The 71919-nt window shown below is 47.7% G+C and overlaps 2 long non-coding RNA genes and 1 pseudogene across 3 annotated transcripts; all 3 read right to left on the reverse strand.

Moving 5' to 3' along the window:
- Positions 1 to 6259: 6259 nt before the first annotated feature.
- Positions 6260 to 14700, reverse strand: LOC310890477. The gene is made up of 3 exons (XR_014577257.1): positions 14050 to 14700; positions 10241 to 10968; positions 6260 to 8868 (listed from the first exon to the last, which is right to left on the reverse strand). It is a non-coding gene; the product is annotated as an uncharacterized lncRNA (long non-coding RNA).
- A 1966-nt stretch (positions 14701 to 16666) lies between these two features.
- Positions 16667 to 25780, reverse strand: LOC310890480. Its single transcript, XR_014577260.1, has 2 exons — positions 22724 to 25780; positions 16667 to 19270 (listed from the first exon to the last, which is right to left on the reverse strand). It is a non-coding gene; the product is annotated as an uncharacterized lncRNA (long non-coding RNA).
- A 10882-nt stretch (positions 25781 to 36662) lies between these two features.
- LOC310890485 (zinc finger CCCH domain-containing protein 11A-like) lies at positions 36663 to 45511 on the reverse strand (annotated as a pseudogene). Its single transcript has 12 exons — positions 45458 to 45511; positions 45114 to 45233; positions 44208 to 44331; positions 43560 to 43763; positions 42914 to 43033; positions 42325 to 42405; positions 41798 to 41908; positions 40997 to 41059; positions 40643 to 40738; positions 40367 to 40432; positions 39510 to 39853; positions 36663 to 36814 (listed from the first exon to the last, which is right to left on the reverse strand). The product of its transcript is annotated as a zinc finger CCCH domain-containing protein 11A-like (transcript).
- Positions 45512 to 71919: the final 26408 nt, after the last annotated feature.

The raw sequence follows: 71919 nt of genomic DNA on the forward strand, positions 1-71919 counted from the left end.
TGTAGCAGGCAGCAGAGCCAGCAGCTCAGGGGAGCAATTTTAAAAACCAGGAGGCACTTAAACCAACCCTTAATTGACCCAGTTACTGCAGGAGAGTCCCGACTACTCGCCCTGGAGTCCTACTGTCACCAGCAAAAAGCACCAACCAAAGCTTGGGGGAACTTTGGTACAGCACAAGAGAAGGGAGTGGGGGTAGCGTAGCCGTATCGCAGAGCTGCTGCTTTTCACACCATTTTATCATCCCTGATAATTGAAAGTAAGGCCGGGTGGGCTGACCCCACCACCACCACTCCTGGCAGCATGTTTGGTCCACAACGCTAGAATAATTATTTTGCTCCCTCCCGCCCCTACAGCTTCATCATCTGAAAAGATTACAGTCAAAACAATGGCATACACAAATAAAAGTCAAGAGTTGACATAGTAACTCCGGGATTTGGGTATCAACTGTCCGAGAAATCAGAACACCCAGGCTTCACAATGTGCCCAACATCGAGCTGTGCCAAGGGGGGGCGGAAGGAAGAAGCTTTCCGTTTAAGCCTTCAGAGCATCGCTCCATCACTACGTCAATTCACAGCCACCACAGCGTGCCGATGGACATCTTTCTGTGCCAAAAGAAACAAGTGCTTTGTCCTCTTGATATCAAAGGTAGCCACCTATAGTTACGGAACCATGCACAAGACCTTAACTCTGACCAGCAGGAAAACTTAGGACAACTGAGTGCAGATCCTGCCAATTTCTACCAGTTCCAACTGTGCTTTAAGTCTCATTGCAAAGCCTCAGTTAGAAAAAGGATCACCTCAGGGTATCCAACAAGAAGAAGAGTTGTTTTCTTTTTTTTTTTTTTTTTTTTTTTTTTCAATATACCATAGGACTATGCAGTTCAATCATCAATCATCTTGGAAAGCTCAAGGAGGAGGTCATCCTCATCCTTCCCTGGGTCCAAGTCGAGCTCGGCTTCCAGTATGCCGTCTGAGAGTTCCCAAAGTAGCATCTCTAAATCCTTGTCTACAGATACGGGCGCGTTGCCTGTGGAACTCAGCCGGCGTGTCCTTGCGTCTTCTAGCTGGGAAGAAGCTGAAGTCGAGCTTGAGAACTCCATTGGCTCCACGGATTCTGCCTGGCTTCCAAGATGTGCTTCAGGTCTTGGCAGAGCAAGGAAGAGAACAATCAGTATATGCCATTTCTTAACGGGAAATCCCTTTTCTGCAAACCGGCTCTTAAAACCGTAGCCAACCCCTCCTGCACTTCAGTCTTACCCAGGGATTGTTATTCAATTAACCCAGGGCGACATTTAGAGCCCAATATATTAGCAGGTACATTTTTCAGTTTGGGGGTTTCTCTGTGAAGCCAGAGCACCCGGAGTCTAGCAAAGATGGGAAACCAACATGGCCTCCCGGAAGCCCAGTGTCCGAGAACTACATCTCCCGGCATGCTCTGGGAAAACAATATGGACTCCCGGAAACCCGGTGGCCAAGAACTACATTTCCCAGCACTCCCCAGAAAATTGAGCCTCGCAGCGTGCCGTAGGACGCCATTTTTTGCTCTGTTACATTACCGGTTTCGTGTTTATGGAGGGTTTTCCCGCCGTTTTGGGGGGTTTCCCCTCAATTTCGGGTTTTCAGCTCTCCATTTCAGAGTTCTTCCCCGCAATTTTGGGGTTCCTTCCCCTAATTTGGTGCTTCGCCCCCCCCCCTTTTGGGGTTCACCTTCCATTTTGGGGATTCCCCCCAATTCCAAGCCCCCCACAATTTTGGAGGCCCCCACCATCCTTTCTTGGCCTGCCACCCTAATATTAAGGTTCTTTCCCCCAATGTTGGGGTTCTCACCACATGTTTGAGGTTCCTTCCCTTAATTTGGGGCTTAGCTCCCCGGGATCTGGGGCTTTAACCCCAATTTTGGGGGTCCCCCCCAAGTTTGGGGATTCCTCCCCAGGTCTGGGGGGGGTCCACATTCAATTCTGGAATTTCACACTTCCATTTAAGTCTTCTTCCCCCCCAATATGGGGGTTCGCCCACCCAATTTTGGGGGTTCCTCCCCTAATTTGGGGGGGACACAACCGATTGTAGAGTCCCCCACCCTCCTTTTTTGGGTTCCCCCCTAATATTAAAAGTTCTTCCGCCCAATTTTGGGGGACCCCACAATTTTGACGTTCCTTCCCCTAACTTGGGGCTTCAACCCTTCAATTTTGGGGGGGGCTCCCACCCTCTTATTTTGGCCTTCCGCCCTAATATTAGGCCTAACCCCTAAGAACCTTGACCCCTAACGCTATGGCAACCACGGATCTAACCCTAACCCCTACCCCAACAAACCCTAGAAACCCTAACCCTAAAAACCCTTGCAGCCCTAACCCGATAAAATTTACCACACTAAACCCCTGAAGACTGTTCTGGGGGGTCCACATTCAATTCTGGAATTTCACACTTCCATTTAAGTGTTCTTCCCCCCCCCAATATGGGGGTCCGCCCACCCAATTTTGGGGGTTCCTCCCCTAATTGGGGGGGACACAACCAATTTTGGGGGGGACACAACCAATTTTGGGGGGGACACAACCAATTTTAGAGTCCCCCACCCTCCTTTTTTGGGTTTCCCCCAAATATTAAGAGCTCTTCCGCTCAATTTTGGGGGACCCCACAATTTTGACGTTCCTTCCCCTAACTTTGGGCTTCAACCCTTCAATTTTGGGTGGGCTCCTCCCCTCTTATTTTGGCCTTCCGCCCTAATATTAGGCCTAACCCCTAAGAACCTTGACCCCTAAGCCTATGGCAACCACGGATCTAACCCTAACCCCTACCCCAACAAACCCTAGAAACCCTAACCCTAAAATCCCTTACAGCCCTAACCCGATAAAACTTACCACACTAAACCCCTGAAGACTGTTCTGGGGGGTCCACATTCAATTCTGGAATTTCACACTTCCGTTTAAGTGTTCGGCCCCCCCAATATGGGGGTTCGCCCACCCAATTTTGGGGGTTCCTCCCCTAATTGGGGGGGACACAACCAATTTTGGGGGGGACACAACCAATTTGGGGGGGGACACAACCAATTTGGGGGGTCCCCCCAATTTTAGAGTCCCCCACCCTCCTTTTTTGGGTTTCCCCCAATATTAAGAGCTCTTCCGCCCAATTTTGGGGGACCCCACAATTTTGACGTTTCTTCCCCTAAATTGGGGCTTCGACCCTTCAATTTTGGGGGGGGCTCCCCCCTTAGTTTGGCCTTCCACCCTAATATTGGGCCTTAGCCCTAAGAACCCTGACCCCTAACACTACGGCTCCCACGGATCTAACCCTAAGCCCTACCCCAAAAAACCCTAGAAACCCTAACCCTAAAAACCCTTACAGTCCTAACCCGATAAAATTTACCACACTAGACCTACGCCTAAAAGCCCTAACCCTAAAAATTAAGACCCTCTAAACCCTAACCCAAAACGTAAAGATTCTCAAAGCCCTAACGCTGGAGACCCTAACCTTAAAAAAAAAAAAATAAGACCTTAAAACCCTAACCCTAAATACCTGACCATAACTAAAACCCTAAGACCCTAACCCTAAAAACCCTATCAACACTAAAACCACAAAATACTTTAAAACCTTAACACACTAACCCCCAAACCCTAACCCTTATAACTCCAACCCTAACAACCTTAAAATCCTAACCCTAAACCCTGGAAACCCTAACCCTGAAACCCAACCCTAGTGCCTTAGCCCTGAAACCTTAAAACCCTAACACCTTATTAGAAACACTCTGTAACCAATACCATAGGCTCAGGCAAGTATCTCAGTGAGGTAGCATTTTTATTCACGATTGCAATGGCAGGCGTCCCACAAGCCACCTACTAGTTCCATAACACAGTTTATATAATTTTTTTTTTCCTCTCGGTGACCAGGACCCTCCCCAGTTTCCCCATTGACTGGGTAATCCATGTTCACAATCTATCCAGTGCTTCACAGAAAATACACAGCTGCTGGCCTGTTACTAGTCAATTTTATTTTTTTCTTGACTGTTTTCCTCTTTGAGGTGGTAATGTTTCTTACACCGTGATTTCCACCCAATTGCTCTAAGGATTCTGGTTGTCTGCATTTTACAAGGTTGTCTGTTAAGCTTTCTTATCACTGCAAGCATATATCAATACCACCTTCCTTCCCTCTAAACGATGTAACTCTGTGCAAAAACATTTTTATTCCCACAACCTTGATCCCCTTACCCTAAAATCCTTATTCTCTTTAACCCTAACAACTCTAACCACAACCCTAACCCTTCATATCAACCCCCCGACGCTAATGACACTGACTAATGATCCAAACCCCAAACCCCAGGCAACCAACAAAGAAACCGACACAAAGCTGAAAACTACAAAAAAGGCAAAACCCTGGATACAGACCCCAAATCACAAACACGCTACCAAAATGCTACAGAAAAGCCCCAGACGCAGGCCCCAAGCACTACAGCTAGGCCCCAGAAGCTCTAGACACATCCCAAAGCCAAAATGCAATCCCCAAACACTACAGAAAAGCCCCCAAACACCAGACACAGGCTGCAGAAGTCTACAAGCAGGCCCCAGCCACACCCGGATGCAGACCCCAACTGTCCACAAGCAGCTCCCAACCCACCCCCCCCATGAACTGGACCCCCCCCCACCACCACCCAGATGCATGCCCCAGGCCTCAGCCCCAGCCCCCACACCCCAGACTCAGGCCCCAAAGGTGTACAACCAGCTCCCAACTGCCCCCCTCAAAGGGAGGCCCCAAAGCCTGCCAGAGGACCCTAGAGCGTACAAGCAGCTCCCAACCCCCCCCGGCACAGGCCCCAACCCCCCCCCAGACACAGGCCCCAAAGGTCTACAAGCAACTCCCCATCCTCCCCAGAGGCACGCCCCAAAGGTGTACAAACAGCCCCAACCCCCCAAGACCCAGACCCCTACAGCGTAGAAGCAGCTCCCAACCCCATGCCCCCAAGGCACATGCCCCAACCCCTCCCCCAAGGCAGGCCCTAACAGTGTACAAGCAGCTCCCACCCCCCCCCAGACGCAGGCCCCAAAGGTGTACAAGCAGGCCCCTACAGTATACAAGCAGCTCACAACCAGCCCCCCAAAGGCAGGCCCCAACCCCCTCCAGATGCAAGCCCGAAAGGTTAAAACCAGCTCCAACTCCCCAACCCCCCCCGCCCCGCGCAGACGCAGGCCCCAAAGGTGTACAAGCAGTTCCCAACCCCTCCAAGGCAGGCCCCAAAAGTGTACAGGCAGGCCCCTACAGTGTAGAAACGCTCCAACCCCTCCCCTTCCACCTCGAGGGAGGCCCTCCCCCCCCAGTATACACGAAGCTCCCAACCCCCTCTCAGAGGAATGCCTAAAAAAGTATACAAGCAGCTCCTAACACCACCCCCCCCCCAAAAAGAGGCAGTCCCCAAAGGTGTACAAGCAGGCCCTCAAATCCCTTAGGTGTACAAGCAGGCCCTTCAAATCCTTTAGCCCCTGCGCCAGCTTTATTGGCGAGCAGCGAGGCTGGGGGGGGAGGGGGGCAAGACAGCCTTAAATAAAATACAAATATAGAAAGTGTTATAAATGGCTGTTATAAATCCAAATAGGATTACAATCAAAGTTTACAATTTATTAAACGAATAGAGGCAAGCAAGCAGCGCTGGATGCGCCGGTGATTCAAAGATCATAAATCCAATTTCTTTAAGTGATTTATTCTTTATTGACGGCGCCGGATGCACGGGGGATCTTTCCGCCTATCGTGCATCCCGAAGTGAAAAGCCGTCCCAAATTTATACATCACAGTGATTAATATTTTATTAATGCCTATACATATTCATTATCTAACCCCGCCTACTCTCGCTTCTCATGCTAATCAGTTTTTTGTGTCCTGCGCCTGCGCAGATCCTCTCAGTGGTCTTGGGCAGGGGTCGTCGAGCTGTGGTCGGTGGTCTCAGAGAGGAAGGCCATAAGTCTTCCTCACAGTGTACTTTTCACCCTTGGTCAGGATTCTGCTGATTTAGCTTTCTTCCTAACCGCAAGGACTGTTTTTTCTTCGAATCTTCTGCTCATTATTTTCTTATCTTGGATTCCAATGTCTTGTTCGAGATATATTGCCCGTATATGTCCTATTTCGAGATACATTGTCCGTACATCTGTTTCCTGCCCTACACCTAATGTTCTGTTCTCCTTTAATAGTTTCATTCTTAACCCTTTCTTATCTGGAATCGCCTCAGCTTCCCTAATCAATCCCCCCTTTTCTTTTCCCCATGCAAATTCTTTTGCATTGCATGCCCTTATCATTAGCAGTATCGCAGTAACATACATACAAATATTCCTACTGCCAATAACATAACCAGATCAGTAAAAACTTGTTCTAACTATTGAAAATTGGGTAACCATGAGGTTAACTTATTCCATATTTCCTCAAAGCCCCATGAAATGTTATCCTTACTAATCTTATACAGAACCTTTGTTTGTTTCTATATTTCCTCTATGTCGGTAGAGACCTTTCCGAATACAAAAATTCTTCTTCCCAGCCTCTACGATATGTATCCCTCAATACCTTGCCATGTACTCTCGTCAGGGAAGCTAATATTGCCATTCGTTGTAACAATTTCCAATTCCAAACAAGTATTACAAAAGATAATATTAAACTTATACCAACTAACATCAATAGAACAATAATTGGGTGACACAATGTGTTCAAAATCCCAGTTGCAGTTGGCGACCATCCAAAGAGTTTGTCCCACCAGCTATGATCTGTGTCTTGTTTTACTCTTTGCAAAACTCTGTTTATTTCTTTTGTATCATGGTGGACAGTGATTAAAGTCTTCTCTCCATCTTCCTGAATGCCTTTTAAAATTTTGATCAGGTCTTGGTGTTTAAGTAATTGCTTCACTAGCGTGAGGTTCATCCCAATAGGTGTGGGTAATAACTTGTGATACATTGTGTTGTTGGACTTGATCAACTGGTGGGATACCACTGGTGCTGAATATAAAAAATCACACCCGATGATTCTAACAAAGTTACAAATACAAAAGTTAGAGTGATTTTTGCTAGGTAGAGTTATGTTTTCCTCATCTACTTCTACAAAAGCACAAGCAGTCCTTAAACACACACAGCCTTGACCAATATATACAAGCACAGTCTTTTGACTAGTATTTGGATGAATTTCAAAGTGGCAAACACCTTGCTCAGTGTCAAGACAGACATCCTGAGCATCAGTTGTGTTGCTCTCACAAATAAATCCTTGTTGTTCCCGGGTAACACATGATTCTAGATTCACAGACTGCCATTTCCCGTTCTTCATCCGGGCCCAGGTTCTATGCTCCGAAGGATAGAGCACTGTTTCCTCATGATTTAACCCTAGTGCAACAATGGGGTGGATAACATAAACTGTAGCATTACGTATAGTAAGCACAAAGGCAGTAGCCATGTTAATAATGGGATCATAGGTAAAATTTACCAGAGTCCACCAAGATTGGAACTTCTTTTCAAAATCATTGGCATTGTCCCAAACAATCTTTCGGACTTCAGCCGGAAAAATGCCTTCACTTCCTTCCCTAATGATCAAGGCAGCCGTTGCCTGCATCCATAACTGTACCTGTATACAACTAAGAGCTAAAGATACATTATCTTGCGCCATACTAAGTGCATCTATTATTAGTCTGTGGTCCTGGTCTTCAGCCTTTTCCCATATTGGTAACACCTTTGAAACTTGCCATTGGCTAGTTCCCAATGCCAGTAAGGATGATTGCAGGGGCTGTTTTAGTTTTGTCAAATCGCTTGTTGCTGTGGCTAGCTTATTCATTAGTATTTCTGAATCAATTCCATTTAAAACTCCTAATCCTGTTCCTAGCATTCCAGTTAAGTCTCTTTGTGTTCTGCCCCTGAGGTGTACTTGCTTTTGTGACCATATTGTCCAGCCTTCTAATGATGTCTTTAGGAAAGGAGAACAGGCTGGTTGAACTGCTGAGATGTTAATTTGTATTAGCAATTCAACACGCTTGAGAGACCATTCTGGATTAAATAACAATTGTTGTTGGCCTGTGTTCCTTACTACATATGGGCCTGTTTCATAAATTTTGGGTTCCAGCTTGACTGGGGCTTGGGCATAGGTTGTAGGGGAAGGAAGTGCAATAGGGGGTCTCACTGTTGTAGGAAGTATAGCATATATTGTAAAATTTATCATGAGGCTCTCGCCTTCCTTGATCTCGAGCTTTTGACCATTATTAGTCCAAAAACAGTTAACTGCTACAGTCTGTGTTAATATAAAATTATACCAACAATCTAATTTACCTGGGCGGATACAACCTTCTTGTTGGCCACTTTTGGAAGTCGGTTTTACTAAAATCCCCGTTGCTTTCTCGTGGGCTGTTCCATTAATCATACGGCACCCTATTTCAATTTCGTCCCCTACAGTTCTTTGGTGTATCCACCCTTCCCCTAAATTTCGCCATTCTGATAATGCATGTAAATGATCACCATTTGTTCGCCAAATAACCACAACAGCTAACTTTCCATTAATGCTCTTATCCTCTGTGGTTACGGCTTCAGACCAAGGCCACCCACCATTCTCTATCATCATAGAAGCACCTTCCAATTCTTGAATCACAATTACAACTATAAGCCACAGAAATAAAACAATTCTGTTAACTAAATTTCTGCTAACTACATTACTAAATACTCCTGACCATAGTGTCTTCATTTCGCTTGACTGAACTTTAGTTTCAGTTCACCGTCACCCAGCGTTACTTTCCAGGGGGCTTTTGGAGCTTTCTTCACTCTCGAATAATGGATCCAGGCCGTTTGCTCCTTAATCTTGATGGCGGTATGTGTTGTCAGCAGCACCTGGTATGGTCCCGTCCACTTTTCTTCCAAAGGGCGACCTGCAAATGCTTTTACATACACATAATCCCCAGGTTTAAAGGGGTGGATTGGTTGGTCCAGCCCTCTAGCCCTGGTTCCTGAGACAACTTTAGATATTTGATCCAACTGTTTTTGGAGTCCTATTAAATAATTATACAAGTATCCCGACCCCAGTTGCGTCAGGTCCTCCCCGCTGAACAAAAACTGATAGGGTCTTCCGTATAATATTTCAAAAGGGCTTAGATTTTCCTTTGTCCGTGGTTTTACTCTAATTCTAAGTAAAGCCAAAGGGAGAGACTGAGGCCATGATAAATTAGTCTCTTGCCCTATTTTGGCTATTTGTTGTTTGATTAGATGATTCATCTTTTCCACTTGTCCGCTTGCCTGTGGTCTGTAAGGGGTATGGAGTTGCCAGTCTACCCCTAAGACCTTACTTACTTCTTGAACTATTTGCGCACAAAAATGAGAGCCTCTATCTGAGGACATTGCTGCCGGAATTCCGAAACGCGGTATTATCTCATTCAGTAAAACCTTAACCACTTCTCTTGCCTTGTTGGTTCGACAGGGAAAAGCCTCCGGCCACCCGGAAAAAGTATCTGTCAAAACCAACAAGTATCGATACCCCCCTTTTCTTGGCAGTTCTGAAAAATCTATCTGCCATTGTTGTCCTGGATAGTTTCCTTTACTGATTATTCCGAACTTTACCCTATTTTCTGTATTAGGGTTATGATGCAAACAAATACTGCATTGCTGGGTTACTTGTTTTACCGTAGTATACAGATTTCTTCCCACCAAGACTCGACTCAGATTTTTATATAAGGTGTCTGCTCCCCAATGAGTCTTATTATGTTCTGCCATGACCATAGGCCATATTAAATTAGAGGGTAGTACAACCCTATTATCTTTCAGGTATACCCATCCATCACTCCTTGCTTTTCCTCCCAGGTCCCCAATTAACTTTTGATCTTCCCGTGTGTACCTAGGTTCCTGTCCTTCACCTAAAGTTTGTATTTTACCGTCTGGTATTAAAGTGAGCGCTTCTGCCTCAGCCAATCCGGCCACCCTTTTTGCTTCTTGGTCAGCCAATCGGTTCCCTACCTCGAAGTCAGCGGTTCCTTTTTGGTGTCCCCGGCAATGTATAACAGCCACCTTCTCTGGGTGCTTTACCGCTTCCAACAACTTCAAAATCTCCTCAGCATATTTTATTTGTTTTCCTTGGGCCGTTAATAATCCTCGTTCCTTCCAGATAGCCCCATGTGCATGCACCACACCAAATGCATACTTAGAGTCTGTCCAGATATTTACTTTCTTTCCTGCTGCTAGTTCCAATGCCCGCGTAAGGGCAATTATTTCTGCTTTCTGAGCAGACGTCCCAAGGGGTAATGGTTTCGACTCAATTACCTGTTGAGTGGTCGTCACCGCATACCCTGCTTTGCGTTGTCCTTGTTTCACAAAGCTGCTTCCATCAGTATACCATGATTCGTCCGCGTCTTCCAAGGGCTCCTCCTTGAGATCTGGTCGGCTAGAATACACAGTTTCCATAGTTTCGATACAATCGTGGACCACTGGCTCGTCAGGAGCGTTACTAAGGAAAGAAGCTGGGTTCACAATGTTAGTAACCACAATTTCTACGTCATCTTGCTCCACCAGTATTGCTTGGTATTTTAAAAATCTTTGAGGGGATAACCAGTGTGCCCCTTTCTGCTCCAAGACTGCCGAGACAGTGTGTGATACCAGCACGGTTATCTTCTGTCCCATAGTGAACTTCCGAGCCTCCTGTATATTCATGATGACAGCGGCCACCGCTCGAAGGCAACCCGGCCAACCTTTACTTACTTCATCCAGTTGTTTAGAGAAGTAGGCCACAGCTCTCCTGTAGGGGCCCAGCTTCTGTGCCAGCACCCCCAGAGCCATCCCTTGTCTCTCATAGGAGTACAACCAAAAGGGTTTAGACAAGTCCGGTAGACCCAAAGCTGGTGCTCGCATTAACTCCAATTTAAGCTTCTTAAAGGCAGCCCGTGCTTCCCCCGTCCAGACCAATTTCGATTGGTTATTCTTGATGAGGTCATATAGGGGTTTTACAATTAGTCCATAATTATTAATCCATAGACGGCACCAACCTGTCATCCCTAGAAAAGTTTGTAATTCCTTAATGGTCTGTGGTTCTGGGGTACGGCAGATAGTTTCTTTCCGTTCTGTTCCTAACTCCCTTTGTCCCCCTGAAATCTCAAACCCCAAGTAAGTTACACGTGACTGAATCAGCTGAGCCTTCTGTTGAGAGACTCGATACCCATTCAAACCCAGAAAATTAAGGAGACTTATCGTCCATTGCATGCAGCTGCTCCTATTCTCAGTGGCTATCAAAAGGTCATCAACGTATTGCAGCAGAACTCCTTCGGTGTTTGGGGCCTCCCAAACCTCAAGCTCTTTTGCTAGTTGATTCCCAAAAATCGTGGGGCTGTTTTTGAATCCCTGCGGCAATACGGTCCAGGTCAATTGAGCCTTTCGTCCTGAGTCTGGATTTTCCCATTCAAAAGCAAAAAGCTTCTGACTTTCTGGGGCTAAAGTCAGGCAGAAGAAGGCATCTTTTAAATCCAGTACGGTAAACCAAACTAAATTATCTTTTAATTTAGTCAGTAATGTGTACGTGTTGGCTACCACAGGGTGTATATCTTCAGTGATCTTATTTATAGCTCTTAAATCCTGCACTAATCTATAGTTCTTCCCATCTGGCTTCTTAATTGGTAGTATAGGAGTATTATATTTCAGATTCACACTCAACCAGCAGTCCATGTTTTAAAAACTTATCCACTATCCCCTTAATTCCTTTCCTGTCTTCTAATCTTAGGGGATATTGCTTAATCTTAACTGGCCTTTCCCCTGGCTTTAATCTCACCACTATCGGGGCTGCATTTTTGGCTCGCCCAGGGATGTCAGTAGCCCAGACTCCTGGGTAAACTTGGTCTAAAATCTCCGAAGGTACTTTACCGATGGGGTCTGCTTGTATCAGCGTTAAGCTTAGCGCGGTTATCAGCTTTTCTTCTCTCACCTTTAACCCCACCTTCCCTTTTTCAAAGACAATTTCCGCTTCTAATTGTTCTAGTAAATCTCGCCCCAGCAAAGACTTCGGGGATCCTGGTAAATATAAAAACCTATGTATTCCCATCTGTTTCCCTAACTTATATTTTAAAGGCCTTAGGAAAAAGGCTTTCTCGTGCTGGCCTGTAGCTCCTATCACCGTCACAAAATCCTCATCCTCTGGTATCAATTTCTGGTTTAACACAGAATAAGTCGCTCCTGTGTCAATTAAAAACTCCACTTCCTGTCCTGATTTCCCTAGCTTAATTTTAACCAGCGGATCTGCTAGGGTAGAATCCCCCGGTCCACTTCATTGGTCGGGAGATACACTAGCTACCATCAACCTGTTCTTCTCCCATTGTTTCCGACATTCCCTTTTCCAATGACCCACTTCCCTACAATATGCACACTGATTCGGTCTCAGGGGAGGCTTTACTGACCTTCCCCTTATCCCATTCCCTCTTCCTTTTCCCCGAAAAGGTTCTTCTTGCCTCTGTAAGGCCGCAACAGTTGCCGCAGCAATAGCCCTACCCAGCCTTTGTTTCTCATTCCCTTCTCGATTCCTAAATACCCTCCATGCCTCTTCCACCAGCCTTTCTAAATCTCTCACATCCGGCTCTTTCATTTTCTGAAGCTTCCGCCTTATATCGTCCGCAGACTGACCCAAGAACAATGATACTAGCTGGACTTTACCTTCCTCAGAAGAGGGGTCTATCGTTGTAAATTTTTGCATTGCTGTCCTTAGCCGATCGAGAAATTCTGACGGGGTCTCAGTTTGCCCCTGTTTTATGGTATATAACCTAGACCAGTTTACAGACTTTGGTATCGCACTTTCCAAGGCGATCCTAATCCATTCCTGATATCTTTTTAATAACCTATAATCACCCTCATCATTATAGTCCCAGTTTGGGTCCACTCTGGGCACATATACCTCCACAGTTCCAGGTAAAACTGACGTTACCTGGGTCTGTACTTGAGTTTGTGCATTCTTAATTACCAGTTGCTTTTCCAGTTTCCGATAATGCTGCCAGCATTATCTCTATATCTTTCCAATCGGGATCTAAATTCTTTCCAATCAGCTCAAACCTCCGGGCCACTGATTCTGGATCATCCCGGTATCCTTTCACAGCTTCCTTCCGTGAATCTAACTCGGCAGTTGTGAAAGGTACTTTTATCCGAGCTGGTCCGTTAGCCCCCATAGCCTGTCGTAACGGGGCTTGAATAACGGGCCCGACCTTACTTCGGGTTTGAGCCGTGATCGGGGTAAAGTCTCCATTCCCCCAACTCTCATTTTTCTTATCTATTCTGCCGTTTCCTGGTCTCGCCCCCACGCCTTGTTCTATTATCTGGGGCGGGAGGACATAATCCTCCATTCTCTCCTCTGACTCATTCAATTTCAAACATCTCTGCCCGATACTGCACGCCGAACAACATCTTTTCATTTTTCCTGCCCCTTCCTTCTTCATATCCTTTTCTATTGCCAGGATCAAAGGATCCTGTGGGGCTAAGTTAATTCCACACTCCTTCTGCCATTCCGGGTGGTTTCTCAAAGTGAAAAACATATCTGCGTATGACACCTCATCCCACTTTCCCTCTCTCCTTAGAAACAACATTAACTGTAGTAAAGTATTATAATTTAAGGTTCCATTCAGTGGCCATTTCCCTCACAATCCAACTTATAAAGTGGCCACCATTGATTACAATATTTTATCAACGTTTTCTTATTTTCAGTTCCACCGGGGGATCCCCCTATATTTTTCCAATGACTCAAGATACATCCCAACGGGCTTTTCTTTGGAATCCCACTACTCTGCTGCCCCCCCATGTTACAGTTCAGAATGTTTCTTGTTACACAATACAAGCCGGCAGCTTTCCACAATAACACCAAGATCCTAGTAACGTTATAAAGTGTACAATCAAAATCCCAAAGACAATAGCCAAGGTCAAGTTCCACATTTAAACACAACGTAACACTAACCTCGCATGCAAAGGTTATTTGTTTCCCAACAGCAACTGAGTGCTTTCCAAAAAACCAAATGCCGTCCTGCAGAAAACTTTTACTTTCCGACTTACAGATGACCCCAATTGACCGGTCAACCAAATAAACCAAAATAAAGAATATAATCACTTACAATGATGGGGTCCGTGTCTGCCTCCGCAGTGATCCGTTGAGTCGAGGAGTCCCTCCGGGAAATCCCGGGGGTACCCTAGGGAGTCCTGTTCCCAGCGGGTCCTGCGGTCCGACAGAGAAGAAGTCCCATCTGGGTCGCCAGATTGATTCAAAGATCATAAATCCAATTTCTTTAAGTGATTTATTCTTTATTGACGGCGCCGGATGCACGGGGGATCTTTCCGCCTATCGTGCATCCCGAAGTGAAAAGCCGTCCCAAATTTATACATCACAGTGATTAATATTTTATTAACGCCTATACATATTCATTATCTAACCCCGCCTACTCTCGCTTCTCATGCTAATCAGTTTTTTGTGTCCTGCGCCTGCGCAGATCCTCTCAGTGGTCTTGGGCAGGGGTCGTCGAGCTGTGGTCGGTGGTCTCAGAGAGGAAGGCCATAAGTCTTCCTCACAGTGTACTTTTCACCCTTGGTCAGGATTCTGCTGATTTAGCTTTCTTCCTAACCGCAAGGACTGTTTTTTCTTCGAATCTTCTGCTCATTATTTTCTTATCTTGGATTCCAATGTCTTGTTCGAGATATATTGCCCGTATATGTCCTATTTCGAGATACATTGTCCGTACATCTGTTTCCTGCCCTACACCTAATGTTCTGTTCTCCTTTAATAGTTTCATTCTTAACCCTTTCTTATCTGGAATCGCCTCAGCTTCCCTAATCACCGGGAGTCTCTGCTCCCCCAGGACGCACACCTGTTACGTAAGGCGGCTGGTTTTGATGCTCCCAGGCTAATACATATTCATTACTACTTCGAGAAGAGGCAGGGTTATTAGAATTGGTTTCCGGAATCCGAAACCCCTCCCAGGGGCACCTGCGTACCAGTCTCTGGTGGTCTCTCGGGGCTTGCTCGGGCTGAATGCTGGTTGTCTTCCTCCCAGGCTTTTGTCCTTCAATTGTCCTTCATCTCCCCCTTCCTCCTCGTTTGGGAGCCTCTGCGCCGGATTTCAGAAACTCTAGCAACATCCCCTGCAGTAGTCAGCACTTTTCCCTAAAAACCCCTTTGTTCTCTTATCACCTAGACCCGGGCCTCGATGTTAACCCTTCAAATCCCTTAGTGACACGAATTGCTGGACCATTCCTTACAAAAGGAAGGATAAAATATGTAGAGGAGCAATGGCACACGCGAAAGCCCAGCGCCGCGGGCAGAGGCAGCGAAGGTTGACGGCAGAACAGTGCTCGGTTTGAACACGGAGAGGGAAAGCGAGGGGAAGGTGGCCGAAGCCGGCCGCAGTCTCTGAGCTCTCCTCCTCCTGATTGTTTTCTCTCAAAGCCATTTCTGTCTGTGTGCGGGCACCCGGAGCCGGCAGAAGTCCCCGTGAAGTCCTTCGGCAGGACGGAGGGCTGCGTGGGCTCCAGTGAGAGAGGGAGTTAGGAGAATCTTATCAAGTAGAGATAGAGCGCTGACAGCGTTAAACTAGGATGCTACTTAGCGTCTTTGCTAACTATGGTGCATTGTGCCAATTAACTAAAGCAAGAAGCCTTGGGCCCCTTACCAAGGTCAGTCTCCTAATAAGAGAGTGAGCCTATCTTAAGAAACTGGGAGAAACTGGTCCTGCAGATGGACAAGAGCCAAGGAGCAACTGAGTCTGTGCAAAGACAAGAGGTCAACTAGCGGTGACGAGGAAGAGTCATCAATCTTCATGCCCACGACCTCCCGTGCTGCCCAGCGCTGAATAAACATACCTACTTTACAATCTCACTGATTGTGGAGTCCCTTTTCCGCAAGTCACTAGCAGCGGTTTCTTCCGCAGAGGTTTTCCCAGAGCCGCTTCAAAGCTTCCCTCGCGGAGCTGGGGCGTCGCAGGGGGTCGTCAAAGCACGCACACACACACACACACACACACAGGCGTTGTTGTCCAAACAGAAAGTATTTACAACAAATTCGACAAGCGGTTTTCCTCTGCCAGCAGCAAATGCCTGAGGGCCCCTACAGCTTCACAAATCATAGCACAAAGAGCCTAAAGTTCCTCTAAAATTTAGGGAAATGATTCAAAATAGATCTGCTAGGGGAAAACGATCACTGGCGGCAGGGTACACAATACACGCGAGTCTCAGCTCTCCTCCGCAGGGTCAGTGCCCACGCCCAAGTGCGACGCTGATGGCACCCGAACATTTGCTGTAGCAGGCAGCAGAGCCAGCAGCTCAGGGGAGCAATTTTAAAAACCAGGAGGCACTTAAACCAACCCTTAATTGACCCAGTTACTGCAGGAGAGTCCCGACTACTCGCCCTGGAGTCCTACTGTCACCAGCAAAAAGCACCAACCAAAGCTTGGGGGAACTTTGGTACAGCACAAGAGAAGGGAGTGGGGGTAGCGTAGCCGTATCGCAGAGCTGCTGCTTTTCACACCATTTTATCATCCCTGATAATTGAAAGTAAGGCCGGGTGGGCTGACCCCAGCACCACCACTCCTGGCAGCATGTTTGGTCCACAACGCTAGAATAATTATTTTGCTCCCTCCCGCCCCTACAGCTTCATCATCTGAAAAGATTACAGTCAAAACAATGGCATACACAAATAAAAGTCAAGAGTTGATGTTATAAATGACTGGGTCCCAAATAGGATTACAATCAAAGTTTACAATTTATTAAATGAATAGAGGCAAGCAAACAGCGCTGGGTGCGCCGGGAGTCTCTGCTCCACCAGGACGCACACCTGTTACGTAAGGCGGCTGGTTTTTATGCTCCTAGGCTAATACATATTCATTACTACTTCTAGAAGAGGCAGGGTTATTATAATTGGTTTCCCGAATCCGAAGTCCTCCCAGGTGCGCCTGCTTATCAGTCTCTGTTAGTTTCTCGGGGGCCGCTCGGACAGGGAGGCTCATATTCTTCCTCCTTATCTAGTGGTCTCTTGGCCGGCTGTCAGAAGTTACTGCACGTCCGTGCAAAGTCAGCAGTTTTTCTCTGAAGAAATCCCTTTGTTCTCTTCTCGCCTAAACCCAGGCCTCGATGTTAACCCTTCACACCCCTTAGTGGCACGAATTGCTGGACTATTCCTTACAATTCCTCCCTTTTTTTTTTTTTAATATCATCAATTCGTGTCTCTTCTTCAACTTTTGTTAGTAGCAGATGGATTTCATCAGTCAGTTCTCGGGGTGTCCATTTCTTAAGCATCATTATCGACACATCACCTTTTCTCTCCCAAAGTCATCACAAACTGGGTGCTATTTATTATCCGCCGTATCAACAACGTAAAGCAAGGTATCATACAAGGTATAAACAATAATGTCATTACACCACATAAAAATAAAAATAGCATCCTTTTAACCCATGGTCCACCGGGCAACCATGAAAAGAAATCCCAATCCATACCCTTCCAAGTTTGTACTGGGACGTGGGCTAGCTTTTTAATTTCTTTTGTTATCTGCTTAACCACTTTTCCATTATCATCAATTTGTAAACAACAATTAGAATCGTTCAGTTTTCCACACACTCCCCCTTCTTCTGCTAGTAAATAGTCTAAGACCATTCTACGTTGAAAGATAGCATTCCTCATCTGAGTGGATTGATCAGCCAGAAGATCCAAGGTCGTCGCTGTTTAATTGGTTACAACTTCGAGGATAGCTTGCGACCTAATTATTCGGTTCAAATTATAAATAGGTTCTCGGGCTCCTGATACCAACTCATTCGGGTTCCAGGTAGCTGGCCCATAATGCTGTATGATTCTTTCAGGAGGCCATTCATCCTTTCCCCATTTTTGGGCACTATCCCCGGATAAGGAAGTATCAATAGATCGTTTTACTCTGTTCAGGTCATCATATAATCTTATTCCTAAATGATTTCCTTGTGTTTGTGACAATAAAAAGAACAAGGGTCTTATGTACCCCCCATAGCATATTCCCGACCAGTTTCCAGGTAGCCTCTTGTAAGCATGTTTGCCACACACCCAATAATGTCCCTTTAGGGCCCACGTCGTTTGGAAAAGGACCATCCCATCCATCTTTACCCTTTGGGGCGTGATAATACAGAGTGTCCTTGTTACCGAGTGGTCCTGTTACAATGTCTGCCCCGTTTGTACTCGTATATGCACGCTTCCAAGCTCCCACGTTGGGTTTCCACTTACAGTCACAATTCAGTTCTCTTTGGCGACCTGTCATATTATAAGCCTTTTTCGCCGTCCAATCTTGAGAGTGTGGGAAGCGCCTTCAATCAGGGGGTTGGGCCCGCTTTCAGAGCTTGTGTTACCATTCAGCCCTTCAGGGTGATCCAGCTCCTGGAAAAACTAATCACAATTTTATTATGGGTTTAAAAGGTTCTCATGTTATTTTTCTCAGGACAAACTGATCTTGGTGTGGGAGAAGTCCGGTCGAGGCACTCTCACTCGGCGGTCAATACCCATAGGGGTTGCCTCCCTCGGTAGACCATACACGCCGCAGTGGAGGGTCCTACCCCGGTCTTGCCTTCTCCCTTTCCTCCCTTCAGCCTTGTCCTCTTTATCCAGTGCCCTTAATTCATGCAGAACCTCATTGCTGGGATATCAGTTCCTCTTTAGTCTCAGTTTCAGTTCCCCAGGAGTGGACTCAACCCTCCAGGCTTCGGTAGTTATTGGTCCTTTTATTCTGGATGCGTGGGTCCAACCCCTTCTTGCTGTTCTCACAGCTGTTTCAGTAGTAAGTAAAACAAGGTACAGTCCCTCCCATCGGGGGTTCAATGATTCTTCTCTCCAGGTTTTTATTAAGACCTTGTCTCCTGGTTGTATTTTATGAATAGCAAATCCTAAAGGTGGTGTCTGAGTCATCATCCCAATTTCTCTTATCTCCTGTAATCTCCTTCCAATGGTAATTATGTATTTCTGGATACTATGATCCTCAACTACATTGTTCCCTAGGGGCATCCCTTGAGAATAAGGCATACCATATAACATTTCATATGATGATAATCCAGTCTCACTGTGTGGTTTAGTTCTTATGTTTAAAAGTGCCAATGGTAAGCATTTCGTCCAGGGCAGCTGTGTCTCGATCATTAACTTAGCCAATTGTTGTTTTATTGTTTGATTCATCCTTTCTACTTTCCCTGAGCTTTGTGGGTGCCACGGAGTGTGGTATTCCCACTGAATACCTTTCAAGGGGTACATCCTTCAAATCTTTGTGGCTGGCGTATGTTCGATTATTTGCACACAACTGTGTTCCAACGGTCCTTCTTCTGGAACAGTTCCTAGAAATACTGCTGGATATAACAGGTTAGTCGTTTTCAAGGTTATGTCATCTTGTTCAGTTAGGATTGCCTGATATTTCATCATCCAGCTGGGTGATAACCAGTGCCCCCCCCCCCCCCTTTGTTCCAAAACGGTTGTTACCATATGTGGTCCAAAAACTTCAATACGTTTTCCCATTTGAAGGCAAATAATTTTCTACTATCTTTATCAAGAGGTATGCAAAAGAAGGCATCCTTTAAATCTATCACGGTAAACCATTTATATTTCCCTTTCACAGATGTTAACAATGTGTAAGGATTAGCTACTACCGGGTGAATATCCTTTGTTATTTCATTTATTGCTCTAAGATCTTGTACAAATCTATACTCGCCATTCGGCTTCTTTACTGGAAAAATTGGAGTATTGTATTCCGATTTACATTCTTCCAGAATCTGATATTTGAGAAATTTGTCAATAATTTTCACCATTCCCATGCCTAGCTTCTATCTTAAGTGGATATTGTTTGATTCGAACAGGTTTGGCTCCTTCCTTTAATTCCACCTTTACCGGTTGTGCCAGTTTCGACTTCCCTGGTACATCTGTTTCCCGTACTGTTGCTATAACTGCATTTTCTACTTCTCTTGGAATATTAACAAAGGGTTTATCTTTGATCATTAGGATTTGGCCTACTTTGGACTCAGGTACCTTCATTATTAATTCTCCATCCTCAAAGGTTATTGTTGCATCTAATTTGGCTAATAGATCCCGTCCAAAGAGTGGCATCGGGCATTCTGGTACATACTAAAATTTATGGGTTAGTTCCTCACCCCCAAAACGCAAATCAAGGGGTCGTAAGAATGACCATTCTTCCTCTTTCCCTGTGGCTCCAATTATTGTAGTTGTCTTAGTTCCTAATCGTCCTTTTAAACTATTTAACACTGAATATGTTGCTCCTATTACATTTACAGCCTAATTAACACAGAGAAAGAAGCTCCCATAACCAACAAAAAATTCAAGCCTCTGTCTTCGTTTCCTAGCTTTATTTCAACTAGTGGACCTGCTAGGGTAGATGCCCCAGGTCCCCATCATTCCTGACTGTTGTTTGTCCTGCAGCCTAAGACAATTTCTTTCTGATATCAGGGGCTGATTGCCCTGGAAAGAGGTTAGCCAGTTGCCTCTCTCTCTCTTTTTTTTTTTTTTTTTTTTTTTTTTTTAAGCCAGGTCCATTTTTTTTTTTTTTCATTGCATTTCAAAGTTGGTCCAGAAATTCAAAAATTCCATAAATTCCATAGGGGTTTCTTTTGGACCTTGTTGGAACAGATTCTCAATTCCCAATAGCCAATTTAACCAGATTTTAGTATTTACATAATTTCCGGGGTGATTAGGGTCTCAGTGAGGGGGTCGGTCAGGGGAATGCAATCGTTGAAAGTTCCCTGAGCGGTCCCATTGGCAATCTGAGCTCACACAGGAACTCAGGTTGTTTCAAGAGTTAGCTGCTTTTCTGTTTCCACGACAACTCTCTCGGACCCATCATGGTCCCTCCGCCCCAGAGGGCTCACACCGTGATTTTGAGATCTCAGCCTCGGGTTGAGGCGGAACTATTAGAATTCCTACATCCTCTTTCCCTGCTCATTCAGCATCAAAATGCTCTGTTAAATACTACATGCCACACAACCTTTAACACCTTCAACAATCCTTTTAACACTTCCTTTATCTTTCTCCAGCCCGTACTTTTCTAATGCCAACACCAAAGGCTCAGTCAGGGGCCAACTTAATTCCAAACCTTTTCCCTCCAACATGCTGAAACAACATATCACTATACAACATTTCATCCTATTTTCCTTCTCTCCTCAAAAACATTAATTGCAAGACACTGTTATAGTCGATTGATCCATAAAGTGGCCATTTAGTTTATATAGTGGCCACCATTGATTGCAATAATTAGTGAAAGTCCTCTTGCTTTCTGTGCCCCCATTTCTAACAATATCCTTCCAATGTGCCAATATGCACCCGAGGAGGCTTTTTTTTTTTTTTTGGACGTCTTTGTTTTGGATTTTACCCATTTCCTTGATTTCCCATTCCCTTTTATTTATTTATATTAGTTACTGTCCCTTGTTTCAATTTCCACACAAACCTTTTTATTGCAGGTTTTTACTATCTTTTCCTAATCTTCTTCCCAAATGTCCCAATTCTCTGGGATTAAACTCTTCTTTCCACATACAAACTTTACTATTTCAGATTATTAATGAGCCCCATTCCAATCATAAATCCGCAGGACTTCGGAAAAACACCTGAAGCACTCAGCCTTCTGTCTTCTAGACAAACAATAACACCTTTTCCACAAAATTTACATTTCAATAAGACCGAATTTCAAGCCAAATGCTAATTTTTCTCATGCACTTTGTTAGTAAGCCTACACAAAACAAGGAATCACTCCTGTGTATCCGTCAAGATGGGGGTTTAAAAAGGTATTGAGGCCTAAATAAATTCGCTCTCCCCCTTCTTACCGAATTCCCAGGGCTCAGGCCCGAACCACCAAAGAAGTGACTCTCCGTTCTACCACTTTGATAATCAGTCAGCCCCTCTCCCCCGATACTTGGGAAACTGACCGAACACCACCGCGAATATAGCCAAACTTCTAAACTGTTACTTAGATAATGCTCCCACCTTCCTCCTTGACACAGTCAAAACACTTAAGAACAAAACAGGATTACAAGATGCACCACCGGGGGTGGATTGTTAGGATATAGAGGTGGTAGGTTATCCAATGACTCCCATTCATCATCTTTTTCTTTTTCCTTTTTTTTTTTTTATTTTTTATTTTTTATTTTTTATTTTTTTGTTCTCTTCTTCGTCAAACTTCTCGTCTGCTTTTAGTGTAAATATTGAGGCTGGAAAAGGACGTGAGATCCTGATCCATAATCCTGCATAATCACTTTCCTCCTGGCTAAAAGGTTCCTTTGAATTAACATGTATATTTAAGGCCTGGCAAACCCAGTCTTCAAAGGATCCGAAAACGGGCCAAAAGACATGTGGTCTTAAAGGCTCCTTTGGCCATTCTGTCATACAATACTGAACCATTTTTAATTTACTTTTTCCCTTTTCTGGGGCCCCTATCGTTCCAATTTCTAATCATTATCCCTAATGGACTTTCTGGTGGTATGTCTGGTAATTTGCTCCCTTTTCTCTGGTCCCGGGTCTTCAATTTTGTCTGACCCATCTAGGAATTTTACTGTGGCAATTCCTACAGCCCTTGGTTGCCTTAGTGAGAGTGTCTTGCAGGGGGTTTAGGATCTATCACCCACCCACGAATCCTATAGGAATCGCTTCGGTCCTTCACCGGCCAAGTCCCTCGCGGGAGATTGGAACCGCGGTTAGAAGACCTCCACAATCGCTTCGGAACTACGTTCCGTCTCAGTCACACTCTCACACACACAGGCAACCGAAACCCACCCAACCGAACGGTATACGCCTTAAATACTTACGACTCCGTCGTCTTCGTTCGGATCTTCGCGCGCAGAATTACGGGCAAAATATAGTGCTGCAGCCGGCAAAGGGAGCTCATAAAAAAATCTAAATCTTTGCTTGCCCTTATTCAGGTTCAAGATGGCATTAGCCCCGACCTGACTCGAACAGGAGCCACCAAATGGTGGGGGCGCCCCTCCTAGATCAAGTCAGAATTCAGGAACCAAGACCATCCCGGACGAGCCCCCAATTGTTATAAATGACTGGGTCCCAAATAGGATTACAATCAAAGTTTACAATTTATTAAATGAATAGAGGCAAGCAAACAGCGCTGGGTGCGCCGGGACTCTCTGCTCCACCAGGACGCACACCTGTTACGTAAGGCGGCTGGTTTTTATGCTCCTAGGCTAATACATATTCATTACTACTTCTAGAAGAGGCAGGGTTATTATAATTGGTTTCCCGAATCCGAAGTCCTCCCAGGTGCGCCTGCTTATCAGTCTCTGTTAGTTTCTCGGGGGCCGCTCGGACAGGGAGGCTCATATTCTTCCTCCTTATCTAGTGGTCTCTTGGCCGGCTGTCAGAAGTTACTGCACGTCCGTGCAAAGTCAGCAGTTTTTCTCTGAAGAAATCCCTTTGTTCTCTTCTCGCCTAAACCCAGGCCTCGATGTTAACCCTTCACACCCCTCAGTGGCACAAATTGCTGGACTATTCCTTACAGTTGACATAGTAACTCCGGGATTTGGGTATCAACTGTCCGAGAAATCAGAACACCCAGGCTTCACAATGTGCCCAACATCGAGCTGTGCCAAGGGGGGGCGGAAGGAAGAAGCTTTCCGTTTAAGCCTTCAGAGCATCGCTCCATCACTACGTCAATTCACAGCCACCACAGCGTGCCGATGGACATCTTTCTGTGCCAAAAGAAACAAGTGCTTTGTCCTCTTGATATCAAAGGTAGCCACCTATAGTTACGGAACCATGCACAAGACCTTAACTCTGACCAGCAGGAAAACTTAGGACAACTGAGTGCAGATCCTGCCAATTTCTACCAGTTCCAACTGTGCTTTAAGTCTCATTGCAAAGCCTCAGTTAGAAAAAGGATCACCTCAGGGTATCCAACAAGAAGAAGAGTTGTTTTCTTTTTTTTTTTTTTTTTTTTTTCAATATACCATAGGACTATGCAGTTCAATCATCAATCATCTTGGAAAGCTCAAGGAGGAGGTCATCCTCATCCTTCCCTGGGTCCAAGTCGAGCTCGGCTTCCAGTATGCCGTCTGAGAGTTCCCAAAGTAGCATCTCTAAATCCTCGTCTACAGATACGGGCGCGTTGCCTGTGGAACTCAGCCGGCGTGTCCTTGCTTCTTCTAGCTGGGAAGAAGCTGAAGTCGAGCTTGAGAACTCCATTGGCTCCACGGATTCTGCCTGGCTTCCAAGATGTGCTTCAGGTCTTGGCAGAGCAAGGAAGAGAACAATCAGTATATGCCATTTCTTAACGGGAAATCCCTTTTCTGCAAACCGGCTCTTAAAACCGTAGCCAACCCCTCCTGCACTTCAGTCTTACCCAGGGATTGTTATTCAATTAACCCAGGGCTACATTTAGAGCCCAATATATTAGCAGGTACATTTTTCAGTTTGGGGGTTTCTCTGTGAAGCCAGAGCACCCGGAGTCTAGCAAAGATGGGAAACCAACATGGCCTCCCGGAAGCCCAGTGTCCGAGAACTACATCTCCCGGCATGCTCTGGGAAAACAATATGGACTCCCGGAAACCCGGTGGCCAAGAACTACATTTCCCAGCACTCCCCAGAAAATTGAGCCTCGCAGCGTGCCGTAGGACGCCATTTTTTGCTCTGTTACATTACCGGTTTCGTGTTTATGGAGGGTTTTCCCGCCGTTTTGGGGGGTTTCCCCTCAATTTCGGGTTTTCAGCTCTCCATTTCAGAGTTCTTCCCCGCAATTTTGGGGTTCCTTCCCCTAATTTGGTGCTTCGCCCCCCCCCCCCCACTTTTGGGGTTCCCCCTCCATTTTGGGGATTCCCCCCAATTCCAAGCCCCCCACAATTTTGGAGGCCCCCACCATCCTTTCTTGGCCTGCCACCCTAATATTAAGGTTCTTTCCCCCAATGTTGGGGTTCTCACCACATGTTTGAGGTTCCTTCCCTTAATTTGGGGCTTAGCTCCCCGGGATCTGGGGCTTTAACCCCAATTTTGGGGGTCCCCCCCAAGTTTGGGGATTCCTCCCCAGGTCTGGGGGGGGGTCCACATTCAATTCTGGAATTTCACACTTCCATTTAAGTCTTCTTCCCCCCAATTTGGGGGTTCACCCACCCAATTTTGGGGGTTCCTCCCCTAATTGGGGGGGACACAACCAATTTTGGGGGGGACACAACCAATTTGGGGGGGGACACAACCAATTTGGGGGACCCCACAATTTTAGAGTCCCCCACCCTCCTTTTTTGGGTTTCCCCCAATATTAAGAGCTCTTCCGCCCAATTTTGGGGGACCCCACAATTTTGACGTTTCTTCCCCTAAATTGGGGCTTCGACCCTTCAATTTTGGGGGGGGCTCCCCCCTTAGTTTGGCCTTCCACCCTAATATTGGGCCTTAGCCCTAAGAACCCTGACCCCTAACACTACGGCTCCCACGGATCTAACCCTAACCCCTACCCCAAAAAACCCTAGAAACCCTAACACCCTAAAAACCCTTACAGTCCTAACCCGATAAAATTTACCACACTAGACCTACGCCTAAAAGCCCTAACCCTAAAAATTAAGACCCTCTAAACCCTAACCCAAAACGTAAAGATTCTCAAAGCCCTAACGCTGGAGACCCTAACCTTAAAAAAAAAAAATAAGACCTTAAAACCCTAACCCTAAATACCTGACCATAACTAAAACCCTAAGACCCTAACCCTAAAAACCCTATCAACACTAAAACCACAAAATACTTTAAAACCTTAACACACTAACCCCCAAACCCTAACCCTTATAACTCCAACCCTAACAACCTTAAAATCCTAACCCTAAACCCTGGAAACCCTAACCCTGAAACCCAACCCTAGTGCCTTAGCCCTGAAACCTTAAAACCCTAACACCTTATTAGAAACACTCTGTAACCAATACCATAGGCTCAGGCAAGTATCTCAGTGAGGTAGCATTTTTATTCACGATTGCAATGGCAGGCGTCCCACAAGCCACCTACTAGTTCCATAACACAGTTTATATAATTTTTTTTTTCCTCTCGGTGACCAGGACCCTCCCCAGTTTCCCCATTGACTGGGTAATCCATGTTCACAATCTATCCAGTGCTTCACAGAAAATACACAGCTGCTGGCCTGTTACTAGTCAATTTTATTTTTTTCTTGACTGTTTTCCTCTTTGAGGTGGTAATGTTTCTTACACCGTGATTTCCACCCAATTGCTCTAAGGATTCTGGTTGTCTGCATTTTACAAGGTTGTCTGTTAAGCTTTCTTATCACTGCAAGCATATATCAATACCACCTTCCTTCCCTCTAAACGATGTAACTCTGTGCAAAAACATTTTTATTCCCACAACCTTGATCCCCTTACCCTAAAATCCTTATTCTCTTTAACCCTAACAACTCTAACCACAACCCTAACCCTTCATATCAACCCCCCGACGCTAATGACACTGACTAATGATCCAAACCCCAAACCCCAGGCAACCAACAAAGAAACAGACACAAAGCTGAAAACTACAAAAAAGGCAAAACCCTGGATACAGACCCCAAATCACAAACACGCTACCAAAATGCTACAGAAAAGCCCCAGACGCAGGCCCCAAGCACTACAGCTAGGCCCCAGAAGCTCTAGACACATCCCAAAGCCAAAATGCAATCCCCAAACACTACAGAAAAGCCCCCAAACACCAGACACAGGCTGCAGAAGTCTACAAGCAGGCCCCAGCCACACCCGGATGCAGACCCCAACTGTCCACAAGCAGCTCCCAACCCACCCCCCCCATGAACTGGACCCCCCACCACCACCACCCAGATGCATGCCCCAGGCCCCAGGCCTCAGCCCCAGCCCCCACACCCCAGACTCAGGCCCCAAAGGTGTACAACCAGCTCCCAACTGCCCCCCTCAAAGGGAGGCCCCAAAGCCTGCCAGAGGACCCTAGAGCGTACAAGCAGCTCCCAACCCCCCCGGCACAGGCCCCAACCCCCCCCCAGACACAGGCCCCAAAGGTGTACAAGCAACTCCCCATCCTCCCCAGAGGCACGCCCCAAAGGTGTACAAACAGCCCCAACCCCCCAAGACCCAGACCCCTACAGCGTAGAAGCAGCTCCCAACCCCATGCCCCCAAGGCACATGCCCCAACCCCTCCCCCAAGGCAGGCCCTAACAGTGTACAAGCAGCTCCCACCCCCCCCCAGACGCAGGCCCCAAAGGTGTACAAGCAGGCCCCTACAGTATACAAGCAGCTCACAACCACCCCCCCAAAGGCAGGCCCCAACCCCCTCCAGATGCAAGCCCGAAAGGTTAAAACCAGCTCCAACCCCCCAACCCCCGCCGCGCCCCGCGCAGACGCAGGCCCCAAAGGTGTACAAGCAGTTCCCAACCCCTCCAAGGCAGGCCCCAAAAGTGTACAGGCAGGCCCCTACAGTGTAGAAACGCTCCAACCCCCCCCCTTCCACCTCGAGGGAGGCCCTCCCCCCCCCAGTATACACGAAGCTCCCAACCCCCTCTCAGAGGAATGCCTAAAAATGTATACAACCAGCTCCTAACACCACCCCCCCCCCCCAAAAGAGGCAGTCCCCAAAGGTGTACAAGCAGGCCCTCAAATCCCTTAGGTGTACAAGCAGGCCCTTCAAATCCCTTAGCCCCTGCGCCAGCTTTATTGGCGAGCAGCGAGGCTGGGGGGGGAGGGGGGCAAGACAGCCTTAAATAAAATACAAATATAAAAAGTGTTATAAATGGCTGTTATAAATCCAAATAGGATTACAATCAAAGTTTACAATTTATTAAACGAATAGAGGCAAGCAAGCAGCGCTGGGTGCGCCGGGAGTCTCTGCTCCCCCAGGACGCACACCTGTTACTTAAGGCGGCTGGTTTTGATGCTCCCAGGCTAATACATATTCATTACTACTTCGAGAAGAGGCAGGGTTATTAGAATTGGTTTCCGGAATCCGAAACCCCTCCCAGGGGCGCCTGCGTACCAGTCTCTGGTGGTCTCTCGGGGCTTGCTCGGGCTGAATGCTGGTTGTCTTCCTCCCAGGCTTTTGTCCTTCAATTGTCCTTCAGCTCCCCCTTCCTCCTCGTTTGGGAGCCTCTGCGCCGGATTTCAGAAACTCTAGCAACATCCCCTGCAGTAGTCAGCACTTTTCCCTAAAAACCCCTTTGTTCTCTTATCACCTAGACCCGGGCCTCGATGTTAACCCTTCAAATCCCTTAGTGACACGAATTGCTGGACCATTCCTTACAAAAGGAAGGATAAAATATGTAGAGGAGCAATGGCACACGCGAAAGCCCAGCGCCGCGGGCAGAGGCAGCGAAGGTTGACGGCAGAACAGTGCTCGGTTTGAACACGGAGAGGGAAAGCGAGGGGAAGGTGGCCGAAGCCGGCCGCAGTCTCTGAGCTCTCCTCCTCCTGATTGTTTTCTCTCAAAGCCATTTCTGTCTGTGTGCGGGCACCCGGAGCCGGCAGAAGTCCCCGTGAAGTCCTTCGGCAGGACGGAGGGCTGCGTGGGCTCCAGTGAGAGAGGGAGTTAGGAGAATCTTATCAAGTAGAGATAGAGCGCTGACAGCGTTAAACTAGGATGCTACTTAGCGTCTTTGCTAACTATGGTGCATTGTGCCAATTAACTAAAGCAAGAAGCCTTGGGCCCCTTACCAAGGTCAGTCTCCTAATAAGAGAGTGAGCCTATCTTAAGAAACTGGGAGAAACTGGTCCTGCAGGTGGACAAGAGCCAAGGAGCAACTGAGTCTGTGCAAAGACAAGAGGTCAACTAGCGGTGACGAGGAAGAGTCATCAATCTTCATGCCCACGACCTCCCGTGCTGCCCAGCGCTGAATAAACATACCTACTTTACAATCTCACTGATTGTGGAGTCCCTTTTCCGCAAGTCACTAGCAGCGGTTTCTTCCGCAGAGGTTTTCCCAGAGCCGCTTCAAAGCTTCCCTCGCGGAGCTGGGGCATCGCAGGGGGTCGTCAAAGCACGCACGCGCACACACACACACACGCACACACACACACACAGGCGTTGTTGTCCAAACAGAAAGTATTTACAACAAATTCGACAAGCGGTTTTCCTCTGCCAGCAGCAAATGCCTGAGGGCCCCTACAGCTTCACAAATCATAGCACAAAGAGCCTAAAGTTCCTCTAAAATTTAGGGAAATGATTCAAAATAGATCTGCTAGGGGAAAACGATCACTGGCGGCAGGGTACACAATACACGCGAGTCTCAGCTCTCCTCCGCAGGGTCAGTGCCCACGCCCAAGTGCGACGCTGATGGCACCCGAACATTTGCTGTAGCAGGCAGCAGAGCCAGCAGCTCAGGGGAGCAATTTTAAAAACCAGGAGGCACTTAAACCAACCCTTAATTGACCCAGTTACTGCAGGAGAGTCCCGACTACTCGCCCTGGAGTCCTACTGTCACCAGCAAAAAGCACCAACCAAAGCTTGGGGGAACTTTGGTACAGCACAAGAGAAGGGAGTGGGGGTAGCGTAGCCGTATCGCAGAGCTGCTGCTTTTCACACCATTTTATCATCCCTGATAACTGAAAGTAAGGCCGGGTGGGCTGACCCCACCACCACCACTCCTGGCAGCATGTTTGGTCCACAACGCTAGAATAATTATTTTGCTCCCTCCCGCCCCTACAGCTTCATCATCTGAAAAGATTACAGTCAAAACAATGGCATACACAAATAAAAGTCAAGAGTTGACATAGTAACTCCGGGATTTGGGTATCAACTGTCCGAGAAATCAGAACACCCAGGCTTCACAATGTGCCCAACATCGAGCTGTGCCAAGGGGGGCGGAAGGAAGAAGCTTTCCGTTTAAGCCTTCAGAGCATCGCTCCATCACTACGTCAATTCACAGCCACCACAGCGTGCCGATGGACATCTTTCTGTGCCAAAAGAAACAAGTGCTTTGTCCTCTTGATATCAAAGGTAGCCACCTATAGTTACGGAACCATGCACAAGACCTTAACTCTGACCAGCAGGGAAACTTAGGACAACTGAGTGCAGATCCTGCCAATTTCTACCAGTTCCAACTGTGCTTTAAGTCTCATTGCAAAGCCTCAGTTAGAAAAAGGATCACCTCGGGGTATCCAACAAGAAGAAGAGTTGTTTTTTTTTTTTTTTTTTTAATATACCATAGGAGTATGCAGTTCAATCATCAATCATCTTGGAAAGCTCAAGGAGGAGGTCATCCTCATCCTTCCCTGGGTCCAAGTCGAGCTCGGCTTCCAGTATGCCGTCTGAGAGTTCCCAAAGTAGCATCTCTAAATCCTCGTCTACAGATACGGGCGCGTTGCCTGTGGAACTCAGCCGGCGTGTCCTTGCTTCTTCTAGCTGGGAAGAAGCTGAAGTCGAGCTTGAGAACTCCATTGGCTCCACGGATTCTGCCTGGCTTCCAAGATGTGCTTCAGGTCTTGGCAGAGCAAGGAAGAGAACAATCAGTATATGCCATTTCTTAACGGGAAATCCCTTTTCTGCAAACCGGCTCTTAAAACCGTAGCCAACCCCTCCTGCACTTCAATCTTACCCAGGGATTGTTATTCAATTAACCCAGGGCTACATTTAGAGCCCAATATATTAGCAGGTACATTTTTCAGTTTGGGGGTTTCTCTGTGAAGCCAGAGCACCCGGAGTCTAGCAAAGATGGGAAACCAACATGGCCTCCCGGAAGCCCAGTGTCCGAGAACTACATCTCCCGGCATGCTCTGGGAAAACAATATGGACTCCCGGAAACCCGGTGGCCAAGAACTACATTTCCCAGCACTCCCCAGAAAATTGAGCCTCGCAGCGTGCCGTAGGACGCCATTTTTTGCTCTGTTACATTACCGGTTTCGTGTTTATGGAGGGTTTTCCCGCCGTTTTGGCGGGTTTCCCCTCAATTTCGGGTTTTCAGCTCTCCATTTCAGAGTTCTTCCCCGCAATTTTGGGGTTCCTTCCCCTAATTTGGTGCTTCGCCCCCCCCCCACTTTTGGGGTTCCCCCTCCATTTTGGGGATTCCCCCCAGTTCCAAGCCCCCCACAATTTTGGAGGCCCCCACCATCCTTTCTTGGCCTGCCACCCTAATATTAAGGTTCTTTCCCCCAATGTTGGGGTTCTCACCACATGTTTGAGGTTCCTTCCCTTAATTTGGGGCTTAGCTCCCCGGGATCTGGGGCTTTAACTCCAATTTTGGGGGTCCCCCCCAAGTTTGGGGATTCCTCCCCAGGTCTGGGGGGGGTCCACATTCAATTCTGGAATTTCACACTTCCATTTAAGTCTTCTTCCCCCCAATTTGGGGGTTCACCCACCCAATTTTGGGGGTTCCTCCCCTAATTTGGGGGGGACACAACCGATTGTAGAGTCCCCCACCCTCCTTTTTTGGGTTCCCCCCTAATATTAAAAGTTCTTCCGCCCAATTTTGGGGGACCCCACAATTTTGACGTTCCTTCCCCTAACTTGGGGCTTCAACCCTTCAATTTTGGGGGGGGCTCCCACCCTCTTATTTTGGCCTTCCGCCCTAATATTAGGCCTAACCCCTAAGAACCTTGACCCCTAACGCTATGGCAACCACGGATCTAACCCTAACCCCTACCCCAACAAACCCTAGAAACCCTAACCCTAAAAACCCTTACAGCCCTAACCCGATAAAATTTACCACACTAAACCCCTGAAGACTGTTCTGGGGGGTCCACATTCAATTCTGGAATTTCACACTTCCATTTAAGTGTTCTGCCCCCCCAATATGGGGGTTCGCCCACCCAATTTTGGGGGTTCCTCCCCTAATTGGGGGGGACACAACCAATTTTGGGGGGGACACAACCAATTTTGGGGGGGACACAACCAATTTGGGGGGTCCCCCCAATTTTAGAGTCCCCCACCCTCCTTTTTTGGGTTTCCCCCAATATTAAGAGCTCTTCCGCCCAATTTTGGGGGACCCCACAATTTTGATGTTTCTTCCCCTAAATTGGGGCTTCGACCCTTCAATTTTGGGGGGGGCTCCCCCCTTAGTTTGGCCTTCCACCCTAATATTGGGTCTTAGCCCTAAGAACCCTGACCCCTAACACTACGGCTCCCACGGATCTAACCCTAAGCCCTACCCCAAAAAACCCTAGAAACCCTAACCCTAAAAACCCTTACAGTCCTAACCCGATAAAATTTACCACACTAGACCTACGCCTAAAAGCCCTAACCCTAAAAATTAAGACCCTCTAAAATCCTAACCCAAAACGTAAAGATTCTCAAAGCCCTAACGCTGGAGACCCTAACCTTAAAAAAAAAAAAAATAAGACCTTAAAACCCTAACCCTAAATACCTGACCATAACTAAAACCCTAAAAACCCTATCAACACTAAAACCACAAAATACTTTAAAACCTTAACACACTAACCCCCAAACCCTAACCCTTATAACTCCAACCCTAACAACCTTAAAATCCTAACCCTAAACCCTGGAAACCCTAACCCTGAAACCCAACCCTAGTGCCTTAGCCCTGAAACCTTAAAACCCTAACACCTTATTAGAAACACTCTGTAACCAATACCATAGGCTCAGGCAAGTATCTCAGTGAGGTAGCATTTTTATTCACGATTGCAATGGCAGGCGTCCCACAAGCCACCTACTAGTTCCATAACACAGTTTATATAATTTTTTTTTTCCTCTCGGTGACCAGGACCCTCCCCAGTTTCCCCATTGACTGGGTAATCCATGTTCACAATCTATCCAGTGCTTCACAGAAAATACACAGCTGCTGGCCTGTTACTAGTCAATTTTATTTTTTTCTTGACTGTTTTCCTCTTTGAGGTGGTAATGTTTCTTACACCGTGATTTCCACCCAATTGCTCTAAGGATTCTGGTTGTCTGCATTTTACAAGGTTGTCTGTTAAGCTTTCTTATCACTGCAAGCATATATCAATACCACCTTCCTTCCCTCTAAACGATGTAACTCTGTGCAAAAACATTTTTATTCCCACAACCTTGATCCCCTTACCCTAAAATCCTTATTCTCTTTAACCCTAACAACTCTAACCACAACCCTAACCCTTCATATCAACCCCCCGACGCTAATGACACTGACTAATGATCCAAACCCCAAACCCCAGGCAACCAACAAAGAAACAGACACAAAGCTGAAAACTACAAAAAAGGCAAAACCCTGGATACAGACCCCAAATCACAAACACGCTACCAAAATGCTACAGAAAAGCCCCAGACGCAGGCCCCAAGCACTACAGCTAGGCCCCAGAAGCTCTAGACACATCCCAAAGCCAAAATGCAATCCCCAAACACTACAGAAAAGCCCCCAAACACCAGACACAGGCTGCAGAAGTCTACAAGCAGGCCCCAGCCACACCCGGATGCAGACCCCAACTGTCCACAAGCAGCTCCCAACCCACCCCCCCCATGAACTGGACCCCCCACCACCACCACCCAGATGCATGCCCCAGGCCCCAGGCCTCAGCCCCAGCCCCCACACCCCAGACTCAGGCCCCAAAGGTGTACAACCAGCTCCCAACTGCCCCCCTCAAAGGGAGGCCCCAAAGCCTGCCAGAGGACCCTAGAGCGTACAAGCAGCTCCCAACCCCCCCGGCACAGGCCCCAACCCCCCCCCAGACACAGGCCCCAAAGGTGTACAAGCAACTCCCCATCCTCCCCAGAGGCACGCCCCAAAGGTGTACAAACAGCCCCAACCCCCCAAGACCCAGACCCCTACAGCGTAGAAGCAGCTCCCAACCCCATGCCCCCAAGGCACATGCCCCAACCCCTCCCCCAAGGCAGGCCCTAACAGTGTACAAGCAGCTCCCACCCCCCCCCAGACGCAGGCCCCAAAGGTGTACAAGCAGGCCCCTACAGTATACAAGCAGCTCACAACCACCCCCCCAAAGGCAGGCCCCAACCCCCTCCAGATGCAAGCCCGAAAGGTTAAAACCAGCTCCAACCCCCCCCCCCGCCCCGCCCCGCGCAGACGCAGGCCCCAAAGGTGTACAAGCAGTTCCCAACCCCTCCAAGGCAGGCCCCAAAAGTGTACAGGCAGGCCCCTACAGTGTAGAAACGCTCCAACCCCCCCCCTTCCACCTCGAGGGAGGCCCTCCCCCCCCAGTATACACGAAGCTCCCAACCCCCTCTCAGAGGAATGCCTAAAAATGTATACAACCAGCTCCTAACACCCCCCCCCCCCCCCAAAAGAGGCAGTCCCCAAAGGTGTACAAGCAGGCCCTCAAATCCTTTAGGTGTACAAGCAGGCCCTTCAAATCCCTTAGCCCCTGCGCCAGCTTTATTGGCGAGTAGCGAGGCTGGGGGGGGAGGGGGGCAAGACAGCCTTAAATAAAATACAAATATAAAAAGTGTTATAAATGGCTGTTATAAATCCAAATAGGATTACAATCAAAGTTTACAATTTATTAAACGAATAGAGGCAAGCAAGCAGCGCTGGGTGCGCCAGGAGTCTCTGCTCCCCCAGGACGCACACCTGTTACGTAAGGCGGCTGGTTTTGATGCTCCCAGGCTAATACATATTCATTACTGCTTCGAGAAGAGGCAGGGTTATTAGAATTGGTTTCCGGAATCCGAAACCCCTCCCAGGGGCGCCTGCGTACCAGTCTCTGGTGGTCTCTCGGGGCTTGCTCGGGCTCAATGCTGGTTGTCTTCCTCCCAGGCTTTTGTCCTTCAATTGTCCTTCAGCTCCCCCTTCCTCCTCGTTTGGGAGCCTCTGCGCCGGATTTCAGAAACTCTAGCAACATCCCCTGCAGTAGTCAGCACTTTTCCCTAAAAACCCCTTTGTTCTTTTATCACCTAGACCCGGGCCTCGATGTTAACCCTTCAAATCCCTTAGTGACACGAATTGCTGGACCATTCCTTACAAAAGGAAGGATAAAATATGTAGAGGAGCAATGGCACACGCGAAAGCCCAGCGCCGCGGGCAGAGGCAGCGAAGGTTGACGGCAGAACAGTGCTCGGTTTGAACACGGAGAGGGAAAGCGAGGGGAAGGTGGCCGAAGCCGGCCGCAGTCTCTGAGCTCTCCTCCTCCTGATTGTTTTCTCTCAAAGTCATTTCTGTCTGTGTGCGGGCACCCGGAGCCGGCAGAAGTCCCCGTGAAGTCCTTCGGCAGGACGGAGGGCTGCGTGGACTCCAGTGAGAGAGGGAGTTAGGAGAATCTTATCAAGTAGAGATAGAGCGCTGACAGCGTTAAACTAGGATGCTACTTAGCGTCTTTGCTAACTATGGTGCATTGTGCCAATTAACTAAAGCAAGAAGCCTTGGGCCCCTTACCAAGGTCAGTCTCCTAATAAGAGAGTGAGCCTGTCTTAAGAAACTGGGAGAAACTGGTCCTGCAGATGGACAAGAGCCAAGGAGCAACTGAGTCTGTGCAAAGACAAGAGGTCAACTAGCGGTGACGAGGAAGAGTCATCAATCTTCATGCCCACGACCTCCCGTGCTGCCCAGCGCTGAATAAACATACCTACTTTACAATCTCACTGATTGTGGAGTCCCTTTTCCGCAAGTCACTAGCAGCGGTTTCTTCCGCAGAGGTTTTCCCAGAGCCGCTTCAAAGCTTCCCTCGCGGAGCTGGGGCGTCGCAGGGGGTCGTCAAAGCACGCACGCGAACACACACGCACGCGCACACACACACACACAGGCGTTGTTGTCCAAACAGAAAGTATTTACAACAAATTCGACAAGCGGTTTTCCTCTGCCAGCAGCAAATGCCTGAGGGCCCCTACAGCTTCACAAATCATAGCACAAAGAGCCTAAAGTTCCTCTAAAATTTAGGGAAATGATTCAAAATAGATCTGCTAGGGGAAAACGATCACTGGCGGCAGGGTACACAATACACGCGAGTCTCAGCTCTCCTCCGCAGGGTCAGTGCCCACGCCCAAGTGCGACGCTGATGGCACCCGAACATTTGCTGTAGCAGGCAGCAGAGCCAGCAGCTCAGGGGAGCAATTTTAAAAACCAGGAGGCACTTAAACCAACCCTTAATTGACCCAGTTACTGCAGGAGAGTCCCGACTACTCGCCCTGGAGTCCTACTGTCACCAGCAAAAAGCACCAACCAAAGCTTGGGGGAACTTTGGTACAGCACAAGAGAAGGGAGTGGGGGTAGCGTAGCCGTATCGCAGAGCTGCTGCTTTTCACACCATTTTATCATCCCTGATAATTGAAAGTAAGGCCGGGTGGGCTGACCCCACCACCACCACTCCTGGCAGCATGTTTGGTCCACAACGCTAGAATAATTGTTTTGCTCCCTCCCGCCCCTACAGCTTCATCATCTGAAAAGATTACAGTCAAAACAATGGCATACACAAATAAAAGTCAAGAGTTGACATAGTAACTCCGGGATTTGGGTATCAACTGTCCGAGAAATCAGAACACCCAGGCTTCACAATGTGCCCAACATCGAGCTGTGCCAAGGGGGGCGGAAGGAAGAAGCTTTCCGTTTAAGCCTTCAGAGCATCGCTCCATCACTACGTCAATTCACAGCCACCACAGCGTGCCGATGGACATCTTTCTGTGCCAAAAGAAACAAGTGCTTTGTCCTCTTGATATCAAAGGTAGCCACCTATAGTTACGGAACCATGCACAAGACCTTAACTCTGACCAGCAGGAAAACTTAGGACAACTGAGTGCAGATCCTGCCAATTTCTACCAGTTCCAACTGTGCTTTAAGTCTCATTGCAAAGCCTCAGTTAGAAAAAGGATCACCTCGGGGTATCCAACAAGAAGAAGAGTTGTTTTTTTTTTGTTTTGTTTTTTTTTTTTAATATACCATAGGACTATGCAGTTCAATCATCAATCATCTTGGAAAGCTCAAGGAGGAGGTCATCCTCATCCTTCCCTGGGTCCAAGTCGAGCTCGGCTTCCAGTATGCCGTCTGAGAGTTCCCAAAGTAGCGTCTCTAAATCCTCGTCTACAGATACGGGCGCGTTGCCTGTGGAACTCAGCCGGCGTGTCCTTGCGTCTTCTAGCTGGGAAGAAGCTGAAGTCGAGCTTGAGAACTCCATTGGCTCCACAGATTCTGCCTGGCTTCCAAGATGTGCTTCAGGTCTTGGCAGAGCAAGGAAGAGAACAATCAGTATATGCCATTTCTTAACGGGAAATCCCTTTTCTGCAAACCGGCTCTTAAAACCGTAGCCAACCCCTCCTGCACTTCAATCTTACCCAGGGATTGTTATTCAATTAACCCAGGGCGACATTTAGAGCCCAATATATTAGCAGGTACATTTTTCAGTTTGGGGGTTTCTCTGTGAAGCCAGAGCACCTGGAGTCTAGCAAAGATGGTTCAATTGTTGTAGCAAGAGGCACTTTGCCACCTTGCTTAATTTTCCTGTAAAAATGTTAAGAAGTCTCCATCTGCAAATATCTGTTTGCTAAGTTAGTCATTTTTCCCACGGCACACTCAGCAGAGTTTGCTCCCCACTACAGGAAGCTGATCTGCAGCCATCACTTCCCTCTGCTCTCCCTGCACTCTTGTCACCTTGTATGTTTGTTCGGGTGGCATTCTTGAGGACCAAAAGGCAGAGGACACTACTCATCATTTATCACCTCACGAGGAAGTAGGAGAACTTCACCTCATCCTCATTTAGGTATTCAGACAGAGCAAGAAGTCACTGGAAAGCTGTACCGACTTGCAGCATTTAAAGAAAGTAAGTCTAATTAAGCATTCCTGCTAGCTGCTAGAAAGTCATTTCACGTGACTTATTCCTCTGATGGATTTGGGCTTTAATTATCTCAGAACCCTCCTTTTTTCCCCACGTGTGACAGAACTTATGTTTCACTGGGGATATACACCGATTGAGAAAAAGAACAAGTTGTGGTCATCACCTGTTTTGGGGATTTTCTTCAAGTCTGGTGGCTGGGACATGCTCCAGCGTGGCTGGAACAGCCTAGAAAGCAGCAAAACAGCATTTAGGACTCATGGGTAAAAGATTCCTTACTAGCTTTTTCCTCCATGCTGCTTCTCCTCTGGCATTGCGGAGCCTTAGCCAAAATACAAAACCAAGGTGCTCCTGAAGAAAGTTAATATTCACTTGGAGGTTACTAATGATCTTGTGTCTTTTAAGAACACAGCATTAATGGACAAAATCCTCCACACCAGAGAAATCACAGAATCACAGAGGACTAAGTAAATAGTGCCATTAATCTAATAAATATGGAAGGGTACTACAAGAATTCTGTAGGCAGCTACTGGATTTAAAAGGAAACAGAAAGCCTGTAGAACTTTTGAGTTTTCCATCTTTTCTCCTAGAGGAGGGTGTAAATTTTACAAGGGATCCATTTCTGCATTAGCCCCTGTCCTTACCATAGCTGCTTTTTTGGCTGGAGGTCCCATTGTGTCAGCGTCAGAGGCAGTCCGTGGCTTCACAGCTGCTACAGCAGAGGGAAAACTGCCAGGTGCCTTACGTTTCAGTGCCTTCTTCTTGGGGGAAGCGACTTTCCCATCCCAAGGCTTCGCAAACATGTTAAAGTTGGCTAGAGTAAAAGGAAGAGAGAACTGATACAGTCTTGCTCTGCCTCATGAAAAATCCACGTTCTCTTCCTCATTTCCACGGCCCGTCTACACAGTTAACTGTATTTGGCCAGCAGAATTACACTGCCATTGCCTGGATTCTCAGCAATATCTTCCACATAGTAAACTCCGTCTACCAACAATCCATACAAAGGAACAAAGGAACTGAATAGCTACAGTAAATCATAATCCAGGACGAGGGAAACTCAGACACAGAGCGATCCCAAGTGCAAGCAATACTCTAAGACGTTGTATGAAGTCTAGTAAGATTCACAAATGTTGACAGCTTTTGTATTTAAAGTCTTGCTCCCTCTAGGAAAGGAAAAGCAGCAGGTATAGTAAGACAAGAGAGTGTATGCAACTGTTGTACCAGCTTCCTCTCCCCTGCAGTGATGTCCCACAAAATCTATTAAGTTGTTCTACAAAATCCAAATTTGTAGAGTCATATTCTAGTCTCCCATTCCTGACCTAACATCTGGCTGGCAGGAGAAGAAACGAAAGAAAGCTCAGTACTTGTTTTCTTTGTGTGTTTATTTCCTCGTGTCCCATGAGACAGAGAGAAAGGCTACAATGTGCAGTGCATGCAGCCTTTAAGCCCTCCTTATCTCCCTCACACAATCTCATTTTACAAAGTTGATATAATCTTAACAACGAGGCCTTTGATCCTCTGTCATTTTTGACAGAAACTGGCCCCCCACATTAAGACGCTGAAGCATGCTTTACAAACACATACACGTGTCAAGTTAAGCAACACATGCCAAAGAGGAAGGTGAACTTGAACTCAACGCAGGGAGGACTTCATACCATAAACAGATGGCAGAAAAAAACAGAATACCAAAATTAGACTAAAAAGCCCCTCAATGTGTTAATTTTCTAGTGGGAAATACAGAATACCATCACGTAATTAACGAAAACAGACATGGTTGCATGTTCTGGCCCTTCTTTGCCTTTGAACTTTGCAGCCTTAAACTCTTTTATCCTCTGCATTGAAGGAAAAAGCAAAGCAGATCCTGAGCAAACGGAACTTGCTCAATATGGGAAGCACCTCACCGGGGCAGGTATTAAAGCATCTTATTACCTGATAGCTTTGTGTTCCATAACGATTTCTGCCCGGCTGGGGCAGGTCCAGGTTGTGCTGGGGGAGCTGGCACATTTTCTCCACTCTGCTGCATCCGCAGAGCTTTCTCGCGCTTTATTTCTTCCAGGGTTTTAACACGCACTTCTCCTTCTGGCTTGGCTTTACCTGCCGGCTCCTTCGACTGCACTTTGCTGGGCCCGGAAAGAGTGAGCACGCTCTGCTTCTTGGGCTCACCCTCAATTTTTGCCCCTGCGCTGGGATCTTTGGTTTTACCATGCCATTCAGCCTGGGCTTTGGCTTGACATTCTCGTCTCTGAAGAGCTTTCTCACGACGGATTTCCTCCAGTGTTTTCACATGGACCTCTCCCTTTGGCTTAGCAGCCTTCCCTGTCATCATCAAGAAATGAGAAGCGCCAACATTTAAAGAGAGTCCAACAATAGTTTAAGTCTCCAAAATTTGTCACAGTACTAAGGAAAACTAAGCCTGAGCGTTCCCAATAACGCATCTTAGGACAATAGCCTAACATTCTCCTCCTCCTCTGAGCCACTTGTTGTATTTTGAAGACCAGCCCTATCCAGAGAGAGTTGCTACACAGAAATGCTAGTTTACTTGATTACTTTTTCAGACTGCATTTCAAATTCCTGCTCCCGGCAGTGGCTCTATTCTAATTGTATATGATGGTTCACAGAAGCAGCTTAAAACCTTGACAAGGCACAAGCGGAAAATAAACACACACCTAGAGCCAGATTTCTGATAGTGGCTGTCAGAAGAGCTTCAGCACTCGAGCAAGAGGAATCAGTTCTTTGTTTTCATTTGAATTCCTTTTTAGGGCTGTATGAAAACGGTCTAAGTTCACGGAAAGGAAGAAGGAGAAAGTATATTTAATAGCCAGTTGTTACCTTTCGCAGTACTAGTCCGTTGAGAAGGTAATCCTAGCCTCTCCTTCACAGACTTGGGAACTTGAACTGCAAAACAGAAAAAGACCAAATTAGGGAGGCTGCATAAACGTCAACTTTGTGTTCACATTCAAAAACAAGGCAGGAAAGGTAACTTTGAATCCCGGTGATTAAGACCTCAGCCAACATGCAAAAAGAAACATCGCAGGAAAAGGACAAACAGAAAGCCTAACTACAAAACCCGTGAATCACATCCAGATGCCTATTTAGTAGCTGTACCTCTCTTTGGTGCTTTGTCAGCATTTCCCGGAACCTCCACCTTCTTCCCCAGCCTTTCAGCAAGGCTGCGCTTCACCGGAAGGGCGCTTACATCAGCTTCAGACAGAGAAAACAAGGAATATTTTAAGAACATTTCTTTGCAGGAAGATTTGAGAACAGTCAACCACAAGCTTCTATTTTTCAAGCATATTTTCATAAAATTGCCTTTCAGCTGCTAAATGTTTTTTTTGCCATTTCTGCAGTCAACACAGATCTCCACTGCAACGCATTTTCCTCTCATACGTCAAAAATACTCTTCAATGCAGTCATATAGAGAAGGCGGCACCTAAATAACAGCTCATAAAAAGTTCTTACCCACGGAGGCTTTCCGTTTTCCTTGTTTCTCAGCAAGATCTAGTCGAACCACAGGTTCCTCCCCTAAAACAAAAGTAAAATTTTTCTATTTCATAGAAACCAGTAGCCAATAGAAATAGTATACTGTTAGCCCATGTCCAAAAAGAACCCAGCAAGGCACTGTTTTGACAGCTAAACCACACAAACTCATATTTCAACTATAATTAACTTAGAAAAAGTATCCATAGTCTCAGTGTTTGCCTCAAATTCCAGCTGAATGTAGTCGAGAATGAATCTGAGTCTGCTTGACAGCTATACTTTGTGCAGAACAGAGCTGCATAAGCAAGCAGAATATTATTAGGTACAAATGCTGAGAAATATTCCTTTCTAAGGTGAATGTCTATGAGTAGAAGTACTTCTTCACTTCTTTCCCTTTCAAAGGAATTTGCACAACTCTAAACAATATAATTTATACACAGACTCCTATCGCACTACTGTCCACACGTGCCACTGTCAGCCTCTTTAAAGCTTCAGAAATTGCTTCTTACATAGCACTGTCCTCTAGAGCTCTTTCTTCTCGTTACTCTCCTGTTTTTCAGTTATCCCCCTATTTGCATACTGACACATTTTTTTCTTTCTCCTGCTACTGCACTTAACCTGAGCACCAAAGCTTTCCAGTACAACCAGGGACTTTCAGCATAAAAGCATGTTTTGAACAGAAGGCGGCAGCACCAGGAGGCTAACAGGGGTGAATTGCCTTCCTTCTTGCTTAACCTTCCAGTTTAGGAGTAATGAAATCAAAACAAAAGCATGAATTATTACCTTCCTCTGTAGACAGTGTCACAGTTCTCACCACTGTCCGGACATTTTCCTTTTCCGGAGCAGGAAAAATCATAGAATCGACGGGAGGAAGAGAAGATCTTGAAGGACCTTCTGCTCAGAGCAAGCAAAACATAAGGAAGTTTACCAAACAGAAAAAACTATCACGAAGAACAAAAAACTTTAATTATTCATTACTGTCAAACATACAGTGACCAGAGCATGCAAATAAGAGAGGTGACTAGTTTGCCTCTGGTTGCCCTTGGAATTCCCATCTAGAATACCAGCTGGCTGAGAATCAGGTTGCTCGATGCCCCCAGCTAAACATGGAAGTCTATCCCTCAAGCAGCTCCCAGCCACCATCACCTGCCATTCTGAAGCCAATCAAATTTCACTTCTTTGGCAAAATAGTTGGATTCACCAAAGCATAGCCAGCTACCCGGTATTACTGGAAGAGTTTTTTTTTGAAAGAAAAATCATCACACAGGATGAAGGTGAACCGGGTAAGGAAGCAGGGAATATTAACTCACCACCGTGTCTCTTAGTTTTTTCCTTCATTTTCTGCAATTTGATTTCTTCAAGTGTTTTTATTCCAAAATTCAGACCGTCCTCTGAAAACAGAAAACAGTTAATGAGACTAAGGCTTAGAGGCACTCACTGAGGATCACAGATCCTCAGGCTTCTTAGTGCTCAGGAACTTTCAGAAGTATTTAGAATAAAGCCTGTCAACACTCCTCACAAGTGAAACAACCATAGAATCAATGGCATTTTGCCCCTCCTTTCACCCTTCAGGGTAAAAACTGTAGTTTTAATTTTAATCCATTTACGTGATATTAGATCCCTCTATCGTTAGATATGGCTTTCAACAGTGGTTGCCAGGCTGCACGTGCAGCCATTTAAACTCCATGCTGTGACCCTGTTTTGTTCTCCAAAAGGAAAGAAAAGCAGTTCAACTTTCTGACCCAATGGGCACATGATGGTATCAGGGAGAAATGAGATCATGGAAATAACCGAGTCCATTCAGCACCCCTACATTCTGTTGTGTTTTTACGCCACATTGCTTTTGAGTTAATTGTCAAGTTATCCTGCCGATTTATCCTACTACAGGTGCTGGAATACCTTGTTTAGCAGTAGTAGCACTGGCTTTCCGAGTGGAAATCATCCGTAATCCATTTTGGCCTTCCTCAGCTGGTTGCTGGACGGGAGTTTTAGTTTCTTCTCCTTCCGCAGAAAGCTGGTCTGAAGGGGAAAAATCTATTCAGTTATGCATAGGCCAGATTGTTCGTGATTATGTAGCTCATGCAATGACACTTCAGTCCATGGTTCCTATAAAAAAGTTGGTTTTTTTTTGTTTTTTTTTTTTTTTTAATACAGCTACACTGACCTGATGAACTCGTAAGTAGACTACCCTAGGACAAAACATCTAGGACTCTAGATTCTCTCTGCAGCTTTAACTACTACACAACATATTACTCTTCAGACAAAAAAAAAGGAATTTCCTTCCTAGTTTCACATAGAGCTTTACACAACAGACCAGCTAAAGCCAAGAGTGGTTCTAAGCTTTCCTCCAACATTTCAGGTTCTGTCCGCTGACTGCCAGACAAAGCCACCAGTGACCTGAGCGGACTGCCTGCCCTATCGCTAGTCAGACCTCAGGTCATCTGTGATTTATACATTCATTTACAGCACAAATTCCTTCCAAGAACCAAAGACTTACACAATCATTTACAGCACAAATTCCTTCCAGGAACCAAACCATGCTCACCATCATCATCTTCATCATCATCTGCAGCATTGATTACAACTGGAGGGTGTGTAGGGCTTGGGACATTTTCCGAGTTTTCCACTTTCATCACCCGCCTTAGCTATGGAGAGGGATTGGACTGGACAGAAAGTTTGTTTTGCTGCAGTGACATCTGAGCCACTTTCAAATCATCGTCCGCGGACTCAGGCGGACTTGGCAGTGTAGCTAGAGGAAGAGGAGGATCATCAGTAATATGGCAGTTTAAAACTTTGACCACAATGCACGAAGATGGTAGCTAAGGCAGATAACCTGCACAGGCAATGAATGCAGCATCTCCTTTTGCCCATCCCGCCACTGTTTACACCGTGAACAATGACTTGCCTTCAAACAACAACACATCTCCCTGCCACCCAGCAGAAGACGAAACAACAGAAAGCAAACTGCAAGGCAAATATCACACAAAGCAGAGAGAAGCTGAGCATGAAAGCAGAAAACAAATACCAGCAGTACAGCAGCAGTACACTCGGTTTAGCTGACCACCTAGGACTGCAGACCTTTTCCTGCACTCACAAATGAACGGTTACCTGATGTCTCCTACACTATTGGCACCCACTAAGTAATATGCAAAATTAATTCTTCAATACTTAAAGAAAAAGGACCTAAACTCACTCTTGCTTGGTGGTAAGAAGACGCCATCGATGTAACGTCCCTTTGCGTGATGAAAAGCACAGTTGGCTTTCTGACAGCCTACTGGCTGCTTCTCCCAGTAGCAGGGAATCTCAGCGCGCTTTTTCTGAAGACAGAAAGAAAGACAAGCTCGTGATAACATGCACCTAAGGTTTGCAAAGAGATGCACAGTTCCAGGTCACGACAGCGATAGGGCTGTCACAATACAGTGCTGAAACATCATTCCAAAGGTCAGTTTATCACGGAAGTATAGTATTTCCGGGCATATTCACAAAGTTTGCAGAAGCTGTAACCACTATGCACGTTTAGCCTTGTCATCATTCAGTTTGAGAAGACAGGCACTCTCAGACATCAGTTTAGGGTGGGTTAAACTAATACACCCAGGATTATACTAGGATTATTCAGAGGGAAAAAGAACATCTTAAATTGCCTACGTTAACTCTATCCAGAACTACTTCTCGGAGACTTCGTTCTTCTGCACCTTTAACTTTCCCCACTGCTTCCTAGCCCAGGCAGCTAGAACAGCATTATCTGAAGGACTCCGGGACACAAGAGACCTGATAGATCATTATCAAGCCTGCTCTCAGGAGGCTAGTACAGCCTGTTTATTACCCCCCTGCTCCAGCAGCTTTTAGCAGTCTAGTTAGCGGTTATTCTGCATCTGTTGAGAAAATACTGTCGGCGTCTAATAAAAGAAAATCTTGCTAAGACATACCTAAGGCATTGATTTTATTTCCCTCTCCTTCCTCCCACCCCCTCCCCTGCTAACAGAAACCAGTGTAATTCCAAAGCAAAGGACTCTGTCCTGCAAAAGCACAATCAGCACACCTACAGCACTGAAAAATGCTTTTGTTGATTTATTTTGAGAACACATCTTTAGGCACTCACATCGATTTCCATGTGTCTGAATCGGCAGACATTCCTGAAACAACGACCCTCCTGCCACAGCGTGCAGACTGTCTCGTTCCCCAGAGCAGCTTCACAGTGGCGGAAGGAACAGTTGTCTCCCTGTAACCAAAAGGAAACCAACAAGGAAAATATAGTACAGCCTCAAAAACGTCCATGCTACTGCCTCAGGTTGCTACGATTGAATTCAGAATCTATCTGGTTATCACGTTAACCAAAGACCAGTGTGCCTCCTCCTCCTACTCTACCCCTTCCTGAAAAAAATGAAAAAAAAAAAAAACAACAAAAAAACAAAGCAAAGCAAAGCAAAAGAAACCCAGCCATACCTTGGTACAGGTAGAATAGAAATAGAAGTAGCAATCGTCTCCTTGTTTAGACATGCCGACAAGTTCTGATAACAAGCTCGGGTTCTCTCCACAGGGACTTCCTCTGCTCTTGGAGAGAGCTGTCTTCACCCTTGCTTGGGCTGAAAGTCTTCCACTGGCTTGTGATCAGTGAAATCTTCTTTTTAAAAGTAACCCTAAACAAAGTACCAACAAGTGAAAAATAATGAGTAACAAGCATTTTTCCAGCTTTCTTCTGTTCATCAAATTAGTCTCTTGAGGAGAGCAATGCCTTGAAATCAGCTGTTACGGGAACTAACACAATATTAAACTAAAGTTCTGTAAAGCTGCCAGGAGCTTTGTCAGCAAGTGTTCTCTTCCACGTCCTCAATAATATGCCTTGGAGCACATCCGGAAGCCTGAAAAGGGAGTCACTTCTTCAAAAACCACCTGATCATACATGCAAGGCAATGATCAACTATGGCTACGAGTAACTTCTACAGAACGCAGTATGACGCATTAAATAGCACGTTCCAGTCACTGTGGGTCTTCGAGTTCACCTACCTGGACAACCTCAGCAAAGTTATCGATCTTCAAAGACTTCCAGTTAACTTCTCCTGGAGGCCGAACCAACACTGAATCCGTGAATTAATGATAAAGGGGTAGGAAGAATTTGCCTCCTCACTTTGCCAAGGGAGCCTCTCATCCACAATTCAAACATAGGATGTGCTTTTAAACAGCTTATAACTAATGGAGGAAGCAAGTCCATCTGAACACTCTCTCAGACTGGAGACAGCCAGGGTTAGTTAGCTCTTCAAAAAATAAAAACCAAAAAAAAAAAAACACAAAACAAAACAAAAACAAAAAAACCCAGTGCATTTAGAGATGAACTCGTGATTCAAAGTGGCTGCAAAAATGAGGCTCCATCTTCCACAGCCAGAAAATTTGACTTTTTTTTTTTTTTTTAATTCAAAATTCAGTATGTTCCAATCTCTGGTCTTCAAGATTTCTTCACCTATTAAGAAAACACTAAAACCTTTCCCCGTCTTTATTACCTGTACAGCAAAAAACACACCAGTGCACAGAAATACACAAATGTGCATACGCATACACACATATGTGTTTAGACACACACACACGAGGAGTGAGTGATAGAAAGTTAGCGAGAGCGACAGTGGAAATCAGAAGTTTTGCCTTTTTGACACAGAGAGCGCGTAAAAACTCTCTCATTTTGAGGGAACTAGAAAAAAATGGAGGATCTACCAAATATTTTGATGAGTATGCCTTCGAGGCCAATGCTTTATACCATGAGTGATCTGGGGGCCAGCACACAAATATGCATACATATGTATCACACAGTATCACAGATTTCTAGGTTGGAAGAGACCTCAAGATCATCGAGTCCAACCTCCGACCTAACACTAAGTACTCCACTAAACCATATCGCTAAGCTCTACATCTAAACGTCTTTTAAAGACCTCCAGGGATGGTGACTCCACCACCTCCCTGGGCAGCCCGTTCCAATGCTTAATAACCCTTTCGGTAAAGAAGTACTTCCTAACATCCAACCTAAAACTCCCCTGTCGCAACTTTCGCCCATTCCCCCTCGTCCTGTCACCAGGCATGTAGGAGAACAGACCAACCCCCACCTCTTTACAGCCTCCTTTAAGGTAACTGTAGAGAGCGATAAGGTCGCCCCTGAGCCTCCTCTTCTCCAGGCTGAACAAGCCCAGCTCCCTCAGCCGCTCCTCGTAAGACTTGTTCTCCAGACCCCTCACCAGCTTGGTCGCCCTTCTCTGGACTCGCTCGAGCACGTCCATGTCCTTCCTGTAGCGAGGGGCCCAAAACTGAACACAGTACTCAAGGTGCGGCCTCACCAGAGCCGAGTACAGGGGGACAATCACTTCCCTAGACCTGCTGGCCACACTGCTTCTTATACAGGCCAGGATGCTGTTGGCCTTCTTGGCCACCTGGGCACACTGCTGGCTCATATTCAGCCGACTGTCAACCAACACTCCCAGGTCCTTCTCGGCCAGGCAGCTTTCCAGCCACTCATCTCCCAGCCTGTAGCTCTGCTTGGGGTTGTTGCGCCCCAGGTGCAGGACCCGGCACTTGGCCTTGTTGATCTTCATACAGTTGACCTCAGCCCATCGCTCCAGCCTATCCAGATCAAATATGTACATGCATACAGGATAAACATATCTATACACACAAGCGTGCACAGTATATGTCGTATGGTATCCATATCGAGAACAACTCGTAGCCCTGATCAGACACGTAGAGTTGCAATCAATTAACAGCAGGAAGACAGCAGATCAAGGATACAGCAAGCTTTGAGAGGCAGGGCAATGCTCACTTTGCCAGTGGCATGGCTGCATGATACCAAGAATTTTGAATTAGTTTGATTTTTTGGAAGCAATTTGTTTTCTTTCTGCGCTGTAGCAAATACCACAGGTTTGCCATCACGTGCTGTTCCCTAATCCATATATCCATCATCATCCATTGCTGCAAGATCATGAAAGGTTAGAAAAGATGACTTAGGTCCAATTTAACAGCCAATGATTTTTCAATGACCAGAGCTGCAACAGATTTTATTTAGCCACAAGCAGGTTTTTTTTTTCTGATGTGAAGTCAGATATTTTGATTTTTTTTTTAAGACACTAAATGTCATAAAACCTGCAACCAGACCAGATAAAGTTCAAATTAGAGTGATTCTGAAGCCTTTCATTAAAATGCTGCACATTTCTGTGCAAATTATTTCTGACTCTTCTGGACAAAAGCGGATGAAATAGTTCTTACAAATTAATAATAAAAGGTTGGAACCTTTTACTCACACAAACACTAGTGAATTTTCCAGGAAGTATTATTTTGGCAGGGAATTTTCCCAAATCTAAAGTAAAGAGGGGAAAAGTTGGGTTCCCGTATTAGTTGTTGGTTTTGACTGCTTGACAAAGGGAATAAAAACAGTAGTTAAGTGCAAGGTTCCCTTCTCTTCTTTAGTATTGAGAGGAATCGTCACTTCTGACCTTTAGCACCTTCAGAAACACACTTAGTGCCATGCAGATTCCTCTGCATCTACTTCTAAAAATTACTGGTGCTCCTTAGCATGGAAGTTGGACTTGAAATCTTTCCCAGACTGAGCTCTTTTGAATGCCCAAGGAGCTCATCATTTTGCTTGTTGCCTTCCATTTTCCTGAACAGACCCAGAACACTGTTCAGGATATGAATGGATCTGGTCTAAGGAATGGGAAGAAAGCAAAAACCAAGGATACCTCACAGCCCTAAATGCCATAAAAAGCAGTCTCATTTTAAAAAAGATCTCCAAAGCTTTTTTTTTTTTTTTAAACTGACATCTGCCAATATGGCGATCCAAGTGCTGAACAGAAACCAACTGAACTAGCCCCTGAAAGCCTGAATAAAAATGAGTAACTCTGGTGCACTCAGCAGGTCTGTAATAGAAGTTGGCAAGATTTTTAGATTTCTTTTTTCTCCAGGGTGCTAGTAAAGTTTTTGCGTTACGAGATTTTGAACTCTTTTTGTACAAAAGAATTACAGATGCACTACAGTCACGGTAGCTGGGGGTCTGGAAATACATGCCAACAAGTGTCATAAACTTTGCCTTTGCTGAAGGAAGATAACTAGTCCAAAGAAAACCTGCCTAGTTTGTTTTACAGGCTTGTCTTTCTCAGTATGGAACAAACTGACCTCCCTGGTCTAACTTTCCAGTTGGCTATTCTGCCTTTGTCCTGGAGAGAAGAGCAAGAAGGGAACAAAATATTTTTGCACTCCAAAAAATGCATTAGGGAAGGATTATCACACCTACCTAAGGGTAATTTCTTGTTTGTTTATAAAGCACAAAGTCTTTCTCTTGGACAGTCTCTGTTGCTGGCCTGTTTTGTGCCTTCCATTTATAATAAAGGTATTAAAGATGCTTACCCCGTTTTGGTGGTTTTTTATTTTAAGAACAGTGTAAGCGGACAGTCGGATGACAAGCAAGAAAGAACAGCATAAATCCTTGTTGTGACCCGGCTTTTTAATCACCCAGCATCAGCCTTGCTGCAAAACAGTCTCCGCTGATTTACCTGCTTGTTAAAGCACCCCACAGGCTGCAAGTGTTGTGTGCTAGGTGTCAAACTATATTTAACGGTGCATAGGTAAACCATTCATCTTCCCATGGTCAAAGCACAGAAGAGCCTCCTGCTAGCACAGCTCATCCTTGCTGTAACTGCTTTTAAACCTATTTGTTGGTAAGAAAAGAGCTCAGTACACCACCTTCACAGGGCAAAAATTCACATGGAAGAGCAGAAAAACCCAGAAGTGCTTCCTGAACTTCACGTTACCAACAGCACCATCGGATTTAGATCCTTGCCTGGCATCCAGGATGCACGGCCTGCAAGCACTGCTGCGATGTGGAAGTGCCAAGGCAGGTTTTTGGCCTGCCCTAAAACACTTTTTTTTTTTTTTTCTTTTACAAACAATACAAAGAGTGTGCCAGGTATGCTGTAATGCCCGTGTGCCAGGTCAATAGAGGATATCCAAACAACAGAGGCGCTTCTCCTAATTTCTGGCGTGAAAACACTTTCACAGCATTCTTTTCACGAAGAAACCCCTCTCTATCTTCTCCAATGCTCCAGGACCTGCTGCAGCTGCAGCGGCTGCGCTGGTACCAGCCGCATCTTTGACAAATCTTTTCAACGGTTCTGCTTTACCTCGGCACAGTTGAGGTCACTCCTCTTCCTCTTCCAGCTGAGGAAGCAGCTTGCGGGCTCTGCCACACGGTCGGTGCAGAAGCGAAAGCTGGGAACACAGCAGTCAAACTCTCACTGCTAACGAAGCCACCAGGGCAGAGGGCTGACACAGACCCGCCAGAGGCGAACCGTACCCGCTCTCCCTCCCGGCTGCGAGGCTCGCCACAGCAGCCCCGACCCGAAGCGCTCACAATGCTTTGCTTGGTGATGTCACCGATGAGTCAGAGTCCCCAGATGAGCATCTGCCTTGCCACTCTTTAATGTTGGTGTTGTTTTTTGGTTGGTTGCTTGCTTGCTTTTGAAACTTATGTAGGTTATGGTAAACCTTCAGGTAAACCACAGATCAATGGGGAAGAAGTCCCACACGAGGGAAGGCCGTGCATTTCTTCCAGGCAATGGCGCATTCTTTAACATGCTGCATTCGACAAAGAAGCTCTCTCCATTTTGCGCAGTGGCAACAGGCACGACTGCAACACACGCACGTGTAGGCAGCACCTGCAGGTCCCAAACCGTTAACCAATTTTTAGATAGCACCAATTTTTTATGTAGTTGCTTTCCCTTCATCCATAACCCCTTTTTTCCTTTCTTTATATCGGGTGGCTCTCCTCCATTGTTCTGTCATTTTACTCCCCAGTGTCTGAGCAGGCACTGGGAATCGTTTCCAGAGGAAGGGTACTGCTGAAGCTACAACATTTACTCTCAGGGAAAAGAGAGTATGTGAAAGAATACATACTTCCTTTCTTTTTCCTGTTGTTTTTTTTTTTAAATCTCTGAAATCAACGCTGCGGCCTGGCAGCAAATAACTATGGGAGTAATGATGATTCCTCATCCTCACTGTAACGTTGTAGTTAATGTCATAAAGAAGCAATTTCCCCAGGCAGTGGCCATTTGAGATGGGAAGGGGCAGTAAGAGGAAGTTTTCCTTAGACTAGCTCTTCCCCCAGAACACCTCGCCATCCAGCAACAAATTCAATTCACCTGCTCCGCCTGATCAGTCAAACGCGCGTCCGACTCCAGCACACGTCACAGCGGTGGTTCTGACGTGGTTTGAGAATTACCTATCCGCAGAATATCTCGGGTTTGTACACTCAAATAACGCAGTCTTTTCCAAATAAGGCCCAGAGCTCACACTCCGAGTGCAGCCTAACAGCACCAGAGGGCCGGTAGGCTAAACATTCCCATCCTGGCAACAGGACTGACCCGGGCAACAGTAAGCATCCCTTCTGCACTTTCGTCGTGAACATCAACATAAGGAAACAGAGACCTCCTCGATCCAAGTTTGAAGAAACAAACACAAAGGTCACCCAAGCGGGTTGTTTTCAGCAAACTAACGGAGAAATTAAGGTGACAACCGCGTGCATCCAGAGTTAGTCAGATCCCGAAGGCAGTTCCTTTGGGAAACGCAGGAGCAGCGCGCCAGATGATGGCTACCTTACAGCGCACCCCTCAGAGGCACTGCTACGAAAGGAAGGCAGAAGGTTGGAACTCAAAATAACTCGCAAGGCGCCCGTTAAGGGGGAAGCTTTAATTTCCTGAGCAGAACCTCCCCCCTGAAGGCAGCCCAGGGACTCTTTGCTTCCCTAGGGAGACGGCAGGGACGGGGCAGGGCGGTGGGATGGAGGGACACAGGGCCAGATGGACGGCCAGACGGCCGGATGGATGGACAGACGGACGGCCAGACGGCCCAAAAGGCCTGAGCAAGGGCTGAGGAGCGGGAGGGAAGGGCAGGGCGAGGGGAAGGGGAAGGGCGGCCCTGGGCCTGACAGGGCACCTTGGGCCTAACCCCGGGCAGCAGCTCCCCATCTCACAGGGCCCACGGGGGGCTGCCTGTAACAGGAGATGCGGGCAGGTAAATTTTACAAGCACTGCATCACAAATACCCTGCAACACCTGAACTATTCACTGGGACAGCCTCCTTCCTCACCTCCTGAAAGCTCCAGCTGGCAAACCAACGACAAAATGAAAGGCAGATGTGGAGGACCTCGTAAGATACTGTTTTGTTCCCTACGTGCCCACTGCTGGTGACACGTAATGCCTCCTGTTCCCAAACGACATCGGCACGTTACATCTTTACTACATGCTGAAAGGAACTCAGCAACTTGAACACAACTTAGAATTACCCATCCCAGCAGCAGGCTGTCCAGCTGAAGCTGCTTTAGCCAATCAAGTGTGTCATGCTGCCCCTCAAAGGTTTCTTCCTGGGAACGTCTGCTGTGACACTCCTGACGTATTACTTCTCGGAATGGCAGAACTGCGCTGGGTAGGCCCCACAGCAAGACTCGTATTTCTGTCCTTCCCTTTCAGGAAAGGATCTCCCACCTTGAATTTATTAATTTTCATGATGATGATACACAAATTGAAGTTTTGAAAAACTGAATGCTGATTAACAGATTTCTAGCACAGCCTGTGCATCAAAATTCATTTCTCTCCATTTAGGTAATCTTAGTTTCTGAGTTACAGTTACAGTCAAAATTTTTCTTCTTCGATTTTTTTCTTTTTCTTTTTTTTTTTTTTTTTTTTTGTGATCAGAAAAACGAGGGGACTGGCTGTCCCAAGTCAGCCGGGGAACTTCTCTTTGGTCGATGCATCAAGCAACTCAGCTCTCTTGGGGAAACTTAAATAGAAAAGACAGATCTCCAAACGGATAAAAAAAATAAATCAAATGATAAAAACCCAACCGACACATCTGATACCCCAGCTTATTGAACAGCACAAGGGTTTAATCTACAGGCTCTGTCCAAAGCAGCAAGAAGTGACAGATTTAATCCAAACCAGTTGCCCGCTCTCACTCTCTGATCTGGAGACGTTATTGGACAAGCATGCATAGCAGTAACACTTGTAAACACTGGGTTACTGCACCACAGCCCCAAATCCCTCACGGGCCCACTAAGATACTTTTACTGACTGATCCACAATAAACACTCCCAAAAAGATTCTCAACAAGCTAAACCCTGTTTAGAAAGAATCTGAGGAACCTGTCACTGCAGCAACAAAGGGCTGCAATTGTATGCAAAATCTCCAACACCCTCCTTAGCACCCTGCTAGCTCAAGGACTGTGTGGGGCTTCCGTGCCCTGAACGAGTCCACCCTGGCCACATAACGCAGATGTAATGGTCAAGAAAGCACATAGCGTTATCGAAACTTATCAGATCCACAGCAAAAGGAAAAGCCCACGCTTCTATATTTCTCCTCCTTCTCCATTCACAGAAGGAAGAGACTGAAAACAGGCAGATTTGTGGTTTACATTTACAGTTAATGTGAAAAATGGCTATTTGTGAAATACATCACGTATTGTTTCAAGCTACAAACAACTCGCTCCCACAAAGGAAAGACTTTTGACCTCAGCATGCAACCCCAGTTACAAATAACTTCCTATCTACCAGTGGGCCGCGTTCCCCTGGCACTCAGTCACTCCGCAGCACGGCAGCCACCTTTGTTCTAAGGATGGCAAATTCTACTTAGAAACGCTCTGTAGAAGAGTGATGTTGTCCCCTTTTAACACGATCCAGCCTGCAGCAAAGAGAAGGGAAAGAGGGGATTAGAGAGAGCCCAGAACCTGAGAATAATCTCGTGTTTTCAGAAAGTGTTTTGTGTGGTTGAGCAGGGTTTTGCCCATCATGCAGAGTGCAGGCCGCCTGGTATTACACGTTTCAAAGACCAGAACTGGTCTCAGGCAGGGACAGATTCTCCTTCATCCAGCAAAATCAGCAGCTCAAAAATCATCAGGGACAGAGATGTAGCCAGGAATTGCTCACTGAACTTCAACAGCAAGGCTCGTCACACGGTTGGTACGTCTCAGTGCTGCTACCTAGAAGGCTCACCCGGGCAGGTTTCAGACCGCGCGTCACTCGGGTTGCACAGACACACGACACACCCAGCTGTTTCCTTGATTTTGCCTTGGAGTGAATCTCCTCTGCGTCGTCCAGCGCCAAATTCACGTACTCGTCAAAGCCCTAGAAATCGGCAACAGTGGCAATTAGTTCAGCAACAACACGAACCATCGTCAGCTGTGCTGACCCAGGCTGGACAACGAAGACTAATTGTTAGAGAAGCACGATTTCTTTTTTCCCTTGGGCTAGTTTTTCTTGACAAGAAAAAATAGGATTGTGAATGAGGGAAAACAAACTAACGATGTAACGTGGGGTCGTGCTGACACTCACGATGATGCAGCCTTCTATCCGCACGTTCACTTGCTCAGCCACACCTGGATCCTCGAGCTCTGCAGAACGAAGGAGGAGAGTAAATTGGAACACAAACACCGCGAGCAGTTTTGTTCTCTCTCGTGTGTTCAGAAATACCCGCTAACCATAGCCGCTAGAGCTCCCAAAAACTCCAAGGAGCAACTCTCAGGGGCAGTTTCAATTAACAGTCTGACATTTTAGAGTCTTATATGACTGGGTGAATACTACACGTTTGCTGAAGGACACGTTTCCAGTCACAAGGGAACACTCCTGCACGCCCGGCTGCACGATCCCACTCCCGTTAACACGAGGGGGAAACGCCGGGCTGCGCAGCAGCTCCTTGTACCCACCACCACGCCGCACAGCTCTCCATTCCCCACAAACCTGCCCCGAGCAACGGGTGGGAGCCGAAAACTCAGCGAGGGAGATCCCCGGACCCTCCCCGCTCCCCCCACCCCCTCCAAATCCCCATCCCCATCCCCTCCCCGTCCTCTCCCCGCGCTACTCACGCTCTGCAGGTAGCGGAAGATGAGGTTCTGGGGCACTGCGTGAAGGGCTCAGCACGGGGACAAGAGCTCCAGGCCCGGGACAAGGCCTCAAGACAAGGCCTCAAACCCTGCAACGAGGCCCCAGGGCCCCGGGACAAGGCCTCAAGGTCCGGGCCGAGACCCCTGAGGCCCGGGCCGCCCCCCACCCGCTCCCCCGTCGCTCCCCGGCCGCAGGAAGGCTACGATGGGCTGCACCATCACCGTCTGCACCTTCTGGTCCTGCCCGCGGTACGCCATGGCTGCCGCCGCCTCGCTGCTCCCGCCGCCCCTGCTGGGCCGCCTCCGGAAGCCCCTGAGGCCGGGCGGGAGCGCACAAGGGACGCTGGGATGCTGGAGGAGCGTGGGGGGCCGCTCTAGCAGGCCGGGAGGACCGCGTCTCTATGGTCGCAGGCAGGAGTCCCTGCGCCAGCTTTATTGGTGAGCAGCGAGGCTGGGGGGGGGAGGGGGGCAAGACAGCCTTAAATAAAATACAAATATAAAAAGTGTTATAAATGGCTGTTATAAATCCAAATAGGATTACAATCAAAGTTTACAATTTATTAAACGAATAGAGGCAAGCAAGCAGCGCTGGGTGCGCCGGGAGTCTCTGCTCCCCCAGGACGCACACCTGTTACGTAAGGCGGCTGGTTTTGATGCTCCCAGGCTAATACATATTCATTACTACTTCGAGAAGAGGCAGGGTTATTAGAATTGGTTTCCGGAATCCGAAACCCCTCCCAGGGGCGCCTGCGTATCAGTCTCTGGTGGTCTCTCGGGGCTTGCTCGGGCTGAATGCTGGTTGTCTTCCTCCCAGGCTTTTGTCCTTCAATTGTCCTTCATCCCCCCCTTCCTCCTCGTTTGGGAGCCTCTGCGCCGGATTTCAGAAACTCTAGCAACATCCCCTGCAGTAGTCAGCACTTTTCCCTAAAAACCCCTTTGTTCTTTTATCACCTAGACCCGGGCCTCGATGTTAACCCTTCAAATCCCTTAGTGACACGAATTGCTGGACCATTCCTTACAAAAGGAAGGATAAAATATGTAGAGGAGCAATGGCACACGCGAAAGCCCAGCGCCGCGGGCAGAGGCAGCGAAGGTTGACCGCAGAACAGTGCTCGGTTTGAACACGGAGAGGGAAAGCGAGGGGAAGGTGGCCGAAGCCGGCCGCAGTCTCTGAGCTCTCCTCCTCCTGATTGTTTTCTCTCAAAGCCATTTCTGTCTGTGTGCGGGCACCCGGAGCCGGCAGAAGTCCCCGTGAAGTCCTTCGGCAGGACGGAGGGCTGCGTGGGCTCCAGTGAGAGAGGGAGTTAGGAGAATCTTATCAAGTAGAGATAGAGCGCTGACAGCGTTAAACTAGGATGCTACTTAGCGTCTTTGCTAACTATGGTGCATTGTGCCAATTAACTAAAGCAAGAAGCCTTGGGCCCCTTACCAAGGTCAGTCTCCTAATAAGAGAGTGAGCCTGTCTTAAGAAACTGGGAGAAACTGGTCCTGCAGATGGACAAGAGCCAAGGAGCAACTGAGTCTGTGCAAAGACAAGAGGTCAACTAGCGGTGACGAGGAAGAGTCATCAATCTTCATGCCCACGACCTCCCGTGCTGCCCAGCGCTGAATAAACATACCTACTTTACAATCTCACTGATTGTGGAGTCCCTTTTCCGCAAGTCACTAGCAGCGGTTTCTTCCGCAGAGGTTTTCCCAGAGCCGCTTCAAAGCTTCCCTCGCGGAGCTGGGGCATCGCAGGGGGTCGTCAAAGCACGCACGCGCACACACACACACACGCACACACACACACACAGGCGTTGTTGTCCAAACAGAAAGTATTTACAACAAATTCGACAAGCGGTTTTCCTCTGCCAGCAGCAAATGCCTGAGGGCCCCTACAGCTTCACAAATCATAGCACAAAGAGCCTAAAGTTCCTCTAAAATTTAGGGAAATGATTCAAAATAGATCTGCTAGGGGAAAACGATCACTGGCGGCAGGGTACACAATACACGCGAGTCTCAGCTCTCCTCCGCAGGGTCAGTGCCCACGCCCAAGTGCGACGCTGATGGCACCCGAACATTTGCTGTAGCAGGCAGCAGAGCCAGCAGCTCAGGGGAGCAATTTTAAAAACCAGGAGGCACTTAAACCAACCCTTAATTGACCCAGTTACTGCAGGAGAGTCCTGACTACTCGCCCTGGAGTCCTACTGTCACCAGCAAAAAGCACCAACCAAAGCTTGGGGGAACTTTGGTACAGCACAAGAGAAGGGAGTGGGGGTAGCGTAGCCGTATCGCAGAGCTGCTGCTTTTCACACCATTTTATCATCCCTGATAATTGAAAGTAAGGCCGGGTGGGCTGACCCCACCACCACCACTCCTGGCAGCATGTTTGGTCCACAACGCTAGAATAATTATTTTGCTCCCTCCCGCCCCTACAGCTTCATCATCTGAAAAGATTACAGTCAAAACAATGGCATACACAAATAAAAGTCAAGAGTTGACATAGTAACTCCGGGATTTGGGTATCAACTGTCCGAGAAATCAGAACACCCAGGCTTCACAATGTGCCCAACATCGAGCTGTGCCAAGGGGGGGCGGAAGGAAGAAGCTTTCCGTTTAAGCCTTCAGAGCATCGCTCCATCACTACGTCAATTCACAGCCACCACAGCGTGCCGATGGACATCTTTCTGTGCCAAAAGAAACAAGTGCTTTGTCCTCTTGATATCAAAGGTAGCCACCTATAGTTACGGAACCATGCACAAGACCTTAACTCTGACCAGCAGGAAAACTTAGGACAACTGAGTGCAGATCCTGCCAATTTCTACCAGTTCCAACTGTGCTTTAAGTCTCATTGCAAAGCCTCAGTTAGAAAAAGGATCACCTCAGGGTATCCAACAAGAAGAAGAGTTGTTTTCTTTTTTTTTTTTTTTTTTTTTTTTTCAATATACCATAGGACTATGCAGTTCAATCATCAATCATCTTGGAAAGCTCAAGGAGGAGGTCATCCTCATCCTTCCCTGGGTCCAAGTCGAGCTCGGCTTCCAGTATGCCGTCTGAGAGTTCCCAAAGTAGCATCTCTAAATCCTCGTCTACAGATACGGGCGCGTTGCCTGTGGAACTCAGCCGGCGTGTCCTTGCGTCTTCTAGCTGGGAAGAAGCTGAAGTCGAGCTTGAGAACTCCATTGGCTCCACGGATTCTGCCTGGCTTCCAAGATGTGCTTCAGGTCTTGGCAGAGCAAGGAAGAGAACAATCAGTATATGCCATTTCTTAACGGGAAATCCCTTTTCTGCAAACCGGCTCTTAAAACCGTAGCCAACCCCTCCTGCACTTCAGTCTTACCCAGGGATTGTTATTCAATTAACCCAGGGCTACATTTAGAGCCCAATATATTAGCAGGTACATTTTTCAGTTTGGGGGTTTCTCTGTGAAGCCAGAGCACCCGGAGTCTAGCAAAGATGGGAAACCAACATGGCCTCCCGGAAGCCCAGTGTCCGAGAACTACATCTCCCGGCATGCTCTGGGAAAACAATATGGACTCCCGGAAACCCGGTGGCCAAGAACTACATTTCCCAGCACTCCCCAGAAAATTGAGCCTCGCAGCGTGCCGTAGGACGCCATTTTTTGCTCTGTTACATTACCGGTTTCGTGTTTATGGAGGGTTTTCCCGCCGTTTTGGGGGGTTTCCCCTCAATTTCGGGTTTTCAGCTCTCCATTTCAGAGTTCTTCCCCGCAATTTTGGGGTTCCTTCCCCTAATTTGGTGCTTCGCCCCCCCCCCTTTTGGGGTTCACCCTCCATTTTGGGGATTCCCCCCAGTTCCAAGCCCCCCACAATTTTGGAGGCCCCCACCATCCTTTCTTGGCCTGCCACCCTAATATTAAGGTTCTTTCCCCCAATGTTGGGGTTCTCACCACATGTTTGAGGTTCCTTCCCTTAATTTGGGGCTTAGCTCCCCGGGATCTGGGGCTTTAACCCCAATTTTGGGGGTCCCCCCCAAGTTTGGGGATTCCTCCCCAGGTCTGGGGGGGGTCCACATTCAATTCTGGAATTTCACACTTCCATTTAAGTCTTCTTCCCCCCCAATATGGGGGTTCGCCCACCCAATTTTGGGGGTTCCTCCCCTAATTTGGGGGGGACACAACCGATTGTAGAGTCCCCCACCCTCCTTTTTTGGGTTCCCCCCTAATATTAAAAGTTCTTCCGCCCAATTTTGGGGGACCCCACAATTTTGACGTTCCTTCCCCTAACTTGGGGCTTCAACCCTTCAATTTTGGGGGGGGCTCCCACCCTCTTATTTTGGCCTTCCGCCCTAATATTAGGCCTAACCCCTAAGAACCTTGACCCCTAACGCTATGGCAACCACGGATCTAACCCTAACCCCTACCCCAACAAACCCTAGAAACCCTAACCCTAAAAACCCTTACAGCCCTAACCCGATAAAATTTACCACACTAAACCCCTGAAGACTGTTCTGGGGGGTCCACATTCAATTCTGGAATTTCACACTTCCGTTTAAGTGTTCTGCCCCCCCAATATGGGGGTTCGCCCACCCAATTTTGGGGGTTCCTCCCCTAATTGGGGGGGACACAACCAATTTTGGGGGGGACACAACCAATTTGGGGGGGGACACAACCAATTTGGGGGGTCCCCCCAATTTTAGAGTCCCCCACCCTCCTTTTTTGGGTTTCCCCCAATATTAAGAGCTCTTCCGCCCAATTTTGGGGGACCCCACAATTTTGACGTTTCTTCCCCTAAATTGGGGCTTCGACCCTTCAATTTTGGGGGGGGCTCCCCCCTTAGTTTGGCCTTCCACCCTAATATTGGGCCTTAGCCCTAAGAACCCTGACCCCTAACACTACGGCTCCCACGGATCTAACCCTAACCCCTACCCCAAAAAACCCTAGAAACCCTAACACCCTAAAAACCCTTACAGTCCTAACCCGATAAAATTTACCACACTAGACCTACGCCTAAAAGCCCTAACCCTAAAAATTAAGACCCTCTAAACCCTAACCCAAAACGTAAAGATTCTCAAAGCCCTAACGCTGGAGACCCTAACCTTAAAAAAAAAAAATAAGACCTTAAAACCCTAACCCTAAATACCTGACCATAACTAAAACCCTAAGACCCTAACCCTAAAAACCCTATCAACACTAAAACCACAAAATACTTTAAAACCTTAACACACTAACCCCCAAACCCTAACCCTTATAACTCCAACCCTAACAACCTTAAAATCCTAACCCTAAACCCTGGAAACCCTAACCCTGAAACCCAACCCTAGTGCCTTAGCCCTGAAACCTTAAAACCCTAACACCTTATTAGAAACACTCTGTAACCAATACCATAGGCTCAGGCAAGTATCTCAGTGAGGTAGCATTTTTATTCACGATTGCAATGGCAGGCGTCCCACAAGCCACCTACTAGTTCCATAACACAGTTTATATAATTTTTTTTTTCCTCTCGGTGACCAGGACCCTCCCCAGTTTCCCCATTGACTGGGTAATCCATGTTCACAATCTATCCAGTGCTTCACAGAAAATACACAGCTGCTGGCCTGTTACTAGTCAATTTTATTTTTTTCTTGACTGTTTTCCTCTTTGAGGTGGTAATGTTTCTTACACCGTGATTTCCACCCAATTGCTCTAAGGATTCTGGTTGTCTGCATTTTACAAGGTTGTCTGTTAAGCTTTCTTATCACTGCAAGCATATATCAATACCACCTTCCTTCCCTCTAAACGATGTAACTCTGTGCAAAAACATTTTTATTCCCACAACCTTGATCCCCTTACCCTAAAATCCTTATTCTCTTTAACCCTAACAACTCTAACCACAACCCTAACCCTTCATATCAACCCCCCGACGCTAATGACACTGACTAATGATCCAAACCCCAAACCCCAGGCAACCAACAAAGAAACAGACACAAAGCTGAAAACTACAAAAAAGGCAAAACCCTGGATACAGACCCCAAATCACAAACACGCTACCAAAATGCTACAGAAAAGCCCCAGACGCAGGCCCCAAGCACTACAGCTAGGCCCCAGAAGCTCTAGACACATCCCAAAGCCAAAATGCAATCCCCAAACACTACAGAAAAGCCCCCAAACACCAGACACAGGCTGCAGAAGTCTACAAGCAGGCCCCAGCCACACCCGGATGCAGACCCCAACTGTCCACAAGCAGCTCCCAACCCACCCCCCCCATGAACTGGACCCCCCACCACCACCACCCAGATGCATGCCCCAGGCCCCAGGCCTCAGCCCCAGCCCCCACACCCCAGACTCAGGCCCCAAAGGTGTACAACCAGCTCCCAACTGCCCCCCTCAAAGGGAGGCCCCAAAGCCTGCCAGAGGACCCTAGAGCGTACAAGCAGCTCCCAACCCCCCCGGCACAGGCCCCAACCCCCCCCCCCAGACACAGGCCCCAAAGGTGTACAAGCAACTCCCCATCCTCCCCAGAGGCACGCCCCAAAGGTGTACAAACAGCCCCAACCCCCCAAGACCCAGACCCCTACAGCGTAGAAGCAGCTCCCAACCCCATGCCCCCAAGGCACATGCCCCAACCCCTCCCCCAAGGCAGGCCCTAACAGTGTACAAGCAGCTCCCACCCCCCCCCAGACGCAGGCCCCAAAGGTGTACAAGCAGGCCCCTACAGTATACAAGCAGCTCACAACCACCCCCCCAAAGGCAGGCCCCAACCCCCTCCAGATGCAAGCCCGAAAGGTTAAAACCAGCTCCAACCCCCCAACCCCCCCTGCCCCGCGCAGACGCAGGCCCCAAAGGTGTACAAGCAGTTCCCAACCCCTCCAAGGCAGGCCCCAAAAGTGTACAGGCAGGCCCCTACAGTGTAGAAACGCTCCAACCCCTCCCCTTCCACCTCGAGGGAGGCCCTCCCCCCCCAGTATACACGAAGCTCCCAACCCCCTCTCAGAGGAATGCCTAAAAAAGTATACAAGCAGCTCCTAACACCCCCCCACCCCCCCCCCCCAAAAGAGGCAGTCCCCAAAGGTGTACAAGCAGGCCCTCAAATCCCTTAGGTGTACAAGCAGGCCCTTCAAATCCCTTAGCCCCTGCGCCAGCTTTATTGGCGAGCAGCGAGGCTGGGGGGGGAGGGGGGCAAGACAGCCTTAAATAAAATACAAATATAAAAAGTGTTATAAATGGCTGTTATAAATCCAAATAGGATTACAATCAAAGTTTACAATTTATTAAACGAATAGAGGCAAGCAAGCAGCGCTGGATGCGCCGGGAGTCTCTGCTCCCCCAGGACGCACACCTGTTACGTAAGGCGGCTGGTTTTGATGCTCCCAGGCTAATACATATTCATTACTACTTCGAGAAGAGGCAGGGTTATTAGAATTGGTTTCCGGAATCCGAAACCCCTCCCAGGGGCGCCTGCGTACCAGTCTCTGGTGGTCTCTCGGGGCTTGCTCGGGCTGAATGCTGGTTGTCTTCCTCCCAGGCTTTTGTCCTTCAATTGTCCTTCAGCTCCCCCTTCCTCCTCGTTTGGGAGCCTCTGCGCCGGATTTCAGAAACTCTAGCAACATCCCCTGCAGTAGTCAGCACTTTTCCCTAAAAACCCCTTTGTTCTTTTATCACCTAGACCCGGGCCTCGATGTTAACCCTTCAAATCCCTTAGTGACACGAATTGCTGGACCATTCCTTACAAAAGGAAGGATAAAATATGTAGAGGAGCAATGGCACACGCGAAAGCCCAGCGCCGCGGGCAGAGGCAGCGAAGGTTGACGGCAGAACAGTGCTCGGTTTGAACACGGAGAGGGAAAGCGAGGGGAAGGTGGCCGAAGCCGGCCGCAGTCTCTGAGCTCTCCTCCTCCTGATTGTTTTCTCTCAAAGCCATTTCTGTCTGTGTGCGGGCACCCGGAGCCGGCAGAAGTCCCCGTGAAGTCCTTCGGCAGGACGGAGGGCTGCGTGGGCTCCAGTGAGAGAGGGAGTTAGGAGAATCTTATCAAGTAGAGATAGAGCGCTGACAGCGTTAAACTAGGATGCTACTTAGCGTCTTTGCTAACTATGGTGCATTGTGCCAATTAACTAAAGCAAGAAGCCTTGGGCCCCTTACCAAGGTCAGTCTCCTAATAAGAGAGTGAGCCTGTCTTAAGAAACTGGGAGAAACTGGTCCTGCAGATGGACAAGAGCCAAGGAGCAACTGAGTCTGTGCAAAGACAAGAGGTCAACTAGCGGTGACGAGGAAGAGTCATCAATCTTCATGCCCACGACCTCCCGTGCTGCCCAGCGCTGAATAAACATACCTACTTTACAATCTCACTGATTGTGGAGTCCCTTTTCCGCAAGTCACTAGCAGCGGTTTCTTCCGCAGAGGTTTTCCCAGAGCCGCTTCAAAGCTTCCCTCGCGGAGCTGGGGCATCGCAGGGGGTCGTCAAAGCACGCACGCGCGCACACACACACACGCACACACACACACACAGGCGTTGTTGTCCAAACAGAAAGTATTTACAACAAATTCGACCAGCGGTTTTCCTCTGCCAGCAGCAAATGCCTGAGGGCCCCTACAGCTTCACAAATCATAGCACAAAGAGCCTAAAGTTCCTCTAAAATTTAGGGAAATGATTCAAAATAGATCTGCTAGGGGAAAACGATCACTGGCGGCAGGGTACACAATACACGCGAGTCTCAGCTCTCCTCCGCAGGGTCAGTGCCCACGCCCAAGTGCGACGCTGATGGCACCCGAACATTTGCTGTAGCAGGCAGCAGAGCCAGCAGCTCAGGGGAGCAATTTTAAAAACCAGGAGGCACTTAAACCAACCCTTAATTGACCCAGTTACTGCAGGAGAGTCCCGACTACTCGCCCTGGAGTCCTACTGTCACCAGCAAAAAGCACCAACCAAAGCTTGGGGGAACTTTGGTACAGCACAAGAGAAGGGAGTGGGGGTAGCGTAGCCGTATCGCAGAGCTGCTGCTTTTCACACCATTTTATCATCCCTGATAATTGAAAGTAAGGCCGGGTGGGCTGACCCCACCACCACCACTCCTGGCAGCATGTTTGGTCCACAACGCTAGAATAATTATTTTGCTCCCTCCCGCCCCTACAGCTTCATCATCTGAAAAGATTACAGTCAAAACAATGGCATACACAAATAAAAGTCAAGAGTTGACATAGTAACTCCGGGATTTGGGTATCAACTGTCCGAGAAATCAGAACACCCAGGCTTCACAATGTGCCCAACATCGAGCTGTGCCAAGGGGGGGCGGAAGGAAGAAGCTTTCCGTTTAAGCCTTCAGAGCATCGCTCCATCACTACGTCAATTCACAGCCACCACAGCGTGCCGATGGACATCTTTCTGTGCCAAAAGAAACAAGTGCTTTGTCCTCTTGATATCAAAGGTAGCCACCTATAGTTACGGAACCATGCACAAGACCTTAACTCTGACCAGCAGGAAAACTTAGGACAACTGAGTGCAGATCCTGCCAATTTCTACCAGTTCCAACTGTGCTTTAAGTCTCATTGCAAAGCCTCAGTTAGAAAAAGGATCACCTCAGGGTATCCAACAAGAAGAAGAGTTGTTTTCTTTTTTTTTTTTTTTTTTTTTTTTCAATATACCATAGGACTATGCAGTTCAATCATCAATCATCTTGGAAAGCTCAAGGAGGAGGTCATCCTCATCCTTCCCTGGGTCCAAGTCGAGCTCGGCTTCCAGTATGCCGTCTGAGAGTTCCCAAAGTAGCATCTCTAAATCCTTGTCTACAGATACGGGCGCGTTGCCTGTGGAACTCAGCCGGCGTGTCCTTGCGTCTTCTAGCTGGGAAGAAGCTGAAGTCGAGCTTGAGAACTCCATTGGCTCCACGGATTCTGCCTGGCTTCCAAGATGTGCTTCAGGTCTTGGCAGAGCAAGGAAGAGAACAATCAGTATATGCCATTTCTTAACGGGAAATCCCTTTTCTGCAAACCGGCTCTTAAAACCGTAGCCAACCCCTCCTGCACTTCAGTCTTACCCAGGGATTGTTATTCAATTAACCCAGGGCTACATTTAGAGCCCAATATATTAGCAGGTACATTTTTCAGTTTGGGGGTTTCTCTGTGAAGCCAGAGCACCCGGAGTCTAGCAAAGATGGGAAACCAACATGGCCTCCCGGAAGCCCAGTGTCCGAGAACTACATCTCCCGGCATGCTCTGGGAAAACAATATGGACTCCCGGAAACCCGGTGGCCAAGAACTACATTTCCCAGCACTCCCCAGAAAATTGAGCCTCGCAGCGTGCCGTAGGACGCCATTTTTTGCTCTGTTACATTACCGGTTTCGTGTTTATGGAGGGTTTTCCCGCCGTTTTGGGGGGTTTCCCCTCAATTTCGGGTTTTCAGCTCTCCATTTCAGAGTTCTTCCCCGCAATTTTGGGGTTCCTTCCCCTAATTTGGTGCTTCGCCCCCCCCCCTTTTGGGGTTCACCCTCCATTTTGGGGATTCCCCCCAGTTCCAAGCCCCCCACAATTTTGGAGGCCCCCACCATCCTTTCTTGGCCTGCCACCCTAATATTAAGGTTCTTTCCCCCAATGTTGGGGTTCTCACCACATGTTTGAGGTTCCTTCCCTTAATTTGGGGCTTAGCTCCCCGGGATCTGGGGCTTTAACCCCAATTTTGGGGGTCCCCCCCAAGTTTGGGGATTCCTCCCCAGGTCTGGGGGGGGTCCACATTCAATTCTGGAATTTCACACTTCCATTTAAGTCTTCTTCCCCCCCAATATGGGGGTTCGCCCACCCAATTTTGGGGGTTCCTCCCCTAATTTGGGGGGGACACAACCGATTGTAGAGTCCCCCACCCTCCTTTTTTGGGTTCCCCCCTAATATTAAAAGTTCTTCCGCCCAATTTTGGGGGACCCCACAATTTTGACGTTCCTTCCCCTAACTTGGGGCTTCAACCCTTCAATTTTGGGGGGGGCTCCCACCCTCTTATTTTGGCCTTCCGCCCTAATATTAGGCCTAACCCCTAAGAACCTTGACCCCTAACGCTATGGCAACCACGGATCTAACCCTAACCCCTACCCCAACAAACCCTAGAAACCCTAACCCTAAAAACCCTTACAGCCCTAACCCGATAAAATTTACCACACTAAACCCCTGAAGACTGTTCTGGGGGGTCCACATTCAATTCTGGAATTTCACACTTCCGTTTAAGTGTTCTGCCCCCCCAATATGGGGGTTCGCCCACCCAATTTTGGGGGTTCCTCCCCTAATTGGGGGGGACACAACCAATTTTGGGGGGGACACAACCAATTTGGGGGGGGACACAACCAATTTGGGGGGTCCCCCCAATTTTAGAGTCCCCCACCCTCCTTTTTTGGGTTTCCCCCAATATTAAGAGCTCTTCCGCCCAATTTTGGGGGACCCCACAATTTTGACGTTTCTTCCCCTAAATTGGGGCTTCGACCCTTCAATTTTGGGGGGGGCTCCCCCCTTAGTTTGGCCTTCCACCCTAATATTGGGCCTTAGCCCTAAGAACCCTGACCCCTAACACTACGGCTCCCACGGATCTAACCCTAACCCCTACCCCAAAAAACCCTAGAAACCCTAACACCCTAAAAACCCTTACAGTCCTAACCCGATAAAATTTACCACACTAGACCTACGCCTAAAAGCCCTAACCCTAAAAATTAAGACCCTCTAAACCCTAACCCAAAACGTAAAGATTCTCAAAGCCCTAACGCTGGAGACCCTAACCTTAAAAAAAAAAAATAAGACCTTAAAACCCTAACCCTAAATACCTGACCATAACTAAAACCCTAAGACCCTAACCCTAAAAACCCTATCAACACTAAAACCACAAAATACTTTAAAACCTTAACACACTAACCCCCAAACCCTAACCCTTATAACTCCAACCCTAACAACCTTAAAATCCTAACCCTAAACCCTGGAAACCCTAACCCTGAAACCCAACCCTAGTGCCTTAGCCCTGAAACCTTAAAACCCTAACACCTTATTAGAAACACTCTGTAACCAATACCATAGGCTCAGGCAAGTATCTCAGTGAGGTAGCATTTTTATTCACGATTGCAATGGCAGGCGTCCCACAAGCCACCTACTAGTTCCATAACACAGTTTATATAATTTTTTTTTTCCTCTCGGTGACCAGGACCCTCCCCAGTTTCCCCATTGACTGGGTAATCCATGTTCACAATCTATCCAGTGCTTCACAGAAAATACACAGCTGCTGGCCTGTTACTAGTCAATTTTATTTTTTTCTTGACTGTTTTCCTCTTTGAGGTGGTAATGTTTCTTACACCGTGATTTCCACCCAATTGCTCTAAGGATTCTGGTTGTCTGCATTTTACAAGGTTGTCTGTTAAGCTTTCTTATCACTGCAAGCATATATCAATACCACCTTCCTTCCCTCTAAACGATGTAACTCTGTGCAAAAACATTTTTATTCCCACAACCTTGATCCCCTTACCCTAAAATCCTTATTCTCTTTAACCCTAACAACTCTAACCACAACCCTAACCCTTCATATCAACCCCCCGACGCTAATGACACTGACTAATGATCCAAACCCCAAACCCCAGGCAACCAACAAAGAAACAGACACAAAGCTGAAAACTACAAAAAAGGCAAAACCCTGGATACAGACCCCAAATCACAAACACGCTACCAAAATGCTACAGAAAAGCCCCAGACGCAGGCCCCAAGCACTACAGCTAGGCCCCAGAAGCTCTAGACACATCCCAAAGCCAAAATGCAATCCCCAAACACTACAGAAAAGCCCCCAAACACCAGACACAGGCTGCAGAAGTCTACAAGCAGGCCCCAGCCACACCCGGATGCAGACCCCAACTGTCCACAAGCAGCTCCCAACCCACCCCCCCCATGAACTGGACCCCCCCCCACCACCACCCAGATGCATGCCCCAGGCCCCAGGCCTCAGCCCCAGCCCCCACACCCCAGACTCAGGCCCCAAAGGTGTACAACCAGCTCCCAACTGCCCCCCTCAAAGGGAGGCCCCAAAGCCTGCCAGAGGACCCTAGAGCGTACAAGCAGCTCCCAACCCCCCCGGCACAGGCCCCAACCCCCCCCCCCCAGACACAGGCCCCAAAGGTGTACAAGCAACTCCCCATCCTCCCCAGAGGCACGCCCCAAAGGTGTACAAACAGCCCCAACCCCCCAAGACCCAGACCCCTACAGCGTAGAAGCAGCTCCCAACCCCATGCCCCCAAGGCACATGCCCCAACCCCTCCCCCAAGGCAGGCCCTAACAGTGTACAAGCAGCTCCCACCCCCCCCCCAGACGCAGGCCCCAAAGGTGTACAAGCAGGCCCCTACAGTATACAAGCAGCTCACAACCACCCCCCCAAAGGCAGGCCCCAACCCCCTCCAGATGCAAGCCCGAAAGGTTAAAACCAGCTCCAACCCCCCAACCCCCCCTGCCCCGCGCAGACGCAGGCCCCAAAGGTGTACAAGCAGTTCCCAACCCCTCCAAGGCAGGCCCCAAAAGTGTACAGGCAGGCCCCTACAGTGTAGAAACGCTCCAACCCCTCCCCTTCCACCTCGAGGGAGGCCCTCCCCCCCCAGTATACACGAAGCTCCCAACCCCCTCTCAGAGGAATGCCTAAAAAAGTATACAAGCAGCTCCTAACACCCCCCCACCCCCCCCCCCCAAAAGAGGCAGTCCCCAAAGGTGTACAAGCAGGCCCTCAAATCCCTTAGGTGTACAAGCAGGCCCTTCAAATCCCTTAGCCCCTGCGCCAGCTTTATTGGCGAGCAGCGAGGCTGGGGGGGGAGGGGGGCAAGACAGCCTTAAATAAAATACAAATATAGAAAGTGTTATAAATGGCTGTTATAAATCCAAATAGGATTACAATCAAAGTTTACAATTTATTAAACGAATAGAGGCAAGCAAGCAGCGCTGGGTGCGCCGGGAGTCTCTGCTCCCCCAGGACGCACACCTGTTACGTAAGGCGGCTGGTTTTGATGCTCCCAGGCTAATACATATTCATTACTACTTCGAGAAGAGGCAGGGTTATTAGAATTGGTTTCCGGAATCCGAAACCCCTCCCAGGGGCGCCTGCGTACCAGTCTCTGGTGGTCTCTCGGGGCTTGCTCGGGCTGAATGCTGGTTGTCTTCCTCCCAGGCTTTTGTCCTTCAATTGTCCTTCAGCTCCCCCTTCCTCCTCGTTTGGGAGCCTCTGCGCCGGATTTCAGAAACTCTAGCAACATCCCCTGCAGTAGTCAGCACTTTTCCCTAAAAACCCCTTTGTTCTTTTATCACCTAGACCCGGGCCTCGATGTTAACCCTTCAAATCCCTTAGTGACACGAATTGCTGGACCATTCCTTACAAAAGGAAGGATAAAATATGTAGAGGAGCAATGGCACACGCGAAAGCCCAGCGCCGCGGGCAGAGGCAGCGAAGGTTGACCGCAGAACAGTGCTCGGTTTGAACACGGAGAGGGAAAGCGAGGGGAAGGTGGCCGAAGCCGGCCGCAGTCTCTGAGCTCTCCTCCTCCTGATTGTTTTCTCTCAAAGCCATTTCTGTCTGTGTGCGGGCACCCGGAGCCGGCAGAAGTCCCCGTGAAGTCCTTCGGCAGGACGGAGGGCTGCGTGGGCTCCAGTGAGAGAGGGAGTTAGGAGAATCTTATCAAGTAGAGATAGAGCGCTGACAGCGTTAAACTAGGATGCTACTTAGCGTCTTTGCTAACTATGGTGCATTGTGCCAATTAACTAAAGCAAGAAGCCTTGGGCCCCTTACCAAGGTCAGTCTCCTAATAAGAGAGTGAGCCTGTCTTAAGAAACTGGGAGAAACTGGTCCTGCAGATGGACAAGAGCCAAGGAGCAACTGAGTCTGTGCAAAGACAAGAGGTCAACTAGCGGTGACGAGGAAGAGTCATCAATCTTCATGCCCACGACCTCCCGTGCTGCCCAGCGCTGAATAAACATACCTACTTTACAATCTCACTGATTGTGGAGTCCCTTTTCCGCAAGTCACTAGCAGCGGTTTCTTCCGCAGAGGTTTTCCCAGAGCCGCTTCAAAGCTTCCCTCGCGGAGCTGGGGCATCGCAGGGGGTCGTCAAAGCACGCACGCGCACACACACACACACGCACACACACACACACAGGCGTTGTTGTCCAAACAGAAAGTATTTACAACAAATTCGACAAGCGGTTTTCCTCTGCCAGCAGCAAATGCCTGAGGGCCCCTACAGCTTCACAAATCATAGCACAAAGAGCCTAAAGTTCCTCTAAAATTTAGGGAAATGATTCAAAATAGATCTGCTAGGGGAAAACGATCACTGGCGGCAGGGTACACAATACACGCGAGTCTCAGCTCTCCTCCGCAGGGTCAGTGCCCACGCCCAAGTGCGACGCTGATGGCACCCGAACATTTGCTGTAGCAGGCAGCAGAGCCAGCAGCTCAGGGGAGCAATTTTAAAAACCAGGAGGCACTTAAACCAACCCTTAATTGACCCAGTTACTGCAGGAGAGTCCTGACTACTCGCCCTGGAGTCCTACTGTCACCAGCAAAAAGCACCAACCAAAGCTTGGGGGAACTTTGGTACAGCACAAGAGAAGGGAGTGGGGGTAGCGTAGCCGTATCGCAGAGCTGCTGCTTTTCACACCATTTTATCATCCCTGATAATTGAAAGTAAGGCCGGGTGGGCTGACCCCACCACCACCACTCCTGGCAGCATGTTTGGTCCACAACGCTAGAATAATTATTTTGCTCCCTCCCGCCCCTACAGCTTCATCATCTGAAAAGATTACAGTCAAAACAATGGCATACACAAATAAAAGTCAAGAGTTGACATAGTAACTCCGGGATTTGGGTATCAACTGTCCGAGAAATCAGAACACCCAGGCTTCACAATGTGCCCAACATCGAGCTGTGCCAAGGGGGGGCGGAAGGAAGAAGCTTTCCGTTTAAGCCTTCAGAGCATCGCTCCATCACTACGTCAATTCACAGCCACCACAGCGTGCCGATGGACATCTTTCTGTGCCAAAAGAAACAAGTGCTTTGTCCTCTTGATATCAAAGGTAGCCACCTATAGTTACGGAACCATGCACAAGACCTTAACTCTGACCAGCAGGAAAACTTAGGACAACTGAGTGCAGATCCTGCCAATTTCTACCAGTTCCAACTGTGCTTTAAGTCTCATTGCAAAGCCTCAGTTAGAAAAAGGATCACCTCAGGGTATCCAACAAGAAGAAGAGTTGTTTTCTTTTTTTTTTTTTTTTTTTTTTTTTTCAATATACCATAGGACTATGCAGTTCAATCATCAATCATCTTGGAAAGCTCAAGGAGGAGGTCATCCTCATCCTTCCCTGGGTCCAAGTCGAGCTCGGCTTCCAGTATGCCGTCTGAGAGTTCCCAAAGTAGCATCTCTAAATCCTTGTCTACAGATACGGGCGCGTTGCCTGTGGAACTCAGCCGGCGTGTCCTTGCGTCTTCTAGCTGGGAAGAAGCTGAAGTCGAGCTTGAGAACTCCATTGGCTCCACGGATTCTGCCTGGCTTCCAAGATGTGCTTCAGGTCTTGGCAGAGCAAGGAAGAGAACAATCAGTATATGCCATTTCTTAACGGGAAATCCCTTTTCTGCAAACCGGCTCTTAAAACCGTAGCCAACCCCTCCTGCACTTCAGTCTTACCCAGGGATTGTTATTCAATTAACCCAGGGCTACATTTAGAGCCCAATATATTAGCAGGTACATTTTTCAGTTTGGGGGTTTCTCTGTGAAGCCAGAGCACCCGGAGTCTAGCAAAGATGGGAAACCAACATGGCCTCCCGGAAGCCCAGTGTCCGAGAACTACATCTCCCGGCATGCTCTGGGAAAACAATATGGACTCCCGGAAACCCGGTGGCCAAGAACTACATTTCCCAGCACTCCCCAGAAAATTGAGCCTCGCAGCGTGCCGTAGGACGCCATTTTTTGCTCTGTTACATTACCGGTTTCGTGTTTATGGAGGGTTTTCCCGCCGTTTTGGGGGGTTTCCCCTCAATTTCGGGTTTTCAGCTCTCCATTTCAGAGTTCTTCCCCGCAATTTTGGGGTTCCTTCCCCTAATTTGGTGC

Source organism: Anser anser (assembly GCF_964211835.1).
Source record: "Anser anser genome assembly, contig: HAP1_SCAFFOLD_73, whole genome shotgun sequence".
NCBI classification, from domain to species: domain Eukaryota; kingdom Metazoa; phylum Chordata; class Aves; order Anseriformes; family Anatidae; genus Anser; species Anser anser.